General features: G+C 44.4%; 1 protein-coding gene across 1 annotated transcript; it reads right to left on the bottom strand.

Moving 5' to 3' along the window:
• Positions 1-12,823: 12,823 nt before the first annotated feature.
• Positions 12,824-53,810, bottom strand: TTC9 (tetratricopeptide repeat domain 9). Its single transcript, XM_024739647.1, is given in 5 exon segments — positions 12,824-16,810; positions 19,520-19,702; positions 46,841-47,191; positions 47,194-47,337; positions 53,774-53,810. Coding segments are annotated over 5 exon segments (795 nt in total). The 3' UTR covers positions 12,824-16,730.
• Between the last annotated feature and the right edge of the window lie 18,279 nt (positions 53,811-72,089).

The raw sequence follows: 72,089 nt of genomic DNA, 5'->3' as shown, positions 1-72,089 counted from the left end.
GGGGAGATGTTTCAGCAGATGATAAGAAATTGACGGTTTGTCTGGACCCTTGTTCCTTAGCCTGTACCTATGATCCCAGTGCATCCCCAGGTCCCCACTCCTCACACTTCTATCTTCCATTCTAGTCTAGTCTAATACACTTCTATTCATTGGTACACAGGCATCAACCAATGGTAGAGCCCTCCTGCTGCCTGAGATTTACCCTAAAGCTGCTTTCGCTGCTGTCTTCTTGCCTGCTGCTCTCTTAGAGGAGTGGTCACAGGTCCTCATAACAGACAAGCCAAGGGGTTGGAGAGCGAGGGCCAGAAAAACGGAAGAATGGGTGGAGCTGCCAGATCATGCACTGGGTTGATAGGTAGCCTCCCTGGCAAAGTTCTAGGTTCTGGTTCCTATTCCTGACAAGGCTCCAAAGGTCAGAGGCCAGACTCCTAATGATTACTGTCACTCTTCTAGAAGGAGAAACTGTCGACGCCCGAATAACCAAAGGAGCTAGTGGGAAGGTAAAGGAGGCAATTCCAACCTGTTCCATCATAACAAGTACCTTTGGTTGAATGTCAGAGATTTCCTCTTGTTTAAGTGGTACCTGGTGGAATTATTATTTTTACTTTTAGAATACTAAATTAAAGGAAAAATCAACGTATGCGGCCAAGAGAAGGGGGAAAACCCTATCTATTAAGCATATTCTGTCCAACTCTCTCAGAGTTGGATAAAGGCTCAGGAGGGGAGGCCAGATTTTTTGCAGGGAGATCCCTCTCTGGTCCCGGTGGACCTAAACGTATCCATTTCCTCTTCAGTGTTTTGTCAACAAACATTTATTGAGTAACTACGATATGCAAGCATAGGTCCTCCTGCCTGTAATGCCCTTTCTTCACCCACTTCCCTTTCCAGCCTGGGCCTAATCAACAGCCATGTATCCTTCTGACCTAAGCGCCCCAGAACTTTTCTCCCTTAAGTGATAAGGCTTAAAATGCAAACTGCCTCATAAAACTCATGCATGTGAAGACACTGAGAAATCTTTTCAGATCTTTCTCTGAAAGCCACCTTTGATGTAGAAGGAAAGGAGAGTAGAGAACAAAGGAAAGCAGAGGCTCCTGAAGTGAGAGGGATGAGCGGACTGAAAGGTGGTCCCATGGGGGCCAGCAGGGAGGGTCAGGAAGAGGAGGCTGGGGGTCTCAGACATCAATCTGGCCAACTTCTCTAGTGTTGAAGAGGCTCAAAGGTTAACCCAGACTTTGATCCCGGACATTCAGGACCTAATGTAATTTTGTTCCAGGCTAACGAGAGATGAAAGCAGCCAGAGTGGGTTAGGACCAGATACAATCTGGCTGAGAAGAGGCAGCATGAGTCTTTGACATCCCAGGGAGAATGGATTGCTTAGCTCCCAGGACAACTCCCCACATTACAGTGGCCAAGAATGTGGGCTTTGGAGTCAGATGGTCTGGGATCACATCTCGGTATTTCCACTTATTAACTTCACGACCTTGGGCAGTTTATTTAACCCTTCTGGTTCTCAAGTTTCTTGTCAGTAAAATGGTTGTTCTGATAATAACTGTCTCATAAAATGATGTTTACAAACCTGATAGGACCGTAAAACACAATTCTGGCACATAGAAGTCAACTGACGTTTCCTATTATAGAAGCAAATTATTTCAGAGGGAGGAAAAAAGGGAAATAAAGTAAATTGGGGAGTATGGATTATAGGGTATGGATTAGGGTGACTGCGCAAAGAAGAACTTAGAGGTTAGCAAAAGGGGTTGGAAGTAGAGGTGGCTTGTGGGGTTCAGATCCTGATTCCCAAGATGTTTGCAGTGCCGGAATACCCAAAAGTCTCAGTGAGACTTAAGCATACAGTAGTTTATTTATAAACAACATGTAGCTAGATAAAGATATGGTCAGAGGAGTACCTGGATGCAGCGTTAGGAATAGCTGACTCTGCAGGCTGGCTGTCTCTGCTCAGGAGTCAGGCTACTACTCTCTTCTCTCTCTACTCAGAGCATGGCTCATACACCAGCTGCGGAGCATCTCCCGGGTCTTGTTAGAAAGGCACAATCTTGGGCCTCCCTCCAGACCTACTGAATCGTAATCTGCATTTTTTTTTATTGAGGTATAGCTGACTTTTACCATTTTACATTAATTTCAGCTGTACCACATAGTGATTCAATATTTTTATAGATAATACTTCATTTAAAGTTATTACAAAATAATGGCTATATTTCCCTGTCCTGTACAGTGTATCCTTGGTGCTTATTTATTTTATACACAGCAGTTTGTGTCTCTTAATCCCATACCCCTCTCTTGCCCCTCCCCTGACCTTTTCCCCACTGGTAATCATTATTTTGTCTTTTTATATCTGTGAGTCTGTTTCTGTTTTGTTATATACATTCGTTTTATATTTTAGATTCCACATATAAGTGATAATGTAGAGTATTTGTCTGAATTATTTCACTAAGCATAATACTCTTTAGGCCCATCCATGTCATTGCAAATGGCAGAATTTCATTCTTTTTGTGGCTGAGTAATATTCCGTTGTGTATATATACCACACCTTCTTTATCCATTCATCTGTCAGTGGACACTTAGGTTGCCTCTATATCTTGGTTATTGTAAATAATGCTGCTATGAACATATGCATGTATCTTTTCCAATTAGTGTTTTCGATTTCTTCGGATGTATACCCAGGAGTAGGATTGCTGGATCATACGGTACTTCTATTTTTAATTTTTTGAGGAACCTCCATACTGTTTTCCACAGCAGCTGCACCAATTTACAGTCCCACCAACAGTGTACTAGAGTTCTCTTTTCTCTACATCCTCACCAACATTTGTTATTTGTAGACTTCTTGATAATAGCCATTTTGACAGGTGTGAGTTGACATCTCATTGTGGTTTTGCTTTGCATTTCTCTGATGATTAGCGATGCTGAGCATCTTTTCATATGCCTGTTGGCTACCTGGATGTCTTCTTTGGAAAAATGTCTATTCAGGTCTTCTGCCCATTTTAAAAATTGTGTTCTTTGTTGTTTTCTTTTTCCAATATTGAGTTGTATGAGCGGTTTATAAATTTTGGATATTAACCCCTTATCAGTCATATCATTTGCAGATATTTTCTCCCATTCAGTAGTTTATCTGCATTTTAACTAGATCTCCAAGGTGATTCTTGGGCACATCAAAGTTTGAGAAGCACTGCTATTCACCCATCTAGGTCCCAGGTTCTCCATAGGGGATGTGTGAACTGCTACGATTTTTAAACTCTAAGCCAGGATATAATGCCATCAGGTACGCTAAGAACTGGATTACATTCTATATTGAAATTAACTTTATACTTTAGTGAGCTCATCTTTGAATAAAGTCTTTGCATGTAGACCAGTAGCAAGAGGGATCCACGTCACCAATACGCCTTTGCCATATCAAACATTCTCGGCCTTGGCATATATTCAGAGTTTAACATCAGCAATATTCAGTATGAGTTTTTTTTTTTTAAGTCACGAGACATAATTCTTCTATTAGTGGATTCACTAGACATTCCCTAATGCATACCTTCTATTAATAGTCTTATCCAAAATTCCCCTGTTGCCACCTGCCAGGGGATGTAGGAAATCAATTTAAGCAACCTCCAGCAGTCCTAAAGAGAGACTTTGAGATCTCTGTGCAGTGAATCCCAGAAAGACTGAAGACCAGGCTAGCAATGCTCTTGCTGTGCATGAGTGCTCTGTGCCTCAGTTTCTCAACTGCAAAGTGGGCAACATGATTGACAAAGAGAGTTTTAGCTTCTCTCAGCTTCCTTTCCTCTTCTGTTTTCCCGTTCCTTTTTCTGGATCTCAGAACACGCTTCAGCCAAGACCTTGGGTTCTTTTAACTAGAAACTGGTGCAAACCTGGGCAGGCGTAAGATTAGACCCAGGCTAGGAAAGTGGGACTTAGTGGCTTAAAAGGTAGCTGTGGTTACAAGGAGCAGAAGGAGAATGGAGGAAGTGAAAGAATTTAATTCCTCTACAAGTTCAATGACGGCTCTGATGGTTCCTAAGAGGCCTAAGTAACCTCATGCTCAAAGGTTTCACAGTTCAGTCCACTGGGGATGAGGTGTCAGTACCTTGCTTATGCTGAATTATGTTCCCCCGACCAGACTGCGCCTGGCCCACAGCAGTGAAAGCCTGGAATCCTAACCTCTAGGCCAGTAGGGAACTCCCCTGGCATACCTTTTTAATCTCCTCATTTCCTCATCATAGAAGTTTCCATCAAATGTCAGTCTACCATGAACTTATAACCACACCTGATGGTCAGACACTCCATCCCTGCTGTCTTTATGTCTATCTCTCTATCTTCTCTAAATCTCTCTCTCAGAAAAAAAAAGCGTTTTCTCAACTTTGACCAATATGTATATTGATGCGTGCAAATAAACGAAATAAATACATGGACCAGAAAGGACCAGTTCTGTTTGGTGTCAGCTAGGATCTCCTACCACATATTTATAGACTATTAGAACTGCCAGAGACCTCAATAGTTCAGCGATTCCCAAATATGACTCTGTGAACCAGTATCAGAATTTTAGCTTCTAAAAAAATGCAGTTTCCAGGACCCCACATCTGTATTTTCTAAATGCTGGCTGGGTGCTCCTGATACCCAGACAGGATTCTGACTCACCTTCACCCATTTATAGTTGAGGATAAGGTAAATGAGGCCTGCCACACGTTCAAGGTACCAAAGCCAATGATGGCAGATGGAGGTTCAGGTTTCCTTTGTTATAGGTCATGCACTTATCTACATTTCTGAGTTCACATGTGTGTCAAAGAAACAGAAGCCCCTATGATGCTGAATCAAAAGTAATCAAAAAGTAAAAGTTTAAAGAACATCTTGATAAGGTGGGCTTTACTTTACCAGAATTATTCCCTGACTGAAAGATGAAAAGAGCCAACAAATCCCAAACATCCTTTCCCGCAGCACCACCTTCCAGCCTGCACTCAGCAGGTACCCAAAGCCTCACTGATTTGAAGTTGGGGAGAGACTAAGAGCGCTCCATGGTTTTAACAATTTCAGTAGATTCTAAATCCAGGAAAATAATTTTTCTTATAAGCTGCCAGACTCCATTTGGGACTTATCAATACAAATAAAACCAAACGTAAAACCAGACCAAACAATAATCTTAGCTCAGGACTTCCGAGATGATCTTGGAAACTTTCGTGGCCCTCTAACTATGGGTGAGTGATGGGTCCTCGGTTCTCCATACCCCCCGCCCCAAGCTGTTTTCCTCCCTCCAGTTCAGCACTCATTTCTCTGCATGTGAGTCTCAGCCCTTCCTCTGCAGCCCTGCGCTCTCCCCAGCAGGGTGCCATGTCACCACTGCCCTCTTTCCATGAATCCAGGCAGAACTCAGTCTTCTCCATCAACATGGAGCCTCTCCCCATGCCCCCTTTTTGGCGGCACTTCCACAATGCTTCTCATCTCCTAAGTTTTCAAATTAGTGGAGATTTCTAGTCGTGTACTGCTGGATTCCATCTTTGTTCTTTTTCCCTGTTGGGTTAAGGACAAGAAAGAATTATTATCAAATCTGTAGATGGCACCAAGTGGGAGAAATTAGCAGATATGGGTGATGGGAACAAGATGAAAATGCTCACAACAAGCTGTAAGGGAAGACTGAAATCAGTATGATTAAATGTAATAGGGGTAAAATTGTGCATTGAGATGAAAATACAATGTGACGATACTATATTATTCCATTTACATGAATTTTAAAAACAATTTTTATTTCTGCAAGACCAATCTATGGGGCTAGAAATTGGAATAGTGGTTACTTCTAGGGTTTCCGGGAGGAGATTAACTGGAAAGGGGCATGAGAGAACTTTCTAGGGTGACAGCAATGTTCTATATCATGATTGTTGTGTTGGTTGCAGGGGAGTATTCATTATTAGGACTTATCAGTTTGCATACTTGGTAAGACGTGAAATCTGTGCATTTTATAAGTTCCAGTCCAATATAAGATGGTGGATTTCAACAAGTAGAAGTACCTAAAAATGGAATGGGCTCTATTTGATATGAAACTCCCTGGAAGCATTCACGCAGAGACTAGAGGACCAACTGTTGGGGATGTCATAAGCTTCCAGGGTGGAGAGCTATGGTTTCCTGAGTATCTATTATATGCCAGGCACTCTGCTAAAACCTGCTAGAGACATTAGGAATGATAATATCACTCTGGTCGTTCATTGCAGCATTATTTACAATAGCCAAGATATGCAAAGAACCTAAGTGTCCATCAACGGATGAACGGATGACAAAGATGTGGATAAGGATGAATGGATAAGGAACATACTACATTATATTATATATTTATATATAATATGCATATATAATGTATATAATTATATATTCTGTTAAAAAATATTCCTCTGCTCCTTCTTCTTCCTCCTTCTCATCTTATTACTATTATTATTCTCATTAAATAATTAGCTAATGCTAAAGAATGCTTACTTTGTACCAGACGCCATCCAAAGCAGTTTACCCCCATTATTGCATTTAATCTTCACAGTAAATCTTTGAGAATGGTACTGTTATTATCCTTAGTTTCAGAAAGGAGACACACAACAATAAGTGTTAAAGTCTGAAGTTGAACTCTGATTGGCTCACATTACAAAAGGTGTGTGAGCCAGAGTGGGGTCAGGAGTAGAGGCCCAGGGAGCAGAAGACTGAGCTCTCTTCTCCCCTGCTGCCCTCTCTCCTACAATGTTGCAATCCTTGCCCCTCTGCCTTGGTTCAGTGGCAGCAGCTACGGAAGGGTCTAGAGTTGGGGGACATGGAAACTCCATGAAAGAGCAAGATTAAAATAACCAGGAAGGCCCCTGATGACTGTTTAGGACTCATAGGACCGTCCTTGAAGCTCTAGAACTTTGCTGTCCAATACAGTAACCACTAGCCACGCAGGACTATTGAGCAATTAACATGTGACTAGTTCAAATGGAGAAGTGCTGTCAGTGTAAATTACACACTGGATTATAAACAAAGAATGTAAATACACCATTAATCATTTCTATATTGATTATATGCTGTAATGGTAATATTTTAGATATCTTAGGCTAAATAAAAGACATTACTTAAACAGTTTTATTGGGATAAATTTCACGCATTTAAAATGTACTTGAGGGAATTCCCTGGGGGTCCAGTGGTTCAGACTTGGCGCTTTCACTGCTGAGGGTCCGGGTTGATTCCCAGGTGGGGGAACGGGCAATGCAGCAAAAAACAAAAATGTACTTGACAATGGCTTTCAGTATATTTACAGAGCTGTGCATCCATCACCATGATCAATCTTAGAGCATTTTCATCACATTTCAGCAAGAAACCCTGCACCACGGAGGCATCACCCCCCAATCCTCCCACCACCACGCCCAAACCTCCAGCTCTGGGCAGCCACTAATCTCCTCTCTGCCTCTAGTATTTGCCTATTCTGGAAATTTCATAAAAATTGAATCATACGCATGTGGTATTTAGTGACTAGCTGCTTTCACTTAATGTTTTCAAGGTTCACCCACGTTGTACAATGTATCACTACTTACTTTCATTCCATTGTACAGATATGTCACATATTATTTATCCATTCATCAGTTGATGAACATCTGGATTTTCCCCACTTTTTAGCTTTTATGAATAATACTGCTACGAATATTAGTGTGTAAGTTTTTGTGTGGACATACGTATTCAGTTCTCTTAGGTATATACCTAGGAGCGGAATTGCTGGGTTATACAGTAACTTTATGTTTAACCATTTGAGGAACTGCCAAAATGTTTTCCACGGCAGCTGTACCACATTATATTACTACAAGCAGTGTATAAGGATTCCAATTCCCTGCATCGGGACACTTGTTATCTGTCTTTTGATGATAGTCATCCTAGTGGGTAGGAAGGGGTGTCTCACTATACTTTTGATTTGCATTTCTCTAGTAGCTAATGATGTGTTGAGCATTTGTTAACGTGTTTAGTGGCCATTTGTATACCTTCTTTGGAGAAATGTCTATTCAGATGCTTTCGCCCATTGTCTTTTTATTATAGGGTTTAATAGTTCTTTATATATTCTAGATACAATTATCTTTTCAGATAGATGATTGCAAAAATTTCTCCCATTCTATGGATTGTCATTTTGCTTTCCTGATGGTGTCCTCTGAAGCACAGAAGTTTTTCATTTTAATAGATAAAAAGTCCAGTTCATCTATTTTTACTTTTGTTGCTGGTGCTTTTGGTGTCATACCCAGGAAATCATCACCTAATCCAAGATCATAAAGATTTTTGCCGAAGTTCTTTTCTTAAGAGTTCTATAGTTTTAGCTCTTAGATTTAGATTTTCAATCCATTTTGAGGAAATATTTTGTATATGATGTGAAGTAGCAGTCCAACTTCATTCTTTGGCATGTGGTTATCCAGGTGTCCCAGCACTGTTTGTTGAAAAGACTCTTCTTCCCCCATTGAATTGTCTTAGCACCCTTGTCGAACATGAATTTACCACAAGCGAGAGGGTTTATTTCTGGACTATTATTTCTATTCCATTGATCTATATGCCAGTATCACACTGTCTTAATTACTGTAGCTTTGTAGTAAATTTTGAAATCAAGAAGTGTGGGTCATCCAACTTTGCTCTTCCTTTTAAAGATTATTTTGGATATTCTGGGTCTCTTGAATTTCCATATGAAGTCTAGGATCAGTTTGTCAATTTCTGCAAAGAAATCAGTTGGGATATTAATAGAGATTGTGTTGAATCCATAGATCAACTTGGAAAGTATTACTACCTTTCTGGGTTTTTTCTGTTTTTCTTTTTGGCCACGCCACGAGGCATGCATGATCTTCCCCAACCAGTGTTTGAACCCCTGCCCCCTGCAGTAGAAGTGTGGAGTCTTAACCACTGGACCATCAGGTAAGTCCCGGAAAATATTACTGTCTTAACAACCTTAAGACTTTCAATTCATGAATATGGAAAGTCTTTCCATTTATTCAGGTCTTCTTTAATTTTATTCAACAATGTTTTGTAGTCTTCAGAGTATAAGTTTTGCGCTTTTGCTACATTTATTCCTGATGATTTAATTTTTTGATTGTTTTCTTAATTTTATTTTTGTTTAGAAAATATTACTAAAAGTAATTTTCTCTGTTTATTTTTACTTTTTTAAGGTTGGCTACTAGAAAATTTTAAATTATACAGGTGGCTCACATTATATTTCTTATGGACAGTGCTGTTCTAGAGTAAAGAGGCTGAGATTAGAGGAAAAGAGGAACATAAAACAGTGGAATATATCAAAAGTATGCATGCCGTGATGGCTCTGGAGCTACATTTGTGAAACCTAGTGTAGGATTTTCACCTATTATGGAAATCACAAGTGTTGAAGAGCTTCTGATCGCACTCAGAGATAACAGGTGTACTTGTCCCTACTCTGCACAGAGGGGATTTAATCAGATAGAGTCTGCAGAGTTTTCTGTGACTTCTCAGCCCTTGGGCCTATAAGGGTAGTAAAGTGACATTGCCATTGCCTGAGCCCAGGCATGAGGAAACAGGGAAAGGGTAAGAAAAGACAAGCTCATGCTGACGGCCTCAAATCCTTTCATATGGTATCCAGGAAAGGGAGTAACAGAGCTTTGCCATTGACCCTGGTCTGAAGCTGACCCCTCTCTCACCACTTCTGCTCCTCTCATTGGCACTCCCTCAGGAAAATCTTCCTTGATCCTTCAGGATTGCTATAGATGCCCCTTCTTGGTGTGCCCTTGGTGTTTTCTGTAATATTTATTACACAGATTTGAAGTTGCCTGTTTACTTTTCCTTCTTCCCTGTAGACTGTGAGTTTCTCAAGCAGAGACAATACCTCGTTAACCACCTAGAGTGAAGGGATAGGAATGATAAACATTGAGTGAGGGAATGATTGCATGAGTATTATGTTCCTTCTTTCTTTGGAAGAGAGTAATGTCACAGCATTACATTAAAAAAAGAAAGATGCTTTGTAAGTGTATTTTGGTTCACTGGGTAGAATTTAATTTTGTTGTTAGAAAACTGATGTGAAAACTAATGTGAGTTCTAGTTCTGGCTTTGTTACTTACTAGCTGTGTGACCTTGAAGAAGTCACTTATCTTCTCTGGACTTGATCCCTCATCTGTAAGTTGAGAGGTTGAACTATCGAGCTTTAAGATCCTTTCCAGCCCTAATATTCTGTGAGATGCTGAAGACAGGGCAAATCTGGCTTTCAATTGTTGGCTTACTTCCAGACAAGCAATTCAACAGAACAGCTGAGATTCCCAACATTTTGCAGGGGCCTCTGCCTTCTCCCCCTTCTCCATGTCTTAGCAAATATGAATAGCCAAGGGCCTTACTGAGTGTGGTTTTTTTTACAGAATCCAATTTCAGTCCATTTAGAGGGGGACTTTTCATGCTGACTTGGTAATTTGAACTCTGTCATGCCTGATGGACTGAATGCATTTTCCCTGCCTGTGTTACCCGCTCTGGGCTGGTGGGAAGAGAAAGTGCAGGCATTGGGAGTGGGAAGCAGGGGCACCTTAATCTAAGCAGCTGCAGATCAGCTGTTTTGGCCTTGCAGCCAGTTTTGTCTTTCCTGCTCTGAGGCACAGGATGTGGATATCATGGCATTGGAAGGAGAGTGGGCGATGGCTATCCTCTTCCCTGACAATTGCCTACTCCTTGCAGCGCAGAAGCCGCTAGCCTGTGGGAGCAACTGCAGCAAGAAAACTGTGTTGATCTTTGGGTGTGACTAGGAAACACCTGGTTCTGCAAACCATCAGAATTATTCCAACCGATTGCTGTGGAGTCTGATATATGCTTGCAGAAGGCATGCGATGGAGTATGGGGCTTCCTCTGCTCCCCTAACCCCCAAGTATCTATACTTGTTCTATTTGATCAGAGAGTAACCCAGGGGCCTGCTGGAAATTCACTTTCTTCTAGAGTGCAGTGTAGGGAAATACAGAAGATAAACATACAGGTATTAGTAGCCACACTATAAATGAGGAAACTGAGGCTGAGCAGGGTGGGAGGAAGAAATGAATGTTTATTCCATGCTTACCCTGTGCCAAGTACTGAGCTAGGAGACAGGTACTTCTTAATCCTCCCAACAGCCTTTTAAGAAATATGACATTATGCCATGTATAGGTGAGGAAAATGAGGATCAGAAAAGTCAAGCAACTGCCCCAAGGTCACACAGCTAGTAGACATCAAAGCTGGTATTCAAACAAAGCTCCATCTATCCACACCGAAAGATCACAGGATTTGAAATAGTGGAGCTGGGTGTTCTGATTGTCTGCTGGTCTACCTCAGCAGTGGCTCCTTAACCTGGCTAGTCAGCGGAAACTTTTCAGGACGTTAAAAAACTATAGTAGCTTGAGCATCATCCCCATGATTCAGTGGATCTAAGGCACAGCCTGAGGTTATGTATTTTTTAAAAGCTGCTTCAAGTGATTCTGATGTTTTGGAAAAAGCACAGCACTGGAGCACATAGCTTCTCTTCTTTTGTTTTTTTAGGTGGTTTTTTTTTAGAACGTGGTCACTGATTCTTTGACACACCTCTAACTGAGAGATGGGGTCTATATCCCCTCTCTTTGAATCTGGTTGGGCTTGTGACTATATGACAGAAGTGATTTTTTTTTTTAGACGTTGGGGGTAGGAGTTTAGTAATTTATTTATTTATTTTTGCTGTGTTGTGTCTTCGTTTCTGTGCGAGGGCTTTCTCTAGTTGTGGCAAGCGGGGGCCACTCTTCATCGCGGTGCGCGGGCCTCTCACTATCGCGGCCTCTCTTGTTGCGGAGCACAGGCTCCAGACGCGCAGTCTCAGTAGTCGTGGCTCACGGGCCCAGTTGCTCCGCGGCATGTGGGATCTTCCCAGACCAGGACTCGAACCCGCGTCCCCTGCATTAGCAGGCAGACTCTCAACCGCTGCGCCACCAGGGAAGCCCCATAGCTTCTCTTCTAACCCAAGTCTCCTAGGATTTCTTCAGTCCTTAGAAGCCAAGATCCAGTGAGCCCTGCACTTACTTCAAGTAACATTTGCCACTGGATCCATCACTGATTCCAGGTTCAATGCTCAACGTTTATTGGCCGCTTAGTATGTGCCAGGCGTTGTACTAGGCATTCTAGCTGCAAAGATGAATAACCCACAGTGTCTGCCCTGAGGAACATCCGGATAGTGGACCAGACGAATAGAAATAGGAAGTTCTGATTCCTATTTGTAGCAGATGCTAGGCAGAGGTAGACTCATGTTGTTTGGAATGCAGACTAAGGGATCAAGGAAGGCTTTCAAGCAGTGATGACTTGAACAAGTCCTATAGGAGTCAGCATGGCAAAGAGTGGATTGGAGGGGTGAGGCATAGCCAAATGGGCAGAGGGAACAGCATGGAAAGGCCCAGAGACCCCAGAACAATGGGTTTGGGGAATCACAAGAAGCTAGGCAGCAGTAGAATGTAGGGAACCTTGGGAAGAGGACCAGGAGGTGTCAGTGGGAGAAATCACATGAAAGACCTTGTGTGTTATGCTGAGTTTGGCCTTTATTCTAAAAGTGATGAGCAGCCACTAAAGATTTCTAAGCTGTGGAGTGACATAATCAGATTGTGTTTTAGAAGGGCCACTCTGCTAGAAATGAAAAGGTGAACCGTAGGCAGAAGAAGCTGGCAACAGAGGAACAAATTAATTGCAGAATTAAGAATTTATGTATGTCAAAAAGCACCATAAACAAAATTTGAAAACAAAGCACTTGGAAAGCATACTTGGCAGTGTTTCTTGCCCAAAATAATACTCTTAATAAAATTACATATTGATAATAAACATACCAATATCAAATAAATAGAAAAATCACAAAGAAGGAGGTACAAATGGTCAATAAGCATATGAAGATGCTCTTCACTAATAAAGAATTGTGAGTTCATATAACATTGATATACTATTATTTTCCTCTCAAATTGGTAAAGATTTGGTAAGTGATAATACCCACCTGTAGTGAGGGTGCAGGGAACAGGGCACTCTCAAGCCTGCAAATAGAAGAGTGCTTTGGTACAAACTCTCTGGAGGGCAGTTGGTAAAATATATCAAAATTCTTAAAGATAGCCAAACGACATCCTTCTCAGATTTTATCCTCAGGAAATAGTCCTAGATATGTGCGAAATTTAGCTACAAGAATGTCTGTTGCAATATTATTTACAATAAAGACTGGGAACGCATGAGATAATCACTATTGGAAGATTGGTTACCAAATGAGGGTCCACCCACATAATGAGGATGCTGTCGAAACAGTTTGGGAGACCAGCAAAAAATGTTACGTTCGTGTTATAGTGGGTGAAGTAGCAGAAGGTGCAAAAAGCGTGTCCCATGTGCTACCATTTGTGACAAAATAGATACATACATTTGAAAATGCGTAACTGTCTCTGAAAGGGTATACAAGTAGCTGGAGAGAAACTAGAGGCTGGCAGACAGGGCAGGAAAGAGAGTTACTTCTGACTCCAAATCTTTTTGTAATTCTTGAATTTTGTACCTGTGTATGCATTACGTATTCTACAATATAAATACACATTTTGAAAAGTGAGTTATTAAAGAGTATGTACAGTATGATCCAATCTTTGTTTAAAAAAATGCATGTGCATGTGTACATTTATACCAAAAACAACCAAAAGATACATCCATAAGGATAACAATATCTGTCTCCGGTAGTAGGATTATGGGGCGGAATTTATCTTTTTTTCCCCCTAATATTTCTACAATACACATGTGAGGCTTTCATAATAATTACAATAAAAGTATAATATTTTTTCCCCAAAGAGTCTATCACAAAAGTCCAAGCGGGAGATGGCAAAGCAGGTCAGATCCAGGATGAGCGCTCCAAGTATAGCTCAGCAGTGATATCTGCAAACAAAACGTATAATTAAATAACAGTCCCTGTTTGGGGGAGGGACGAGGAGAAGGAAGCTGATGGTTTGTTAAGGGGAACAGAGCTGATGTTGCCTACCAGCTCTCTGAAGTCTCTGGACAAACGCACAGGAAGTTCAGTCCCACCATCTCAAACAAGTCCCAGGCAGCTTTTCTCTTTGGGATCATTTAACTTTGGGTCACAGTGAATGGAGTTCCCAGCACGCGTACCTACGTTACCAGACAAGCAGAAGACCTGGTCGCTTGTTCTATGAGGTCCCATGAGGTTGTCCTCACCTAGTTCTGGTTTTCAACCGTTTTCTTTGGAAGGATGGCAGCAATCTTATCATCCCCATCTGTTCAGCTCTGCCCCAACTCACTCGGTGAGGCAAGACCCCTCTCCTGTTCCACGTTGCGAATAGTTACTCTGAGTCCTTCTTCATGGCACGAAGACCAAAGGAAGACCCTTCCGGATTGAACTGGTTCTGCACACCACCTCTGACCTCATCTTCATCCTTCAGATCCTAACAAGCAGTCTGCCAACTCACAAACTTTCTGGGCTGGAGCCTAAGGAAGAGGGGAGTTTTGCACGTTTGCCTGTACTATGTGTGCTGCGGGGTGGATTTGAGTTGGGGTCATGTGAAATCATTTTGGGGGAAGAGGGCAGAGAGGAGGACATGGTAGGGGTGGGGGAGGATGTGGCAGCAGTATCAGCGTTTTTCCCTTTTTCCCTTCTCCAGAGGGTGAGCTATAGGCAACCAACTGGGTGCCCCTGGATATTTCTAGCACCTTCTTGCAGCCCCCGTTGGAAGCCTTTGAGGAGCTATGTGAATATAAACTGTGCTGCCGCCTTCTGGGCCCCTCAGAAGTGATTGGATCCTGCAGTGTTGGAGCCTCTGATTAAACAAATAAGCCAGAATTAACTGTGTGTTTCCTTTCAGTCTCTACCTGTAACTGTGACTCTTCCCCAAAGCTGGGGATGGGGTGAGGAATGCTAGGTGGATTGTTTGGATACATGCTGGCCCGTCAGCAAGGAGAATAAACAATACACAGAAATAACTGCTGGGTCTCAGCTGCCTTTTCCGCCACTAGGGAGTCAAGTGTTAGGGACAATTTTTCACCTTGGGCTAAATATGAAAGGCAGCCCACGTACCATCATTGACGTAGTCAAGGTTTGTCACACATACTGTCCTGCTTTTGAATGGTTGTAACTACCCAATATTATACGTTTTAGGGCAGCAACTAACTACGGAGTAGTTAGCAGCTGAAGCTCTGGAGTCAGACAGACTCGGTTCAAATCCTAGCTATGCCACTTAAGGCCATGCAACATTGGGCTAGTTTTCTCTTTTTCAGTTTTCTTATCCATCAGATGGGAATAGTAGGGTAATTGCATGAAAGAAATGAGATTATACATGTAAAGATCTGAGGACAGTGCATTTAATAAATGCTCACTATTAATATTATTGCATCTGTATATATTTTAATTTGTACAATATTGTCTCACGGATCACACAAAAAATACATGAAAGTGCTTTGAAAATTTTAAAGCATCATATAAATTAAAGGTATCATTGGTAATAATCTCCTATGACTATTTCTCAACTCTTCCAACTCCTTGAAGACTGGGACTACATCCTATGTCCCAGGGCAAACTGCACAACGACAGGCAAACAAGAAGCCCTCAGTAAGCGTCTCTTATTTGACTGAAGCAACCTGGCATCGCAAAAAGGGCATAGGTATCAGGAGACTAGGCTGGGATAAAATTAGTTTAAGGCAGGAGAGCCAGTCTGCAGTCATCATTTAGTCATTCAACAAATACTTGTTGAACACATTCTATGTGCTAGATATTGAGTCCAGGTAATTTCATCTGAAAGCACAAAGGCGCAGCCAGCATTGTACACCACTGTGCAAATGGCCCATTGCTTTGGGGGAAGCCCCATCCTACCTGGCTGCAAGCAGCTCTGATTGAGGGTTGCGGGAGGGAGTACAAGTGAGGGAGTGGGCCGCTTTCAACAGAAATGACAGGAACTGCTGCCCGTTAACTTATTTTTATTTACACTTAATTCCTCCGCTGCTCAGTCTCCCAGTCTATACCATGCTCTTTCCCCTAGATATCATCTCTCCCTCTCCCCGTCCCTATGTGGTCAGCCCCTGGCCCACTCTACCCTGCCCTTCTGCTGTCACGGCTGCCTGCTGGCGGGGAGTCTGGGAGAATGGTATGTGTGGTCACCAGAGGGCACTGAGAGTGGGCTTCGATGGCATGTGAATCCTGGCAGAGTCTCAGATCCCCAAGTGGGAGAGGAGAAAGCACAAACCAGGACAACGAGTGAGGGAGGGAGGCAGGGCCTGAGGTTTTGGGGGTGGGGAGCGGGTTTGTGTGCAGAAATCCAGTGCACAGACTCTCAGACTCTGTTGGCTTAACCAACGCTTCTGGTGTCTGTCTCATCCCTGGATTTGTCACAGTTGCCTTGAGATGCTGCAGTCTGTCAGGCAGCTGTGGAGGGGTCCAGCCCGTGGGCTCCGTGCCTGACGCCTTTGGGATGGTGCATCTGCCAGGCTCTGCCTCTGCCGGAAGCACTGGCCCAAGTCAAAGCTGCAATGGCATTCCCAACCTGTGACAGTCCTCTCCAGCAGTTCCCGCTGAAGTTAGGTCCCTCTCAGCGGCTGCCCTACTGGAAAGAGGATGTCCCTTGTCAGGGCAACCCACCAGATTCCAAATCTGCCCGTCTCCTTCTTTTCACACTGGGAGTAGACAAAGAGTTGAGGGGCAATAGGAGGAGGAAGTGGGGAGAAAGGAACAGAACCCTGGGAAGGGCTCTCCACCAGTGGGTGCCTGGATGTCCCAGGTTAGGCTCGGCTCTAGAAAGGTGTTCTAGTTACATGGCTTCCTTCTCTCTCTGGGAGCATCTGCTGAGCTTCATCTCCGTCAGCTGGATATATCGAATCACGTTGGTGTCTGTGAGGAGAGAAACACACCTTAGGGAACAGCTGGTGAGGGGAACTCTTGGGTCTGTGGAGAATCAGACCAAAGCTGTATCTGCAGACCATGGACAAGCCAGACGCACTCAGCCAAGGTCCAGCGTGGCTGAGAGGGCAACCAGGATGTGCTTCCTCTCTTTCACTGCTCCGCGTCTCCACGTGGACAGGTCCCTGTGACCCAGAGCACAGATGGCAAGGAGAGGAGAGGCAGGGGAGTTTCTCCCCTTATTTCTGTGGAGCAGCAAACCCCAGTGGTCCTGAGTCAGCACAGTTAGTTGGAGTTTAACCTCAGGCAATTAGAAGTTTCTCTGAGCCTCCTGTCTCGTCTGCAAGAAACAACCTCCGTTTTTGAGTGCCTACTTTATGCCATGATTTTAACCTTCATCGTCTCACTGAACCCTCATTATAATCCTGTAAGGTATGTTTCATCATCCTCACTGTGACCAAAGTTAAAACTGGGCCCCGGAGAGATTAAGTCAGATGCCCAAGGAGACACACATAGTTGCCGCATCTGAATCCAAAGGCTGCCTCTCCCGGGGATCATATCTTCCTTATAAAATTGCTGTGAGGACCAAAGTAGATATGTCTAAAAGGGCTTAATCCAAATGATCGATAAATATTAGTTGATTGTAATGTTTTTTTTTTAAATAATTTTATTTATTTTTGGCTGTGTTGGGTCTTTGTTGCTACACGCAGGCTTTCTTTAATTGTGGCGAGCGGGGGCTACTCTTCGTTGCGGTGCGCGGGCTTCTCATTGCGGTGGCTCCTCTTGTTGGGAGCGTGGGCTGTAGGCGCGCGAGCTTCAGTAGTTGTGGCACGTGGGCTCAGTAGTTGTGGCTCGCGGGCTCTAGAGCGCAGGCTCAGTAGTTGTGGCGCACGGGCTTAGTTGCTCCACGGCATGTGGGATCTTCCTGGACCAGGGCTTGAACCCGTGTCCCCTGCATTGGCAGGCGGATTCTTAACCACTGTGCCACCAGGGAAGCCCCTGTAATGTTTTTCAGTTGGAGAGTTTAGAAGAAATTTGCTTCATTGTCTTATCTCGTTCTTACCAGAAAGGTTAGGCAACCACCTCACCACAAACTGGGGAATTTCCCCCCAGTTCCAGCCCTTAAATTAGTGAGTGCGGAAGGACCTAGAACAACTGTTTAGCCCTGCACACACCGAAATATGAATTAGGCTGCCTGAGATGTTTACTTCCACAAGTACAAATGAATGCTGTATAATATTCCAGAATGCCTGGCAGGGCACCCAGAACAGTGCTGGCAGATAGCAGGTGCTCAAGAGAATTCTGTTGAATGAGTCCCATTCTTGGTCCTCAAGTGGCTTATAGTAGAGCTGGGGGAACACGATTTATATACAGAAAACAAATCAACAACACATAAAAATAAAGATATTAGTGTTCTTTAAAAAAATAAAGAAAAAAGCATGTTGGGTATTTGCAAATTCATCCTAACAAGACTCCTTGGAAGGAGAATTGCGTTAAAAGATAAAATCAGCCATATGAACAACCATGGCAACAGCAAGTCAAAGTCATGGTTTAAATGATACCTTCTCAAGTATTCCCTGGTGGCGCAGTGGTTGAGAGTCCGCCTGCCGATGAAGGGGACACGGGTTTGATCCCTGGTCCAGGAAGATCCCACGTGCCGTGGAGCAACTAAGCCCGTGCGCCACAATTACAGAGCCTGCGAGCGGCAACTACTGAAGCCCAAGCGCCTAGAGCCCGTGCTCCACAGCAAGAGAAGCCACCGCAATGAGAAGCCCGCGCACCGCAACGAAGAGTAGCGCCCGCTCACCGCAACTAGAGAAAGCCCCTGCGCAGCAACAAAGACCCAACTCAGCCAAAAATAAATAAATAAATTTATTAAAAAAAAATAAATAAATGATAGCTCCTCAGAGAGGGTGTTCCTGACCACCTGGTCTGAAATAGCACCCCCTTTAATCTTGATCCTCTGACTCTGCTTTATTTCCTTCATAGCACTTACTACTGCTAAATATTACGTTATCAATTTGTCTGTTTGTTTATTGTCCATCTCCTTCCATTATAACATAAAGTCCTTGAAGGTAGCAACTTTTTTTTGTTCCCTGCTATTTACCCAGCACCTAGAAGAGTTCCTGGCCCATTGTACCTGCTCAATATATATCTGTGGCATGAATGAATGGCGGGGCTAGTGGATGTGATTTAAGCAAATGGTACAGATAACACCTGCTCTAAGGACTGGGTTCTGACCGAAGGAGCTGAAGCATGCTTCCTGGAGGATGTTGGGCTTAGCTCCCAGATTATCCATTTGTATTCTGTCTCATCAACCAGAATGTGAGCTCCTCACAAGTGGGGACCACGTCTTCTCATCTCCATCCTCGGCACCCAGCACAAATCTTGGCACATAGTAAGAATACAATATGTACTCATTGAATAAGTAAAGAGGGCTGGATTCTCGGTTGGAAAAATGAAGAATTCCATATTCCACTTGAAAAGAAGAGATGCCCAGGCTCCCTGGAACCCAGACCCCAGGCAAAGGCATGGACTATGTGTTCTCCTTGTTCCAGGACCTAGCACACACCTGACCCTTCATTTGCCATTTCCCTCCCTGCCTGGCCCTGCCAGCCAGGAACTCTGACCACGGCAATGAGACGGCCTGGGAGCTGCCCCAGGGGGCTGGTGGTAAGGAAAGAGCAATTGCTTCCTTACCTGTTGGCTGTCGGGTCCTTGCTTCTTTCAGGTAGTAGAGTGCTTTGTCATAGTCTCCAAGGTGGTAGAAGGCCACACCGGACCGGTAAAGGGCCTTGAAATTCTCCCCTTCTTTCTTCAGGACTTTGAGGCAGTACTCTTTGACTCGTTCATAGTTCACCAGCTCAGCCTGGAGCAGGCAGGCTACAGAGGAAGGGAGAAAGAAGGGAAAGTGCCATCAACACAACAGCAGCAGGCTCTGAATGTCTCCCTTTGGTTTTTCCTCTCTGACCAGAGAAGGTTTACGAGTGCTGGGGCTTTACGGTGGGGTTTACGCCATGGAGTTTCTCATCAAATAATCCTGGGTTCTAGGATCCAGTTTCATCTTCAACAAGCTGTGTGACCTTGAGCAAGTTACCTGACCTTGTAATATGGATTGAATTGTGCCCCCCGCCCCCCTCACTGAGTCCTAACCCCCAGTGCTTTAGAATGTGACCTTCTTTGGAAATAGGGTCTTTACAAAGGTAATCAAGTTAAAAAGAGGTCATTAGAGTGGGTTCTAATCCAATCTTACCAGTGTCCTTATAAAAAGGGTACAATAGACTGAATGTTTGTGTCCCCCCGAACATTCACATGTTGAAAACTAATTCCCAGAGTGACGGTATTTGGAGGTGAGGTCTTTGGGAGGTGACTAGGTATTGAGGGTGGGGCCCTTATGACTGGGATTAGTGCTCTTTTAAAAGAGACCCCAGAGAGCTCCCTCACCCCTTCTGCTATGTGAGGACACAGAGAGACAGCAGCCATCTATGAACCAGGAAGTGGGCCCTCACCAGACACTGAATCTGCGGTGTCTTGATCTTGGACTTCCCAGCCCCTAGAACTATGAGAAATAAATGGCTGTTGTTTGAGCCACCCACTGTGCAATACTTTTGTTACAGCAGCCCAAAGAGACTAGGACAAATGAGACGTTTGGACACCAAGACAGACACACAGGAAAGACGACGTGAAGAGACACAGGGAAAAGATGGCCACCTACAAGCCAAGGAATGCCTGGGGCTACCTGAAGCTAGGAGAGAAGCACAGCTCTCGGAAGGAACCAACCCTACCAACACCTTGATCTTGGACTCCTAGCCTCCAGAACCATAAGACAGAACATATCTATTGTTTAAGCCATCAGTCTGTGACACTTTTGTTGTGGCTACTGTAGGGACAAGCCACAAGAGGCAATGACAATACTAACCTTGGCCAATATTTGTCAAATGCTTCCCTTGTGCCGGATGCTTGCTTCGTTGCTTTACTTGTCTCACCTGATAGAATCTTTGGGATACCATAACGAAGGTCCAAGTATTGTTCCCATTTTACAGATGAGGAAGCTGAGGCCCAGAGAGGTTTAAGTAACTTCCCAAGGACACACAACATGAAAGAGGCAAGGCTGAGATTTAAATCAAAACTGTCCAGCTCCAGAGCCCAAGTTCCTCACTGAGCTGTTGAAGGGATTATATAAAATGATGGCACAGTATTTGACACAGGGCTTGGCACATAGTAAACACCCACACTGTTACTTCATGTAATTATAATTCTTTGCAGCCCCTGCAATCCTGTGGTGACAACTGCCTCTGAATTTCCTCAAGTTCTCTTCCACACGTTTGTCTCTGCAGTCCCTGGGAGCAGGGGCCTCTGATGGGCTAGTGACCAGCTATGGGGCTCCTTCCTATTCCAGAGTCAGTTATCTCTGAGTAAACCGTCTCCCCCTTGAAGCTTTCTCTCACCAGCGATCAGTCACAGGGCCAGGGCTAGGGCGAGTGTGAGGAATCTTGTACCCTTGAGTGAGCACCTCCTTACATACTGTGCCCTAGGGGCCTCACTCGCCTCACCTTAATCCCAGCCCTGCTGAGCTACCTCGGCCTCCATTCCATCCCTCAAGCATTCAGTAGGCGTTGACTAAAGGCAAAGAGGGGTGTCAAACACACTGGAGGAGTTTTTTAAAAGGGGGTGGGGTGAGGTGGCGGAAGGGCACCTGTCTGCTTCTTCAAAGTGAATGAAAACAGACTTAGCGGGTCAAACTGTTGCTTCCTGCCAAGACCTGGTTGGTGGGACGTGGGACGTGGGAGGAGGCTGATGCGCTGCTCCTTTGCACTCAGGTTTCTCCCACATTGGAAGAGTCATCCTCGGGATAGAGTCAAGTCACTGATTTTAATCTTCAGGGGTCTACCTTCTGCTGTTTTGATTCCTTAAATAACTTCCCAGGGATGTGAACTGCTGATTAAGAGACCAGATCTTTCATCGGGCATTTTAGACCAAAAAAACCCCAAAAAAACCCCAAACAAAAAACATCCTTTTGCAGGCTGAGTTGGCGCTAGGACAACCAGGAAGTGGCAGGGAATCAGCCCAGATCTGGAAATTGACCCATCACGTTCCACTCGCTACAGGGCAGGAAGCCAAACAAGCCGACAGAAGCAGCGGACTGCTAACCCCGTGGGCATGGGCGCGGGTGGCTGTGGTCTCAGAGACACGCAGACCTGCTGGCACATTAGGGGTGCACCCTGCCAAGCTGATGCCACCAGCTCCCTGCCCTCTCTTCCCTCAGCTGTGGGGTGGAGACCCCCCTGCCCCCTTGCCCTACCCCATTGCTGCTGGAGTTTGCCTCGGTGCTTTCACAGCTCTGCGGACAGGGAGGGCTTCTGTCATGAGGTTCCCGCCTGGGAACCTCACTGGCTGCTACCTGTGTGAGACTTGGCTCCAACAGCTGCCCCCAGAACTGAAGGGTTTCCTGTCCAAGCTTCCACAGGCCATCTCGTGTCCTCTGTTCTCAGCTGAGAGCCCTCTTCCTGTCCAGCCCTCCATCCTCAGACACTTCTGTTTGCTGACCTGAGCAGTCTAGGAAATGGATCTTTGTTTGTTTTAAAAAACAGTTTTTGAATGTCTAAAACTGGGGTGGGGGGGAAGCAAAAAGGCCTGGAAACGGGAAAGTCCTCCTGCTAACACACCATCCCCCCACCTTGGGCAAAAGAAGGATAGCAGTCGATTTCCAGGACTCATTCAGTGAAAATGTCTGGAATTCCCCTGCAGATCTGGTGTGAACTGTGAGACCTGGTTGTGGACCCGGGTTCAGACCGCAGGGGAGGTGGGGCCCGGCAGGTTACAGGGTGTGGAGGCCCTATTGGCACCAGAGGCAGAGCCCAGGGAGATGGAGAAAACTGGAGTTAGCTCGGGTCCAGATGGGCTGCCTTCCCAAAAGTCTGCACCGAGAGGGGGAATCCAGATAAGAAACAAGGGGTGGCAGGCCAGAGCTCTTAAGAAGGCCCAGGGTGGAGGAGGCAAGAGACAGTCTGGGCTGCACTCAGCCCTACCTGCAGGTGATTTTTAGGTACCTCTCTTGTTTGGGTGGGGAGTTATCTGGGGTACATATAACAAGCCCATGGGATAAGTAAAATGGGATGTCTGTAGGCACATTTTAGAGTTGAAGAAGTCAAGAAGGAGAGGTTGACCAGCAGTCTCTTGATGTCTCTTCCACGTTTCTCTGCCTGCTACCCAGGGCCTGGGGGCTGCAGGAGACCCTGAGACTAGGTCATTTTGTCCCATTGCCCTTTCTTCCTCTCTGTCGTTAATCCCTTACCTTGTGTCAGAGGATACCTTACCTTACCTCAGTACCTTACATATACTATGTCTTTTCATCTTCACAGTAAATCTATGAAACAGGTTCTCCGTTATGCTTCTTTTACTGACGATGAAACCCAGTTCCGGAGAAAGTAAGTAACCTGCTGGAGGTCACTCAACTAGGAGGTGGCAGAATTACGATATCCTCCCACTTCTGCCTGGCTCCCAAGACTGTGCTCTTGCCCGTGGGTACCTGTGGGTCTACATGTGAAGGCTTTAGAAACCACGTCACCCCTCGTAAAAGACAGGGCACCTGTGTAAACAGCCTTCCTTTGTGTCCCAGGGTCAACAAAACAAAAACTAACTGCACAGAGCACTGTACAGGGCACTGGGATGAGGTGGTGAACCAAACACCCTGCCCCGTCCTGGAGCTGACGGACTGCTGGGGAGGGCAGATGGTGCATTATCTCAAATACCCCCGTGTGCCAAGAGCTGTGAAGGAGAAGTGATGAGTGGGAGCCTGCTGAGGGGGGGAGGGCCCTAAACCAAGATCAAGTATCATGGGAGGCTTCTTGGAAGAAGCGGTGTTTAAGCTGGGTTCCAGAGGATGTGTGTTTCTCAACCTCAGCACCATAAATATTTCAAGCTGGGTAATTGTTTGCTGGGGGGGACGTCCTGTGCATCGTAGGATGTTTAGCAACATCCTTGTGTTCTACGCACTAGACGCCAATTGTGACAAGCAAAACAGTGTCTCCAGATATCGCCAAATGTCCCCTGGTGGGGGGCGGGGTGGGGAGGGAGGGAAGGATGGAGGAAGGAAGGAAGAAGGAAAGAAAGAAAGAAAGAGAAAGGAGGAAGGAAGGAAGGAAGGAAAGAGAGAAAAGAAAGAAAGAAAGGAAGAGAAGGAAGGAAGGAAGGAAGGAAGGAAGGAAGGAAGGAAGGAAGGAAGGAAGGAAGATAGAAAGAAAGAGAGATTATGGCTTATTTGAGGAGGTTTGAGTAGCCAAGCCCAGCTGGAGCAGAGACTGAAGGGAAGGGTAAAAGGGAATAAAGCTAGAGAAGCAAGATGAAACCAGGACACACAGACCCTTCTGGTTCATGTTGAGGATCTGGGACTTTATTCTTAGGGCAAGAGTGGATTTGGATGATAAAATAATGGTGACTCGGTTGACTCAAGCTGAGGCAGAAAGGCAGGAGAAAGGGATTCATTCAAGCGGCACCCAGGAGTCAGAACTGACTAGCATTAGGGAACCCCTGAAGTATGTCCCCTCTGCTGTTACACTCACGTGCTTAGATCCCGTCATCCCAGGAGATCCGAGATTGCCATTTTGGATCCACTGATGATCCATGAGTTTTCTTCCACATTGTAGCAACCTGGTCTCCGTTTGAAATAAGGTTTAAAATACGAGTCTCTGTGCTCTACTATACGGCACAGATCACTATTCTAAAGAGTACTGGGCTGGGAATCAGCCACTAGCCAACATTAGGAAAATCACTTTCCCTTTCGGGGCCTCAGTAAAAACGAGGGGCCCACACTTCATTGAGTAATCTCTACCATACCTAACAGCCTGTGAATATAAATGTTTGCCACTTAATAGAAGGATGAAATTGTTTCACTGGTTCCTCTTCAATAGGACTTCTGTTCTCTTACTTTTGGTAAAAGGCATCTTCTACTGCAGACGACAATCAGAAATGGGGGGCGGCAGCGATTGAAGGGCTTGTCTAAGACAGTCCTGCCATGTGGAGATTTGTTCTGGCACAGAGACTGGGTTATGTTCGGATGTGGTCTTCCCAAGCCAAGGCCCTGGGGCAGGATCTTCCCTGCAGGGCGTAAGCACCGCCGCTGTTGGCCAGTCCCAGCTTAGGAGACAGTGGACTTGGGAAGGCAGGCCTCAGGCTAGATGGAAAGGGAGCTTGTTCTTGTCCATGGCCTTGGCTCTGAGTATATATTTGGCTTCCAAGATGCAGTTATTAAGCAGCAGATGCCCGGTGGGGAGACATGTCCAAAGTAGACATGTGGAGATGGGCCCGGGCTCCCAGACCACCATATCTAGAAGCTCTTTTCAGAGAAATATTATGAACTTTCTGGTCTCTGGGTCTTCTGACAAGTTTGAATAAATGCTGCATCCTGGAATCAACCAAGCTGTGGAGAATTAGGACAAGCTTCCATTCATACTTGGAAAGGAGCGCTAGAAGGGAAACTGCCTTCCCTGAGCCTACCGTGGTGGCAGCAGTAGTGGCCAGTGCAACTTACAAGAGAAAGGTAAATTTGGAGGACAAAATTGGGGCGGTAAGTCCTCAATCGCTCCTCCCACGTGGAGATTCCTCTTCCATTGCCAACCTTGGGTGGTTAGGGTGTGATTTTATGGAAAGAGCTTGGCAGGCTTTCTTAGCTCCGCAGAGGACTCTTCAGTAGGAGAAAGAGAATCAGAAACTTAAACAGCCCCAAGCACTCACACACAGAGACAGAGGAAATCATAAGTTTGATGTTCCCCAAGGCAACCACACTGAGACCTCAGGCTAAAACACGTCAGGCTCTCCTGGCTCTGCCACCTGTTTTGTTCCTGTTTTTCCTGGTGCATGCAGGGCACGGTGACAGCCCGGGCAAAACGCCACTTGTTGGCATGAGATGAAAGGAAACTGGATGGGGGGAGGAAGGCCAAGTTCACGTAGCCATTGGTTTTCTTCTGACAGCCGATTCACTACCATTTGCCCTTACCTGCTGGACGGGAGGGAAGCATGGGCTGGATGGGAGGGAAGGAGAGACCCATCTGGGGTCAGGGGTGAGGAGGGGGAACCTGCTTCATGAGGCTGCTCCCTGTTTGGAGGTGAATCGTGTCCTCCCAAAAAGGTATGTTGGAGTCCTAATCTTCAACAGAATGTGATCCCATATGGACAGAGGGTCTTCATAGGGGTGATCAAGTCAAAATGAGGTCAGTAGGGTGGACCCTAATTCAGTACGACTGGTGTCCGTATAAAAAGGAGAAATTTGGACACAGAGTCAGACACACACAGAAAAGACGATGTGAAGAGACACAGGGAGAAGATGGCCACCTACAAGCCAAGGAATGACAGAGGCTACCAGAAGCTAGGAGAGAGGCCTGGAACAGATTCTCCCTCACAGCTCTCGGAAGGAACCAACCCTACCAACACCTTCATCTTGGGCTCCTAACCTCCAGAACTGTGAGACAGTGTTTCTCTGTTATTTTAAGCCATGCAGTTTGTGGTGCTTTATGATGGTGGCCTTAGGAAACGAATACACCTTGCTGGTCATTTCTTTGGGAAGTGGGCCCAGGAATTGGCTATTACATTCCTGGGGGAAATTTTCCCAAACCAAATTTTTTGACCCATTTTCAAATTGATTTCAAGGGGCATTGGCATAGGAGTCAAGTGGAAAGAGCTTGGATCAGGATAGAGGTGACATTCAGGCTATTTAACAACTGGTATAGGTCCTAACCACACTGAATAGGCACATGGGATTGTGCTAGTTCTGGGGTGTTCTGGCTGCATCAGTGCTGGATCTGGAGATACGGTCCCAGGCTGGAATCCAAGCTCTGCCATGCACTAGCCCGGGCCCTTGGGCAGGTTACTTCATCTCCCTCGGTCTCCTTCTTCTCATGTGTTAAATGAAGATAATAATACCTATGTTGTAGAGACTCTTGTGATGATAAAATGAAGTAATTACTGTATGTTATATGCCCCACACAGCGCTGGGCACAAAAACTGATTCTCATAAATGCTAGTTCTTTAGGAAATCACTGGTCGAATGTGGTTTCCCCAGCAACGTGTTATGTTAACCAGAGGAAATTTCCATTTTGAATCCTACACACAGTGCAGGAAACTACAGCTTAATTTAAAGCCAATTTTCAAGAATAGGTCAGATATATTTTGGAGGGTAATTTAGAAGTTCTTTCTTTTTTTAGCATCTTGATTCTTTTTTTAAAAATTGAGGTAGGGACTTCCCTAGCGGTCCAGTGGTTAAGAATCTGCACTTCCACTGCAGGGGGCGCAGGTTCAATCCCTGGTCGGGGAACTAAGATCCTGCATGCTGTGTGGTGTGGCCAAAGAAAAGAAAAAAAGAAAAAAGAAATTGAAAAAAGATTTTTAAAAATTGAGGTAAAGTTGACATAACATGATGTTCGTTTCGGGTGTACAACATGGTGATTTGATGTTTGTATATATTGCAAAATGACAGAGGGTCTTTCTGTGGCAGAGCAATGGGAATGTAGTGTGTGCAGTGAAATGGTGGGTATTTTTACTAATTAGGCTTCATATCCAGGACTGCTATGACCCACCCAATTTTACCTTTCCATAAAAGTACTGATTTTCCTCTCTTTGCACACAAATGCTTACACTCAGAGTTCTGAAAACAACTTTCTTTTCTTGATTTCTCTCTTTTTGTTTCTTTCTGGACATTTATGTTGCCTCTACATTTTAGATACTGAAGTAACTTTATAATAAATATACTCATGGAGGTTTTGTTTATGTTAAATATAACCTATAATCCCAGGGTTACAATTACTAGGTCAGGGTGTGTGACTGTCTGAGTGGCCTTTGCCACATAACACACAGATCTTTCCCCTTGACAGTGGCTGTTTACTTAGAGCCTTGGGCCCTCCCAAACGCCTAGGAATCTTCATTTCAGAAATAATCTATGTTTGGCTTGCTTTTATTTCACTGGGTTGTGGGGAGGGCAAAGAAGACAGCTGGAAGGAGATGGGCAAACCCCAGTTTGCACAAAGAGATGTCTACTTTCTAAGGGAGATGAAGAACTTAGGGGTAAGGCAGACCTGGGTTCTAATCCTGACTGCCCCTGGCCAGTTATGCGGCCTTAGAAAGTGACTGGCCCTCTCTAAGACTCGTTTCCTCGTCTCTGAAATAAAGACAGCAACTCTATCGAACTCACCGGTCTGTTCTGAGGATGAAGTGAGAAAGTGCACCACAATGCTGGATGCAGTGCTGGGCCCACAGCAAATGCTCCGTGGACATGAGCTGATTCAGAGATCAGCAAAAATGCTCCGCCCCCAAACCTGTGCAGCGAGGGCAGAGCCCATCCCCGATTTCTCATTTTTCCTTTCATGGTCTCGGATGTACATAAACTCACACTTGCCACAAATGTTTCCCACACTTAGGTTTGATGCTTGGTTTTACTTACCAGTTTTCCTTTCAAAAGTGTGCTCAAAGGTGTGTTTTCCTGTCGGGGGTGGGTGGGTATATGCAGAGAACATGATAAAAGCAGCTTTGCAGCCAGAAAAGGGGGCTTAGGGAAAGAATGGGGTAGGGTTCTGGGACTATTTTCTTTTCACTTATAGATTAGACAGCCTCTGAGTCAACAGTTGGTTGTATCCTCCTCCCACCCGTCTACATCCCTAAACTGCAGACATGAATGCTGCCTCCTGCCTGCTCTCAGCCCTTCGCTCATCACGAGTGGATGATTGGGTACCACCGCCGATATTTCACCGACAGCTTTCTGGATGGGGTGGCAGACAGACCCAAAGTTGCTGGGCTCCTCTGGAGTCCTAATAATCTGGGAAAGCTAGGAGCTCTAAAAGCCAGCTGTGGCAGGAAAATGAATAGGCCTTGTTCCTGACTCTATAGGGTGTGAAAGAGCCTTCGAGAGAAGGCGGAAATATTTTTATGGAGAAGTCGCTGGCCAGTTTCAGTGCCTCTGAGTTAGTTGATACAAGACAATGTCCCCAGCACTAGCATTCACCTGGCATCCTTGGGTTAAGACAGCTCGCCTCTCAGAGTTTCAGTTTTGAAGTGGGTAAAAATGAAGGTAATTATGGCTGCTCCCTACCTTGAAGGCTTGTGAGCGGGCTGAGAAAAGTCAGGGTTTCACTGACATCTGATGAGAACCCCACAGTGTTTCTCATTAAATCATCCATGCTAACTGATCATCATTAGTTAACATGGAGATTCTGGAACTCTGTAATCCACATTTTTTTTCTTAAGTCTGTTTTTTTTTTTTGGCTGAGCTGCACAGCATGTGGGATCTTAGTTCCCCGACCAGGGATCGAACCTGCGCTCCCTGCATTGGAAGCGTGGAGTCTCATCCACCGGACCGCCAGGGAAGTCCCTGTAATCCACATTTTTAAAAAGTCCCCAGTGAGCACCTGCAGGTGGGCCGTCTCACCTGAGCTAGTACTTTACATTCTACCATTTTCGATGTATGTTTCTTCAGGAACATCTATTGGTTAAACCATGAGAGCCCAGGATAACCATGGGAGGCCCCAGGATTACCCACAAGGGCAAACAGGTCCCAGAAAGCCATGCCCTAGAGCCAGGAGATCTGCACACGTAGGCAAACAGCTGTTCTCCGACAGTCAACATGTGACATTTTGGGTTCTTTCCTTCTTGGTGATTAGAGACTTCTGACTGGTGAATAGGAGCCCAGGCCAAGGAAATGAAGAAACAGGGTAGAACGCTGAGATGCTTCATGATGAGCTCAGGAGAATCTAGCCATGCACCACAGGCAGTATTCATCTATCCTCCCGGAACGGTAGTAAGAGTAAGAGCAGGTAACCTTGATCAAGCATGAATTGGCCAGGGAGTGTTCTAAGCATTAACCCATTTAATCTGGACAACAGCCTATGAGGTAGGTTCTAGTGTTTTGCCCATTTTCTAGATGGGGAAACTAAGGCCCAAGGAAGTTCAGTCACTTGCCAAAGGTCACAAAGCTAATATGCATCAGGGCCGGGATTTGATTCTAAGCCATCTGTCACCTGAGACCGTGATCTTAAGCATTACCCACAGTGCTGTCTTAGAACGTTCAACTGCCTATAATGAATTTTAATTCAGTTCCTTCATTAGACAGCTTTGAGGCTTGAGTTCTGCTTCTTGCCAGGTGCAACTGTGGGACTCTGTTGGTACCAAACTGTGCTCATTTTATTTGTATACTTTATCTGTATACATCTCATTTGGAAGCTTCCTATACAACTCTCCGGGACCCTCTACCCCTCTTATGTCTCTGCATTCAAAGACAAAAACAAACAAACAAAACCAAGTGCAAAGTTTCCACCAAGGCTTCTCTTTTTTAAGTCCTAAAACCACCTGCATCTCCAATTCCATTGAGAGTCGGCTGTGATCCTAATAGGGCTGACATGACACATCTCTGGTTTCTTCCTGAAACAACATCCATCTTAGCTGCTGCTGGCCAGACTAACACCAACAGTATTATTTTTTAATTGAAATTTTTATTGAGATAATATTAGATTCACATACAGTTGTAAAAAATAATACAGAGATCCCTTGCACCCTTTATCCAGTTCCCCCAATGATAACATCTTATAAAATTATAGTATAATATATTGACTACCATATTGACACTGATACAATCTGCAGATCTTATTCAGGTTTTCCAGCTTCACTTGTACTCATTTGTGTGTGTGTGTGTGTGTTAATTCTATACCATTTATCACGTACGTGGTTTCCTGTGTCTACCCCCAAAGTTAAGTTACAGAACAGTTCCATCACAGGAGGGATCCTGTTGCCCTTTCATAACTACATCCATGTCTCTCCTGTATCCCCACCTCCTTTTTCACCCCTGACAACCACTAATCTGTTCTCCATTACTAAAATTTTGTCATTTCAAAGTGTTACATAAATGGAATCATATAGTATTAAGTGTTTCACTTAGCATAATCTTGAGATAATCCCCTTGAGATGCATCCAAGCTGTTACGAGTATCAATAGTTCATTCCTTTTCATTGCTGAGTAGTATTCTATGGTATGGGCATACCAGAGTTTGTTCGACCCTTCATCTGTTGAAGGACATCTGGGCCATTTCCAGTGTTTGGTTATTATGAATGATGCTGCTATGAAGGGTTGTGGACAGCATTCCGTCTCTCACCATTTAGTACGATGTTACCTTTAGATTTTTTGGTAGCTGCTCAAGATGAGGTAATTTCCCTCTATTTCTAACTTGCTGAGAAGTTACCATCTTTCTAATACCTGTGAATTATAGTACAACCCTCCCTAATGGTAACACTTTCACGGAACATGTAGGGTGGTCTTTTTCTAATGAGGCCAGGTCTACAGGTACAGTCATCAGGTGGGCCCTTTTGTTTCCCAATGAATAAAATCATTTTTCACAGCCATAGACTCAGCTCTTGCCCATCATGGAGGCTATCTATGACACATACCTTCTTTGCTTTCCAGACAAGCATCTGTAGGGCATCTGTAAACCCTCACACAGCAAAACTACATCATACTGGTTTACACATATTGTATGCTCAGTAAGTAGCAATACCAAACATTTATATAGCGTTTCATGACTCACTTGACCTTGACAGGTGCTCTGGGAAAATAGGTCTTATTAGTCCTGCTTCCAAGATCTGAGGCTTAAAGAAGTTAAGTGATTTGCTAAGGCCATTTGAGTTTTAGGGAAAGAGCCAGGACTGTCTAAGCCCAAGCCCACACTGGTTCCCCTCCAGCAGAGCTGGTGGGTAAAGAGACCTGGACTCACTGATCCCTGAAGGTCTTTTCCAAGTCTAAGGCACTGGGAAGCTATGACAACTTCCTGCTGACTCAGGAAGCCAGCACCCTTCAAGTGGCAGTATCTTCATTCACATCATTCTTGCCCTGCCTGGCGCCTAGATAGAGTTCCCCCATCACTGCTGATGCTGTTCCCATGGCCAGGGATCATCTGCCTTTATCTCATGGGCTAAATCTCCTCTGATTCCATTCACATTAATTTCTGACCTTCTGTTTTTCCAATCTAGCACATGCTTACACTGGATTCAAATAAACATTGCGAAGTGTTTCTTTTGTTTTGTTTTAGCAACATTATTCTTGGAGGTCCCTTTACACAATTCCCAAGCTGCCCTTTGTTTCCCGCCCTTCGAATTCTTCACATGGATGTCCCCAGCATTCAAGGGCTCCTGCATCCCTCTCACCACCACCACACAATCCTGGGTACAGGCTCTTTGTAAACTTATTCGATGAGGATTCATTCATCACGGCCTGTGCCGGGGCTTTGTAAGGAAATGGAGAGCATTCAAAAGATATTGATATCTTCAAGGAGTTTATATTCTTCTTATTCACCCTCTGTTGGCCACTACTTGGCTGTGAAAGTGGCATTTGAAAGAGCTCAAGTGAAAAACCAGTCTAAAACTCTTATAAGCTAAAAGCTTATGTTGACAGTCCTTTAAGGGATATCGAAATCTGCTCAAGAGAGTGGTAATGCCAAAGCCTGAGGTCAGCTCAGCCTTTTGGTGCCTGTCACATGCTCCTGTTCATGAGGGAAGGAGCAGACTTGGGTGCTACAGCGGCATACTTACAAGTTATCCCATCCACGGGGCCCAACTCTTATCGACTTCATTGCGGTATATACAGAGAGAGAAGTGGAGTAGTAGGAAGAAGGTAGGACAGGATTACTGTTTGTCTTCATTAACACCCTTTCTTGGGTTAGAAGTGGGACTTTGGAAGGGCCAGTTGGGCCATCTGGAATATGACAATGAGTATATACCCAGAAACATTCAGAAGAAACCCATTGCCTGATAGTATCTTTACCTTGTTAGCTCTGGCCAAGGACACATGTCATGCCCATTGGCAGGAATTCTGAGCCAGGATGGGGGAAAAATCTCAGAAGCCAAAATGCCATCTTGTTCTCTTTTTAGACTTTAAAAAATACCTCTCCTGTTCTGATCACCTCTCCCTCCATCCTTCTGTGACCCCAGCAACAACTCTCCTGTTCCTATTGCCTCTCCTGCCATCTTTCCGTGCCAACAGGGCAAATACCACGTAACCAGATATGTTTGGGGATAAGTTAGTTAACAGGCACACGTGTAGCAGAAAGAGCACCTTTGTGGCCTCTCTATAGCAGCACTGTGTGTATCAGCAAAGTATTGGAGATAAAGGTCTATCAGTAGGAGACTGGTTAAATAAATAACAGGGCATTGGTATAATGGAACACGACACGGACATTAAATCACACTGTAGAAAAATAATGACACTGAAAAATGTTTTTAGTGTAAAATATTGGTGGAAAAAGTTGTGAATGTTTGTGCAGTACAACCTGAATCTTGTGAAAAATAAATGTGTGTGTGTGTGTGTGTGTGTGTGTGTGTATCAGGGTGAAGAATGTGTAATAACAGGCATCAGAGTTCCTCTTAGGGAAGAAATTATCTTTTTTTAGAATACCCTCATCAACTGTGATTTTATTTAAAAAAAAAAGATCACCTCTGCCCATTATGTCTTCAAAGAGAGCAGTGGGGGAACCTGGGAGGAGAGATGCAGGAAAGGCTTCGGAAGGGTTTACTGAGCAGAAAGCACTGGCTGTTCATGGAGCACCAATTTGGAGAGAGGGTCATGGGAGGACTCCAGGCATTATGGCAGAGGCATGCCCGTAAGGCGGGATTAAAAGGAGGCTCCAGGGGACATGGCTGCTAGTGCTTTTATTCCCAGGACACCTGATCAAGCCAGGGGCTTTCTTCATCCGACATGAGGAAGGCAGCTCAGGAAACTGGCACCAGCATAAGACACAAGAGGACAGGCAGAGCAGGCGTGAGGCTGCCAGCTTAGCAGCTTCTCCCTCTTGCAGGGGCCTTGCCTTCCTCCACAGCCTCCTTTCCCCAGAGCACCAGTCAACTTTCTTGCTTGTGAAGCTCCCCGGGGAACCCAGCTGATCACAGCATTTATCTTCTCTTCCTGGAACATCCTTGCTCTCTGCTCTCAGACTCTGAACTGGTCTAACTTGTGAGAGAATCCGAAGTTCTTTCCCTACTAGTTCAGTTCAAAGAACGGGTCAGAGAATCCTGGGGCAGAGGATGGAAAGTAGCAGAGAACAGACACCGTCTAACTGAGGCTTATTTGCTTGCACAACCTCAGGCCAGAGACATGTCTGCCTAGAACCCAGCAGTTTCTCATTTATTTATTTACTTATTTATTGTTCGCTGTGTTGGGTCTTCGTTGCTGCACACGGGCTTTCTCTACTTGCGGCAAGCGGAGGCTACACTTCATTGCAGTGCGCGGGCTTCTCATGGTGGTAGCTTCTCTTGTTGCAGAGCTCAGGCTCTAGGCATGTGGGCTTCAGTAGTTGTGGCACGCGGGCTCAGTAGTTGCGGCGCACGGGCTCAGTTGCTCCGTGGCATGTGGGATCTTCCTGGACCAGGGCTCGAACCCATGTCCCCTACATTGGCAGGTGGTTTCTTAACCACTGCACCACCAGGGAAGTCCCAACTCAGCAGTTTCTAAGTGTTTTCTGGACCGCCTTACATCCTGAGAAGCTGGAAGCAGGCATAGACCTCAGGACCCAAAGGTCCTTGGTTCTGCTGGAGCTCAGCTGCCCTTCAGAGGAAGCCTGATGGGTTACTTGTTCATCCAGCCCTGTGGGCCCAGGTAGGAAACATCCATACCAAAGACTGTTGGTTCACACCTTGCTTGCCTCCCCTGCACTTAAGAGCTGAAACTTGCTCTTAAGTGGCTACAGTGCAGGGGAGGCGAGCAAGGTGTGACCCCTCTATTGCTCCCTTGCTTCCCATATTCCCCCACAGCCTCCTTTGCTGAGTCCTTTCTCCTCCCCTCTTGCACACATTCCCGCCATAGTTCCTACCGGAGTAGGAGTTAGATTTACACATAGCCATCATCTATTTTTTTTTAATATTTTATTTATTTATTTATTTTTGAAATTTATTTATTTTTGGCTGCGTTGGGTCTTCGCTGCTGCACACAGGCTTTCTCTAGTTGCGCCGAGCAGGGGCTACTCTTCATTGCAGTGCGCAGGCTTCTCATTGTGGTGGCCTCTCTTGTTGCAGAGCATGGGCTCTAGGTGCACGGGCTTCAGTAGTTGTGGCATGTAGGCTCAGTAGCTGTGGCCCACGAGCTTAGTTGCTCCGGCATGTGGGATCTTCCCGGACCAGGGATCGAACCCGTGTCCCCTGCATTGGCAGGCGGATTCCCAACCAGTGCGCCACCAGGGAAGTCCCCGTAGCCGTCATCTATTAAGCATCTGTTACGTGCCAGGCACTGTGCTAGGCATGCGTGCATGCATCCTTCAGTTTCAGTCACCATCACAATCCTGTCTGGTACATACTACTACTCCCATGCTATAATGGAAACAGAAGCTCGTCAAGATTAGGACCAGCCCAAGGTTAACGGAGGAGTCAATGGGAAGTCAGGAGTCAAACCCAGATCCTCTTACACTAAGTAAAGATCTTTTCCATCAGGCCACCTTGCCCTACAGGTTTTCTGTACTCCCTTTCTTCCCTCCCATCTTCACTGGCACACACAGGAACACAGCCCTTCTCTCTCTCTCTAGGTATCAGGGAGAATTCCACACAAGTTCCAATGACCCAGTGGCACCTACAGCCTGAGGTTCAGGTCCGTTCAAGAAAGGAGCTCAGTTCTGACTCAGCATGAGCCGTTGGCCTAGAATCACATCCCCCAAATCCTCAGATCTGGCCCAGACTCCTCAGGGCTCTCCAGTCTTGAGTCAATGGTGGCAACTCTCTGAGATGCTATAGCTTAGCCAGCAACTGTTCCCTGAAACTCTTGGCCCTGCCACTGCCACTTCATTTCTTAAAAGCTTTTTTTTTTTTTTCCTCCATCAGAACTTCCTGGCCTAATACAGCTACTCTTACCAGATTTTTATGGTGAACGACTGCCTGCTTAGAATCAAAGTCTGAATTTTGGAATAATCTGAGAAGGTCTAGCAGCAGTAGGTAATCTCTGGTGCCATCAATTTAGATTCCAGGGCCCAGGCAATATTTTATAGAGGCTTCCAACCCCTACTCTGGTTTCTCTCTGAGACCCTCTGTCTGACTCTACCGTCCGGGGAGACTGCCATTTACTTTGGTTTACCCTCAGATTTGCAAGGTTACCTTGGAAATCTTAGTTGAGAGCTTTATGCTTATTTGTCAGCACATATCAGTAAATGGGAACAAAAGAGAGCTTGTTTCCTGTTTCCTTCCTAAATCTGGTTGCTTCCAGAGAGAGAGGCTAGAAGGTGGGGGAGAGGGGAGCTAGAGGGTCTTCAAACTCCTACACAGTTCAACACTTCTGAAAGGGGACTTGTAGGGCATCTGACCCAACACCGATTGTTTACATATGAGGAAACCGAGGCTCAGAGTGATGTGACTTTTCCAAAGTCACGGAGCAAGTTGACAGCAGACTCTAGATTAGAACCCCGTTCCCACAACCGCATGCCATGTTTTGAGGAGAACACAGTGCATTTGAGATTTGGGCTGTGAAGAGCCATGGCAAGTATCCAATACAGATCTGATGATTGAGTGAGCTTCCTTCTGGGTGCTGTGTCTGAGCTATCGATGGGCAGGACTTCCTAGACTCAGGGGCCAACAAGCATCTTGGACATGGACCACCCATACGGTCCCTTCCTCCACACCAGCGGCACATCACTAATGCTCAGGACCAGTTTGTATCACAAGCTCTGACCCAAATTTCTTCCCTGCCTCACCAGCAGATTCAAACCGTCACTCACGTGCTACTGAGTCCAAAGGGGCGTCCCCCTACTGTGGGGTACCATGCTGCCAGGATCCATCCCTATGTGTGCATTGGGGTGGTGGGCACTGCAGAAAGGATAAGTCATATTATGGGAAACTAAGAGAAAGTCTGAGGCTTGGGATAAGTTTGCTTGACATCTTTGGTGTTACAGTCTGACAGGATTAGACAAGGCACAGATAATGTCCAGAACGGCATTAAAAATTATGTGTATGAGGTAGGTTTTCTTCGGGAATATAAAAGAAGAAAGCAAAACTACCCATAATCTTTCTACACAGATAATCCTGTCATCGTTTTCCGTAAAAAATAAAAGTAATAATGCATATACTTAGAAAAGTCATGCACTATAGAAAGATTTAGAATAAAAAGTTAAAAAAGGACATGGAGGAACCTTAAATGCATATGACTAAGTGAAAGAAGCCAGTCTGAAAAGGCTACACACTGTATAATTCCAACTATAGGACATTCTGGAAAAGGCAAACTATGGAGACAGTAAAAAGATCAGTGGTTGCCAAGGGTGGGGCGTAAGAGATAAAAGAGGCAGAGCACAGAGGATTTTTAGGGCAGTGAAAGCACTCGGTATGGTACTACAGTGATAGGTGCATGTCATTATACATTTGTCTAAACCCATAGAATGTACAACACAAGAGTGAACCCCGAAGTAAACTGTGGACTTTTGGTGATCATGACGTGTCAGTATAGATTCACCTACTGTAACAAATGTACCACTCTGGTGGGGAGTGCTGATAACGGGGGAGGCTAGGCATGTATGCGTGCAGGGAGCATATGAGAAATCTCTGTCCCTTCCCCTCAATTTTGCTGTAAACCTTAAACTGCTCTAAAAACAATCAAGTCTTAATCTTTTAAAAAAAAAAAAAAAAGAAGTGAAAGTCTCTCCCCAATTTCTCTGGCCAGTCCCTATTCAAGTGACGTGAACAACTTCACTTGCATAATTTCAGATAATCTTCTTGAAAGCAAGTATTGTACTAGAGTGTATGTTGATGCTAGTTTGTATCTTTTTTCTTTCTTCAAACACAAAGCAAATAAACACTGTTTTGCATTCTGCCTTTTCACGTAATAACAGATTTTGGAGACCGGTCTCTATCAGTCCACACGGAACTCTCCCATTCTGGGTAATGGCCACCCAGTTCAGAAAGAATGGAGAATTATTCTTTCCAGAGCTGGAAAGGACCTTTGAGATCCTGGACTCCAACCCTCGGTTTTTAGACATCAGAAAACTACGGCCCAAGAGGTAAAATTCCTTGACCCAAGGCGGCTGGTGAGTTAGAGACAGAACTTACTGTCCACGTCACTCTTTACCAAGTCACGCTTCCACTGTGTCTTTGATGGGGGATGTCTGAAGACTTTCAAAGAACGTCCCTCGCATTCTGCTCATCAGAAACGCTTTTGTTTTACTGTATTAGCAAGTGCTTTTTTTGGTGGAGTACGTGCATTTGGGGAGCAGTTTTTTTGTGTGCGTTTGAAACAAAAAGGGAGAGTCAGCATCAATAGATATTTAATGCAGAAACCACGCATCAAGAGAGTTTTCCTAGTAGGTACTACTCAAGTATCTTTTGTCTTAAAACTGTTAGAATTAAAGGTGGAAATTTCCTTCATTGGGCAGTTCCCACTTTTTTTTTTTTTAATGTATTTATTTTTGGCTGCATTGGGTCTTCATTGCTGTGTGCGGGCTTTCTCTAGTTGTGGCGAGGGGGGGCTACTCTTCGTTGCGGTGCGCGGGCTTCTCATTGCGGTGGCTTCTCTTATTGCAGAGCATGGACTCTAGGCACACAGGTTTCAGTAGTTGTGGCGCACGGGCTTAGCTGCTCTGCGGCATGTGGGATCTTCCCGGACCAGGGCTCGAACCCGTGTCCCCTGCACTGGCAGGCGGATTCTTAACCACTGCGCCACCAGGGAAGCCCCAGTTCCCGCTTCTTATTTCTATTCTTTTTTTTTGTTCTCCTAAATATCCCTGCCCACTTAAAAGGATAATTTACACTTCTAATACTTTGTAGGTTATAAAGTACATTCATACGTTATCTTCTTGCTTTTCACCCTTATCTTGCGAGTCAGGCTGGCATGATTATACCCATTTAATATGTGAGGAAACTCAAGACCAGATTAAGCTCACATATGTAGCGAATGTGCCACCAGCTGTCACACGAGTCTCCCTTAGTTCCCGTCCCACTAGACACAGGGCCAACTGGTCTATTTACTGCTGGGTTTGGGGGAGGGGTTGTTTTTGTTTCTTGGGAGATGAGGTGTCAGCTCACAAAGTTAGAACTTATCAGCCAGTCATAAAAACAGAAACTAAAAAATAAATACTACTTTACAGGATGTTAGGAGAGAAAATGTTCCATGCCACACAGAATAATACTGTGTCCAATCTCGTTTAGCACTTAAACCAGAACATATTTTTAAATGTTGGTATCATCGCTCTCATGACATTAAAACTGACCAGGTCTGGAGTAATGCGTCTGCACAAGTCCAGATGTTATTCTTCTAATGGGTCATTTCCCGTCATTGTATCCACAAACTGGTTACTGAAAAGTAATGGCTGAAATGAATTCCTACTCTTACCACATCCACTTAAATTTCTCAAGACCTCTTAACTGGAATTCACACACTCTGGAGCAAAGGGGATAAAAACTAGGGGAGGTATGGGTGGGGCTTCTGTAAGCCTCCAGGCTCATTAGAAATTATGACTCATCAGATTCTCATTCCTCTCAGGTCACCTTCCTAGTGACAGAGAACCTGGTTACAGAGAGCAGGACAGTTTCCCCGTAACCACCCAGGATGGTCCTGGAATGGGAATCCTGATCACACAAGGCACAATCACGGTAAAAGGAATAACTTACAGAAGACAAGACTGGAGGACGGGCAAGCGAGTTGCCCTAAAAATGTCAAGGCTTTTCCTTGTTACAGTGATGAGATGTATTTTTTGTTGCTTCAAAAGATAGATAGAATATGGATGGATTGATAGAAATTTCAAGGAGGCAAATTTTAGTACCTAAGGATTCCACATACTACTGTGTGACCACGGGCAAGGGACTTAACTGCTGCAGCTTGAGTTTTCTTTCTCACAAAGGTATATAGGTATATATGTAAGTTCATGAAAGGCAGTGACCTTGTTCTTCATGTTTACTCCTGTGTTCCCAGCCCTCAAGGCCCAGCGTCTAGCACCTATTAGTTGCCCAATGAATATTAATGAAATGAATTAGTTGCTCAATGAATATTAATGAAATGATTGAATTTCTTGGATCCTTAATATGAGACAAATGCTGGGATAAGCATTTTCACTCCTTTCAAACACATTTATGGAACATCTACTGGGTGCCAGAAGCTGGGCTCATCACGGTAGTCTTTACTACCATTATTGTTACTGCTATTATTATAGTTGTTGTTTTGTGGTGGTGGTTATTAAATAAGTCACTATAGGTAGTGGTGAGTATCCCTGTTTTTGGAAATGCCTAAGCTCACGCTGATAACAAGGTGGTAATGTTGACAAGGAAATTCACACACCTCTGTAAGGTATGGAGTCATAACCAAATCTGAAATCGTAATTCTGGTTTTCCATAACTCTCGAGCTAGCTAGTTAGCACTTCCTAAGCACTTTTGTTCTTTTCCCACAGACACACTGTGGCAGGGAAACTTTGCTCCACAAGCTTCCTCTCTGTAAATGCTGTCTGTAATTTCAGTGCTGTTTTAAACTCCTTTTGGCTGAAAGAGAAGAGAAGGTCCACTTGGATATATTTCAACCCAGGATTCTTTTAGTTCAAGTCAGCTCTCCTTGGCACTACACATTCCCCTTCCTTTTTTTTTCTTTTTCTTTAATTGAAGTATAGTTGATTTACAAATGTTGTGTCAGTTTCAGGTGTACAACAAAGTGATTCAATTTTATATATTATATATATATATATATATATATATAATATATAATCTCATACTTTTTCAGATTCTTTGCCCTTATAGGTTATTACAAAATATTGAGTATAGCTCCTACATCCTGCTTCTTTTTAAAAAATCTTTGGGAACTGTTGGTTTTGAGTCCTACCAGACATGGCATCATTTCCTTGCTGATATGAAAATGTGTATGTATGTTTAAAAGGAAGATAATGAGCTTTACACTGCTTATGATCATTTCAAGGCCATATGAACGCCATGAGGAAGACTAAACTCTTTTAATCTTCTGTCGTATTATCTTTGGCTTTTTTTTTTAAGTTTGTTTTTGCTGCACCACGTGGCTTGCAGAATCTTAGTCCCCTGACCAGGGATCGAACCCAGGGCCCCGGCAGTGACAGCACCGAGCCCAGTCCTGGACTGCCAGGGAATTCCCCTATCTTTGGCTTTTTTTTTTTTTTTTTTTTTGCGGTACGCGGGCCTCTCACTGTTGCGGCCTCTCCCGTTGCGGAGCACAGGCTCCGGACGCGCAGGCTCGGGGGCCATGGCTCACGGGCCCAGCCGCTCTGCGGCATGTGGGATCCTCCCAGACCGGGGCACGAACCCGTGTCCCCTGCATCGGCAGGCGGACGCCCAACCACTGCGCCACCAGGGAAGCCCCTATCTTTGGCTTTTTAAATGTCTGGTACCACTATCCGTGCTAGAGCTGTGCTTGCTGCTATGTAATTAGGAATGGACCACACTAATCACGTTGGTGATAATGGCAAACTCTGGTCCCAGCATGGACATCTGATTTCCCAAAGCCAAATATCTGGGAATTGGGAAATTGCTGGTTGGCTGCTTGGTTGAAACATTTGGCTTTCATCCTAGCTCTCTGGAGGAGGCACAACCTGGTGAAGAAAGAGAAGAGCTGGCAGGAGAGGATGTCCCATCTGAAGGTCACTCCCAACCTGTGAAGCTCTGTGAAGCTTTGGGCTGCTCCACACCTTGGCCCTCCTGTCCATCCTGCAGCCAAGTCCCCTTGCCTTGGATGGGGCACTCCCATGCCTTTTGGCTGTAGGGACTCTTACTTCAATATATCTTAGACAGTTTCTGGCTACGAGCCACCCAACTCATTACTTTTGCAGGTAAACTAAGGAACTTCAGAATCCACTTTAGAAACTCAGCCCAAAGTCTACATTCAGAATTTTCTCTCCTTGAAAGCATTCTACAAGTTTCAATTCTCACATCCTTTCTTGGAAGATGATCTTTGAAGCCACATTTACAGGCTTAAGATTTATTGGCCAAGGGGCTGCCTGAGGAACAGCCTCAGGTTAACAATGGCTTGGCCAGTCAAACTCTCCCATCCAGATGGCAGTATCTTGGCTGAGCATCTTAGCATGAAGCCCCTCTTCTTTCCCCTCCTTTGCCAGCTCTTATCCCAACAATTCATCTTCTGGCTACCAGGTTACTGCTTGTCTCTAGCTCTTGACCTCTTTTTTTTTTTCTCACTGAGTTCTTGCATTTGTAATTTATCCATCTTCCTGCTTGGTTCTCTGGTTCCCACACCAATTTCTGTGGGGTACCTTTTGTCTTAGAATCTGCCTCAGGGTCTATATCTAATTCTGTCCACCTTAGATGTATACGCTCAGTCATCTTCTGGTGTCCCATTGCAGGGGCGGCTTTAAGGGTGCCGTCACATAAGACCCATGCTCAGAAGGGCCTTGTATTTGGTTTAATGCTCTGCTGTTGACTTCTTGAAATTCTACTTATTTTATCTTTGAAACTGTGTTTTGTAAGTGAAGCCTGATTGGATAATGGAGCATGAAGTTGAGCAGAAGACAGAGGTACGACTATTCTTTGCAGGCCCATGTAGTATATAGCATTCACGATGCCCCATGAGCACAGAATTCCAGTGGATCCACAATGCAGGGGAGTTCAACAACAAACAAGAGGGTTAGGTCAATAACTAAGTAAGCACACACGTTGACAGCCCGAAGAGGCCAGGCTTTCCATTCAACCCAGAAATTGCTTCAAATGCAGAAAGAGAGCAATGGTGTTCTAAGAAACAAAAATAACCTAAAACCCCATCACATCCTTTCTTGCTTAAGTGCCCTGTACTAGCCAACCACTTATGCTGAAAATGATGACAGAGGAGGAAAGACTAGGGTAGGAGTATGGAATAGCTCCTTTTCCTTTCCTTATTCATCAGAAAGCCAAGACTGGTAGAAAGGGCACCTATAAAGTATGCATATAAAAAGTGAAATAAAAGCAGTTGAGTTCATTTTGTCAGCATTTCCATGGTTCCAGTAAGAATAAACTACAGGGCTTCCCTGGTGGCGCAGTGGCTGAGAGTCCGCCTGCCGATGCAGGGGACGCGGGTTCGTGCCCCGGTCCGCGAAGATCCCACATGCCGCGGAGCAGCTGGGCCTATGGGCCATGGCCGCTGAGCCTGCGCGTCCAGAGCCTGTGCTCCGCAACGGGAGAGGCCACAACAGTGAGAGGCCCGCGTACCACAAAAAAAAAAAAAAAAAAGAATAAACTACATATGCATGTACAAGCTACGAAACGTGAATTGTGTAACTTACATGATTTCATATACCAGTTAAGTGTTTTTATATTTCCACTTAAAACTGGCATTGCACACTATAAAGATGAATAGTAAATTCATGCCAGTAATTTAAAATTGTAATTTTCTTGAAATGACATTAAATAGCAGATAAAAACACCAATCCAGTTGAGAGAGAAACCATGAAAGAAAGGGGAAAAACTTTATCTTTTAAAACTTTTAATGACACCTTTTTCCTGCTTTTTTGAACAAGGAGCCCCACATTTTCATTTTGCACTGGGCCTCACAAATTATGTAGCTGGCCCGGTCCCATGGCTTCAAGACACGTCCACAAGCACTGATAAAGCTGGCTCCCATCCAGGCCTTTTTCTTGCGTGACTTCTTTAGGCCTTGTCACTCCCCTGTCCTGGGACTTTCAGTTGGCATCAATGGATATTATCTGCCCCTTTGGTAAAAAAACAAAACAAAAAAACCCCCCGCCCAAACATAGCTCTAAATGGATGAGAAAATGGAGGTAAAATGATGTGGTAGGGACTTATACAAAGTCACGAGGTATGCCAGGAATAGGGACATAAGCTGACTCTCGTCTAGCCTTCAGATCCAATGCCATGGCCTGTCAGCACCCATCTCCACTGTGGGCATTTGAGTCCTGAACATCATCTGAAAATACCAACAGAGCCATGCATTGCAACATTTTGATCAAACCCAGCTGGGGCCACTACAGCCCCACAGGAACAGCTGTAAAGCAAAAGGTTCTGTCCTTCAAGAGGTTTTGCACAGAACATTCCAAGGCCCCAGGGGAGTCCTGTGTCTTATTCAAGGTCAGTGGGAGTTGATCGACAAGCCAGTACATGCTTCTTTTGCAGCCTTGCTAAGAATCACATGTCTACATCTTCCCAGGCAGAATATCTTTTCTAATCATTGTATCAAAGTCATTAGAAATTCTGAAGGAAGAAGATGCTTCTCATTTCCTTCCTTGAATTTCTTAGAGAATAAGACATGCAAAATCAAATCTGGGGGTCTTGCACCCCTGGCCAGATCCCTACTAATCAGAAAGAACTCCGAGGCAGAACAGACCACAGCCACAGGCACTTTGCACGTTGCCTACACACCCTTCAAGTGGTCACCTCAAGTCATCCAAATGGATTTTTAGGTTAACATCTCTTAACAGGTTCTAACTGCCCCCTTGCTGTTCTCTTGGAGTCTTCCATTAAGAGTGCAAGGGTCCACTGAACCTAGGTTTCCTCCCGAAGCCTCATAATAGTCTTTCGTTTGTTGCGGAGATGCCCTTAGCAACACAGCCTAATCCTCCAGGTGTTTCTGGGCTAGTTCAGGTTGCTTCTAAACCCCAAACCTCTCCCTCTATGCACAGCTGTGTGGAAGGTCAGGTCCTTGAGAGAACCAGCATCTTCAGACTGCTCTCTCCTGAGGCCCACCGGGTTGCTCAGCCACCACTGCGGCCCCAGTGGAAGGGCCAGTTGCCTTTTTGCTGGAACAAACTCGCAGGTGCTGTCTCCTCCCTTTAATCAGGCACGGGGGTGGGGTGGGGGGGTTAGGTTGTCTTATGGGCCACTCTGCACTGTTCTGGTTCTAACAGCAAGAACAGTGATCATCTTTCTTTCTCTTTCCATCAAATGCTCATTGTAAACACCCATTTACAAATTTTAGGTTGCCATTTAAAATAATCTTCACAAAAATATTTTAGTGAAATGTAAAAATGCACTGACACAATGATGGCAAGTGGGAATAAAAACAGGATACGGGAGGTCCTTAGCTTTGTAAATAGTTTACGTTTAGGTATAGAAAAAAATACAGGAAGGAAATATATCACAACGGATTTCTTTAGGTTGGTGGGATTAAAGGTAATTTTGTATTTTCTAAACGAAAATACATTTTATAGGTAAGCATTACTTTTGTAATCCACAAGTTATTAATATTAATAAGTGGTGAGCACCGGAGAAGGCAGCAGAGGGGGAAATCTGCCATTGCTACTTTCCATTCTCTCGCCACTAAAGTTTTCCAAAGTGTGTGTGGGGGGGGGTGGGTATGGAAGTGGAGGAACCGTCCAGATCTTAGCCCTGCCCTGAGTGGGCTGGCCTGACCAAGGACACAGCTTAGGTTTCACCTTGGAAATGTAACCACTTCTGGGGTAGAAAGTAGGCAGTGCTAGCCATCGGCCGGCAGCCAAAGCATGGGGTGAGGGGCAACCCTAGAATGCCCATGGAAAACGCTAAATGTAAGACTCTATTACCACTCTGAAATCACTGCGTTAGTGATCCAGAGTGCCCCCTCCTTCCCCCGTGGCCACTCTGCCCTTTATATTCATCAGGCAGTAATGAATATGCCAGAGACTTACGGGAAATAAAGGGAGTCATGGTGTACCTCGCGATGGATTGAAATAGTCCATCTATGCTGTATTCCTACTACTTTATCTGCTGCCGTTATTACTAGTACTGCTATCAGCACCACCATTTCCACAATTGCTGCTACTACTATTATCATTAATCCTTTAAGTTTGTAAACTACTTAACAATCTACAAAGTGCCTGGGCTTTGCCTGACTAGAGATGACACTGGACATGGCGTTATGGGAAGGCAGAGGTAGGCTGGCACCAGAGATCTCAAAGGGAACAGAGCTGACTGGCACTTAGGAACAGAGCAGAATTGTCCATACATTTGTTTTCATCCCCAACTGTCTGGGCCCCAGACAAATCCACCGTCCCCAACCACACCCATTCTCCCAAGTTGACTCTGATACAACTGTCCAGAGCTAGTTTAGGCAACTTCAAGGATTAAGGATTAGGAGTGATGGCCTTTATCTGGCCAGAGGAGCTAGATCATGCCCAGATCCCACCAAATGGGGTGGGAGAAGAGGAGAGAGAGTGTTTTTCAAATATAAGGCCATTGCCTCTGCCAACAGCTTCCACTTTCTCACATGAAGGCCCTGGAGTGACCCCGACTCCTCCGGTTTTAGAGACTTTAAATTTTTCTGTGCCAAAGTTAGTTTTTAAAACACCCGACTTTGACCTTAATCCCCAAAGTGTACTCGGGAATGTACACCTCACCTTCTTATCCCAATAAAAGGGCTCCGTTTTCCTCAAGCCTAGCAGCTAGCTGGTGTGAGAACCAGTGCTACACGGAGTGAGGCAGGGAGAAGAGCTAGAATGCAGCACAGCTCAAGCCCAGCCTTGGACTAGCTTTCCGTTGAGATCGCTCTCTTCACCTGGCAACCCGGGCCCCAGCAGAGCTCAGAGAGAAGAAAGTGCATTTTGGAATCCATTTTGCTTGAGATGCTGAAGGCATCGTAGCAAACTGCCCTTTGCTACTGGGGCCAAAGGAACTTGGGGAAGGACTTGACTCAGAGGGATGCGGTCAGCTGCGGGGAAGGTGAGGGCGAGCTTTGGTGCTAACGATCCCTGAGGCAAGCAGCCACTGGGCATGCCGTGGGTGCGGGTGGCCCACCCTGGGTGCTGCTGCCCGCATTTGGACCCAGGGCCACTGATGAGCCGTAGTGGCGGTAGCAGTCGCCGCCAGGCCGGCTGGGTCCCCATCTCTCTGTCCGGTTATTTATAGGCGAGATTTACGAGGATGCGGGGGAGGAATGCGAGATGACAACGAGTTTTGGCAGGTATAATCCTAAAAGTCACACTTTTCCCAAAGCGCCCCCCTCTCAGGTTCTCCTTCCCAGAGCGGCACGGTCCCAGCGGGGGCGTGTGCGTCGCGGCGCGCCGCGGCGGTCGGCTGTGACCCGGAGGCCCGGGGCTGGGGAATGGGGACCGGCGCCTGGCGGGAGATCGGGAGGGCAGGGAGAGGAGGGGTCAGGGGCGCGGCGCGGCTCACCTGCCAGGCTGTTGTAGCAGTCGATCTCGATGGCTTCCACCGTCTTGCTCTGCTCCTCCGAGAGGCTCCCGGGGTTGGGGGCCCCGGCCGGGGAGGCCGCGCGCGAGTCCCGCTCCCGTTCCCCGGAGGCCGGCAGCAGCCCCTTCAGCTCCAGCAACGCCCTGTGGTATTTGCCGATGGCTTCGCGGAATTTCTTATCCTTGTAGCACTGCGCCCCTTGGCTCTTGAACTCGTGCGCTCGCCGGATGAACTCGGCTGGCTCCGCAGCCGCGCCACCCTGGCCCCGCGCCGGGGTCCCTCCGCCGCCACCCGGGACGCACAGTGGCGGCTGCTCCATTCGGCCGCCACCCGGCGCCCAGCGCGCGCCGCGATCCGCCCGCCGCCGCGCCCTCCCGGGTTTAAAAGCGCCGGGCGCCTGCCCCACGCCTGGCAAGCTTGGCCGCGGCCGTGACACCCCGCGGCGGTCTGTTGTCCCGCACTCCCATTCTCCTCGCCAGCTGCGGGAGGCTGCTCTCTCCTCCTCCTCGGATTGCCTTCCCCTCCTTCCCTCCTCCCTCTCTCCCTCCCTCCCCTCCTCCCGCGCCGCCCGCCCTCCTCCTCGCCCTCCTCCCCTCCCTCAACCTGCGGGCGGTGGCGACCTGGCCCTCGCGCGCTCCGGAGCTAGCGGTGAGGGGGACCGAGGGCCTGCTGGGGTTGGCGGTGATTGTCGCTGACCCGGAAGAAGCTTGGCTCTCCTGAAGGAGGGGAGGATTAATGACAAAGACTGGCCCTTTCTTTCCCATTCAATCCAGCCCTCGGAGACGCGCCTAGTCTGAAAGAGACACACGGGGGAGGGGGTCTGTGTGTGTGTGCGCGCGCGCGCGTGTGTTCCTTGCAGTGAGGCGTTAATATTTTTAAGGTGGCAGGGCCTCTTTTTTTGTGGATGCAGGTTGTCGCTGAGGTGTGTCTCCGTGTGTGGCTGCCCAGGCGCCCAGAACACAGTGGGCACTTCAGCGTGTAGGGCGCTGGATTCCAGGAGCCGCCGTGTGCCGAAGCCTGGGTGTGCAGGCAGTTGTGCAGAGTGAATCAGACATCAGAGATGGAAAACACCTGTTACTGTTGGTCATCAAGGCTGGGCGTGCATTCGAATTTCCATTTACAGGACAGTTCTGCCCTGCTTCGGGAGGTTCCATCCCTTCGTTCATTCATTCTTTCAGTCTGCCCTGAGCGGCGGCTGTCTACTGCGGATTTGCTGAGGTCAGGGGGCAGACAAAGATAGTCAAGGAAGGGATGCCCTGCTCACCATTAACTAACTCCCAGTCTACTGGGGGAGATACACCACCCACCGGCAGAGTCACTCTGCCAGGCAGAGATTGGCAAGTGTCATCAGGGAGGAACAGAAAGTCCCGTGGAGCCCCAAGGAAGGGAAGCTTTGTACCGGAAATGGCCTTCGAAGGCCTTGACAGATGGGTAAGATCTGGGCATGAGGAGATAGAAGGAAATGACATCTCAACCAGAGTGAGGAAACAGCAGAGGGCATGATGTTCGGAATCTTGGGTGTGTTTAGGGCATTAGTGGTGTGATTTTTATGGCTTAAACAAAAGTAACTGGAAATGATTGGGTTAGATTATGGAGGCATTTGGATGAAGGGTTTGCATTTGATTTTGTAAACAGTGGAGAAGGCTGGCCTCTTTTTTAGTGCTCCCCCCTCCTTTATGATGCTGAGAAAAAAGTGTATGTATATATATTCTACAGCAGTGGTTTTTGAAGCACGGTTTCCAGACCTGCAGCATCAGGATCACCTGCACAACAGAAATGCAGTTTCTAGGGTCCCACTCCAGACCTACGAAAATCAGAAAGTCTAGGCGTGGGATCCACCCACCCCCACTTGGTTCAGATGCACACTCACGTTTGAGGACCCCTGCTCCAAAACCTTGCTACTCAAAGTGGACACCTTGGGCCTGTAGCACCAGCATCACCCGGGAACCTGTTAAAGGTGGAGAATCTGCAAAACCCCAGACCTACTGACCCAGAATCTGCATTTTAACAAGATTACCAGGTGATTCGTATGCCTGTGAAGAGTGTGAAAAACACTGCTCTGGAGGATTTGCAAAGTACAGAAACGTATAAAGAAACCCCCAACCCTACACCGTCACCCAGATATCTTCTTTGTTAATATTTTGATGTAATTCCTACTGGTTGTTTTCTATACATCTGTATCTGTACAAAGTGCTCTTTCAATGAACATGAGTGGTATGCGACGATATATACAGTTTCCTGCTCTTTTCACTTTACATTAAATGTGATTAAATAGTCTTTTAAAGCCTTATTTTTAATGACTTCATAATATTCCCTTTGTGTCTACAGGATAGTGTACTTAATCATTTTTCTGTGGTCAGATAGATTGATTCCAATTGTTTGGTGTTATAAAAAACACTGAGATAATACAAATAATAGATACCACTTATATCATAACAATCCAGTGAAATAGGTGCTATTATTATCCCTATTTTGGACACCAGGTCACAGAGACTTGCCCAAGGTCACACTGCTAATAAGAAGTAGAGCTGGGATTTAAATCCAGGCAATCTGGTCTCAGTATCTATGCTCTTAACTAACTATATTTATACTTAAATTTTTGTCCTAATTTGTTTTTCCTTGCAAGAAATTATGCTAATGTCTAAAAATGTCTTGGAACATACCTTCAATCTGCTTTTTAGAAAGTTGTATTAGCTTGACCTCCCACCAGCAACGTACTAGTTTCCCAACATCCTTGCCACCACGGAGGATTAAATTTTTAAAAATATTTTCTAATTTGATAAATAAGAACTGTGTATCGAACAAACTGGGATATCTCTAATTTCAAGGGTGAACACTTTTCACACGTGTACTTACCATTTGTGTGGTACTGAGGGTTTTTGTTTGGACACAGCCTTGATGTACTAAATTATACCTTATATGTTACAGCACCTTACTTTTCTAAGTGCTTGAACATCTTTATTCTCATCTAATCCTCCTCATAGCCCCAGAGAAGGAAAATGTTTTTTTTTTAATGTCTTTATTGGAGTATAATTGCTTTACAATGGTGTGTTAGTTTCTGCTGTATAACATGGTGAATCAGCTATACATATACATATATCCCCATATCTCCTCCCTCTTGCGTCTCCCTCCCACCCTCCCTATCCCACCCCTCTAGGTGGTCACAAAGCACCGAGCTGATCTCCCTGTGCTATGCGGCTGCTCCCCACTAGTTATCTATTTTATACTTGGTAGTGTATATATGCCCATGCCACTCTCTCACTTCATCCCAGTTTACCCTGCCCCCTCCCCATGTCCTCAAGTCCATTCTCTATGTCTGCATCTTTATTCCTGTCCTGCCCCTAGGTTCTTCAGAACCGGAAAATGATTTTCTACTCACGCAGTGAGTTTATAGTAGTTTCTGATCAGTGAGAGATCATACTAGTTCAGTGGTTAAGAGGCTTTGGACTTAGACAGGTGTGGGTTGGAATTCTAACTTTGCTGCTTCCTGAGCAAGTTATTCAACTTCTGACACCTTCAGATTTCCTCACTCATTAAACGGGGTTACTACTTGCTTCATAGAGCTGTTGTGAAGTACATTGTAAGCGCTCAACACATTATGACTTTAATTATGACTCATTAAATCTTATCGTTATTGGATTACATAGCAATGTTACGGCAGACTCAGTCCATATTTGCCAACCCCTGGCCCTTTTCACTTTAAGGTATTGTGTCAGGTAGAGCAAAGAGAAGAAACTGGGAGTTGGGTGCTCTGAATTTTTATTGTTACCTTCCTACTTAGGTAGGAAGAGCCACTGAAAGCAAATATTAGATGAACATCCAGGCCTGGGATTTGGCTACGGTCAGAAATAAGATGTGAATTGGGTCGCGCTGGTCACAGTATTTAAATGTGAGGAGTACTGATGTACCCAACTGCTTTTTGTTTTCCTTCTGTGTCCTGGCTTAATGGTGCAGAGTGTCTCACTCTTCAATGTTGGGTTTGAGGACAGAGCTGCAAAAGACATGTAACACACGTGGTACTATCCTGTGTGGGAAACAGAGCTCAACATAAGAGCTTCAGACTAGCTTGGATGAAGGAGAGCATGAGTGAGGAAGGGAGGGAATATTATGGGCGGGGGGGATGGTGTGAGAGGAAACTGACTATGCCCATCTGTCCCACACTGCAGAGCCGTGTGTGTATGTCTAGAACAGTTTTGTTTGCTTGTTTCTAGTATGCTTCTGTCTCTGTCTAAGCCACTCATTGGTAAGTGTGTGCTGGTTTCTCAGAAATGGCCTCCTCCCTTCAAATGGAATTAAATAGGTGCCAAAGAGAATTTCTCAAACATCTTCTCATTAACTATTGACTATATGTAGAGCACTATTTTAGCAAGTGAGTGAAGATCCAAACGACAGACAATTTGGGCATGGATTTAGGATTCACAAACTCAGTGCTCCTCAAACTTTAACATGCATGTGACTCCACAGGAGATCTTATTAAAAAGCAATTCCCTGGGCTTCCCTGGTGGCGCAGTGGTTGAGAGTCCGCCTGCCGATGCAGGGGACGCGGGTTCGTGCCCCGGTCCGGGAAGATCCCACATGCCGCGGAGCGGCTGGGCCCGTGAGCCATGGCCGCTGAGCCTGCGCGTCCGGAGCCTGTGCTCTGCAACGGGAGAGGCCACAGCAGTGAGAGGCCCGCGTACCGCAAAAAAAAAAAGCAATTCCCTGATTCTACTAATTTAGGGTGGGGCCCAAGAATGTGCATTTTTAACAAACTACCAGTAGATGATGATACTGCTGGTCCATGGCCCACATTTTGGGGAGAAAATATTTAAAGGAAAGGGACATTCCATCTCTCCCCTTCTCTCCTGATCTTTGCTTTCTCCCAGAGAAGACTTGTTCATTAGATTGGGCAGATTCCAGGAAATTAATTGGTCCACATTTCACAAGGGCAGGGTTCTGAACCTCCATGCAGTTTTCTCTTCTATTTCGTGCAGCAGGAATAGGTAAGCTGAGCTAGAGCCTCCTCTTGGGATCTCGCCGTCTTGTTTTCTCTTCCTCAAATGCATAGCCAACCATACTTTTTATTGCTTCTCTTTCTGGCCCAGTATGGCAGGACAGAGGGTGAGATTTTGGTGTGTAATGGGGAGGGAAGCATTCATGTAGGCCTTTACTATTGGCCTTTACTTTTTCTCCAATCTTGTTTTTACAGGAGAACTCCGCACTAAGAAATTGGGCACCTGTTCAGGTGGAAATAAAGTAATATTTTGACTTCTCATCTATAGATGGTTCTTGAATGTATCGCTTGCTCATGAACCTCACAGGGGAGAACAATGGTTGAGCCATAGTAGGTTTCTGCTACACGGTTGGTTTCATTGATTCTTTGGCCCGATGTCATCAAAACCTCTTCCTTCATTCCTAACAGGCAGGCACTGGGCATAGGCCAATGAGTCCTATGGATGATCATACCACTAATGGTAATAGCTCATTGCTGCTGAGACATGTTGCAGGATTTCTTAGAGATGTATGTGGATTATTTTGGTGGGAAGAATTTGGTGTGGTACACAGCAGAAGGCACAGTGCTCCTGCTGGCTTTATGGGCCTCAGGCTCTGTATGTGCCCTTGGTCCTGACCTTGTTTCTGTTTCTTTGCGTCTCTGCCTTTCTCACTGCCTACAGGTCTTAGAAGACTGAAGCCTCCCTTTCTTTCCAAACTCTCTCTGGAGCTTTCTTACCTCCTAAACAGATGGCATGTGCTGCTTTTTTCTCTTCCTTCAGCTCAGTTTCTTAAGCATATGTGAAAGACATATATTTGAATCTCTTTTATACTAATCTAAGCTGTTCAGGGTTTGGTCACATGCCAACAAAACCAATGCTATTTTTGGGATGTTTTTCTAATGGCACTCAATTTCACAATTTACCTGAGAAAATTACAACATTTCCATCACCAGTTTTTAATCCATATTCAACCTTCAAAAATCCCTCTATGGACAAGCGGGAGATTTTTAACTATCTCATCCCCAGATGTAACATTAACCACATGAGGCTAATGTGAGTTTCATATTTTCATCCCCCCACCCCCACCCCAACAAGAAATTTCTCTATCATTCCAGAGCTTGGTTCAGTCTGGTCTTATTTAGAAAAATAAGCCCTCTCTCTCTATCCTTACACTCTCCTGCTACTCAGTCCATTCTGCACCCCCCAGTCTTCCCATCTCCAGTATCAATTGTAGCCCTCCATGGGGGCTATGATGTCAGTTATTTGGATCTGCTACCCTGTCTTCCTTAAGGGATTCTTCCTTCCCCTATTCCATGTGGTCCTGGTAGAGCTGTCAATCATGGTGTCTATATTATGATTCATTTTTTATTGTTTTATTTTTTATTATTTTTGGCTGCGTTGGGTCTTCGTTGATGTGCACGGGCTTTCTCTAGGTGCGGTGAGCAGGGGCTACTTTTCATTGTGGTGTGCAGGCTTCTCATTGCAGTGGCTTCTCTTGTTGCAGAGCACGGGCTCTAGGTGTGTGGGCTTCAGTAGTTGCAGCACACAGGCTCAGTAGTTGTGGCACACGGGTCCTAGAGTGTGCGAGCTTCAGTAGTTGCGGTGTGTGGGCTCAGTAGTTGCAGCACACGGGCTCTAGGGTGTGGGCTTCAGTAGTGTGGCACACAGGCTCAGTAGTTGTGGCGCATGGGCTTAGTTGCTCCACGGCATGTGGGATCTTCCCGGACCAGAGATCGAACCTATGTTGCCTGCATTGGCAAGTGGATTCTCAACCGCTGCACCACCAGGGAAGTCTAGATATTATGATTTATAATAAGAAATATATAATTGATCTTCATCTCTGTTTCTGGCACAGAGCTCCTAAAACCCTTGGAATTTCCTGAATAATGAGAGCAACGAAGGGGTCTTTTCTTTATGCTGTTGAGATGATTTTGGAACTCACCTAAGGCTGGAGGCTGGTTGCTAGTGGAGTCAACCATGTGATTAGAGGACTGGAATTTTCAGCCCTTGGACATCCAACTTCTGGGGAAGGGGGGAGGAGTTGCAGCTGGAGTCCAATCACCAATGATCGATTATTTAATCAATCATGCCTATGTAATGAGGCCTCCATAAGAAAACCAAAAGGACACAATTCAGAGAGCTTTCAGGTTGCTGAACACACGGAGATTTGGGGAGAACGGGATGCCTGGAGAGAGCATGGAAGCTCCGTGCCACTTCCCACATATCCTGCCCTATGCATCTCTACTATTTGGATGTTCCTGAGTTGTATCCTTTTATACTAAATCGGTAATCTAGTGAGTAAATGGATTTCCTGAGTTCTGTGAGCCTCTCTAGCAAATTTATCAAACATGAGGGGCGGGGTGGGGGGGAATCATGGAAACCTCTGATTTACAGCTTGTTGGTCAGAAGTACAGGTGACAACCTGGACTTGCGACTGGCATCCGAAGTAGGAGCTGGGGTGGCAGTCTTGTAGGACCTGTGGAGTCTGATGCTATCTTTGGGTAGACAGTGTCAGAATTGAGGTTAATTGTAGGACACGCAGCTGGTGTCTGAAGTATTGCTTGTTGGTGTCAGGTGGAACTCCCCCTCCCCTACACTGGAATTGGGTGCTCAGAACACCAGAAAGAGTGTCTGAGCCTCCATCTTCTTCTGCTAGTGCCTATTCTAGGCTTGGCCAATCATATCATACCATCTCTCTACCCTGTAGTGTTTGGTCAGGGAGGAGCACATGACCCAAGTAGAGAATCAGAATTTTCCCTGAGAGATATATACGGACACTGGGGGAGAGTGGTTTTTTAAGTTGGGAAGATTTGAGGTGGGGGTTATCGATGGCCATCTTGCTTACCACCTAGGGGAGGCCTATCTGAAAACCGAAGTTGAACAGAGATAAAAAGGATATGAGGGAGAGACAGTGGTATCCATTAAGTTCTTAGATCCTGCAGTTTTTAATGCCCAGTTTTTAATGCAAGTCCACATGCTTGGACTTCCTAGCATGTGAACCAATCGTGATTCCCCTTTACACTTGAGCTTGTTTGAGTTGTCATTTACAACTGAAAAACTATGGGCTTATATGTTCCTTCTCTGGTATTTACCCTTTTCACCTACTACCTACTGCCACCCTAGTTTGGCTGCTGTTACTTGTGGCTGGTAACCACAGCCATGTCCCCCTGCCTAGAAAACATTTTTTAAAGTTCTTTTACACTCTTCAAAAGTGGTTTACTTATTCATTTATTCTTTTTTTTTATACAAAGGTTTATTCTTTTAAAACTTTATTTATTTATTTTAGCCACAACCTGCGGCACGCGGGATCTTTGAGGGCTCTTAATTCCCCGACCAGGGATTGAACCCGTTCCTCCTCCAGTGGGAGAGCGGAGTCTTTACCACTGGAGCACCAGGGAAGCCCCTTATTCATTTATTCTTTTTTTTTTTTTGCGGTACGCGGGCCTCTCACTGTCGTGGTCTCTCTCTTTGCGGAGCACAGGCTCTGGACGTGCAGGCTCAGCAGCCATGGCTCACGGGCCCAACCACTCCGCGGCATGTGGGATCCTTCCAGACCGGGGCGTGAACCCATGTCCCCTGCATCGGCAGGCAGACTCTCAACCACTGCGCCACCAGGGAAGCCCCCATTTATTCTTAACTTTGTGTTATGGAAAAAAATTGAACATACATAGAAGAAATGGCAATGTAACAAATCTTCAAGAACCCGTCATCCCACCATCATAAACAATTAACAGCAACCCATACTTGTTGCCATATGTTCAGTTTTTCATACATGTCATTCTCTCATATCTTTATACCTTTGGACTTCCAGTTCCCTGTGTGTTTCATCTTTCTGTATTTCTCATTTACTTGCTCTTAGAGCATTAGGCCTTTCAGGCAAAGTCACTCAGATTTGCTTCAAGACAGCACAAACATCACTTCTACTGTGAAGCCTTACTGACCTCCGTGTACATATTTTGTGTTCCTTCTGCTGTGTTCTGATAGCTCCTTTTTCATACTTTTATATTACATAGCATTTATTCATTCAACATTAGTTCAACAAACACCCATTGAAAAAATTTACCATTTCCGGCAATGGAGATCTATCAATGAACAAAACAGGCAAAACTTTTCACATTCATAGAATGGAGGGAGACTGACAATAAATATCATAAATAAATAAATTATATAAGATGTTAGAATGTGATGAGTACAATGAAAAAAAGGGAGTTTAAGGGGCAATTGTTGTGTGTGTGTGTGCGTGTGTGTGTGTGTCTTCAAGTTTTAAATAAGGAAAATCAGATAGGCCACACTTATTATACTGCATAATGGTTATCTGCTTGCTTTTTTGTCAACTAGACTGGAGCTACTTGAAAGTAGGGATAGTGTCTTATTTTTTTTTTTGTAGTTTTGTAATGGTTGTGGGAAAAAATGGAATAAACAGAAGAATATAACTCAAAAGACTTTAGGTATCAAGGTTATATAATAAAAATCAGAATTTCCTTCTACTGCTGGACCCAAGTCTTCCCAAATCCTTCCTAATGGAACCACTGTTCCTTGTTTCTTGTGAATCGCTCCAGGGGTTACCTATCCATCTATCTACCTACCTATCTATCTCCGTATCTATCTTAAATTATAAGTATTATCTTGAAAACCATTGTACTTCAGTATATATAGAACTACCGCATTTTAAAATATACCTATACAGTATTTGTTTATATGGATGTATCAGAATGCTTTTACCAGGCATCAGTTGACGGGCGTTTAAGTAGAAACGAAGATGGTTTGATGAACCACTCAACTAGTTTGGAAGTCAGGTAGCACTGTGAATCTGGTAATCAAATTTTTCATGCTTCACTAGGTCAACAGCTCCCTGTCAGGGAAGAGCCCAGTTTCCTCACCTTTGTGTTTATTATTTAATTTCACCACAACCCAGTGAGGTTGTTATTATGATGCTTGCATTACAAAGAAGAAACCTGAGTTTTCAGAGGTTAGGTAATTTGCCCAAGGTCACACAACTTGGCAGTGGGGAGCAGGCCTGCCTGACTCCAGAGGCCATGCTTTTTGCTACCATTGGAGGTTTTGGTACATCTGCTGGAGGTGAAGTAAAGAGGATTTACACAGACTGCCTGGTGGACTGTCTTAGATGACCTTAGAATTCTTTAAGAATCTAGAAATTCTCTAATACTGTGCCATGCCTCACCATCCATTCTCTGTCCTTTTCTGTCTGGCTTTGCCCTGGGAGACTGACCCCTGCACCAGCTGGGCTCCTTTGCCCTCTTGCTGCTGGTCAGCTTTGCCCAAAGGAAAGCCCCAACATGAGACTGGAGGATGGGGGAAGACAGAGATGAATAAATTTCTTTCCCAATTTCTCTCTCCCTGGGGAACCATGGTGTTGGGGGTGGCCATGTCCTGACATTGTGGTAGTTATGATGGAGTTCCCCCTCCTCCTTGGGTCCACCTGTCAGTGCACTCTGATAACACAATTCCTACCTTTTGCCCAAGTATCTTCCCTCTCCTATGGTCTCGGGATGCTTCAACATTCTTTCTTGGTGCCAGTAACCGTGCCCACACTTTTGTAAGTAATCTCAGTATTAAAAGTCTTTTCAGATGAACCATTATTAGAGTTAGATTTTGTTTTCTCTCATGACCCTATTATAAATATTGTTTTAAGATGTTATGCCTTTCAGGAGACCCTTAAAGACCTGATGCAGTCTTTAAGGGTCTCAGACTTGTAGTCCTGATACTGTAAGACCCAACGAGGGCCTCCCTGGTGGCGCAGCGGTTAAGAATCTGCATGAGGTAATGAAGACCCAACACAGCCAAAATAAATAAATAAATAAAAGAAAGAAAGAAATAGAAAAAAATTTTTTTAAAAAAGACCCAACGAAATTTGTCTTTACTGGTAAAATCTCACATTAATAGGGCAAGCTATTTGGAGCTAATCACAACCTTTTTACTCTCAAATTCTATCTGCTTCGCAGCAGCCTATTCAGCCAAATGCTGAGACCTGCTCTGCTGTTGGTATTTGAGGCTGTGCGTATATGGATTTTTTCTCTTTGTTCTGTGCCTCATAATTTTGTGTGTGCATCGGGAGTCATTTAACATTTTAACAGCCTTTTCTGAAACACACACCCATAACTTTTTTCCCCTACAGAATTGCTGGAGAGATGTATTAGTTATCCAAAGCTGAGTAACAAATTATCTCAAAATTTAGCAGCTTAAAATATAATTTACTGTTCTTAAACAGTCCCACAATTTCTGTGGGAGCATCTTAGTTAGGCGATTCTGGCTCAAGGTCTCTCAGAAAGTTCCAGTCAAGCTGATGGCCAGCACTGAAGTTATCTGAAGGCTCTACTGGAGGAGATTCCAGTCCCGAACTCACTCACATCAATGTTGGGAGGTGCACATCCATTGCTGCCCTTTGGTTGGACATCTTAGTTCTTCTCTAGGCAGGTCTCTTCATAGGCTTTTTGAATGTCCTCATGACGTGCTACCCGGCTTCTGCCTAGGCGAGAGTTGTAAGAAATCCATAGTCTTTTAAAACCTAATCTCAGAAGTGACTTATCATACTTTCTGCCATATTCTATTGGTCACACAGACTAATCTGGGTACAAAGTGGTAGGGGACTACACAGGTTGTAAATACTAGGGGGTAGGGAATATTGGGAGAACATCTTTGGAGGCTGGCTACTTCAAGAGAGAAATAGGTATTTGTTTTTTTATTGTACCTATCTATTTGCTAGAGCTAAAGGAGCATTTGTGTACTATCAAAAGAAAAATAAAATGAGATAAGCTGACCATTGCTCATAATATGTATAAAAGCATGCATTTTTTTCCATGTCAGCACCATTGTGTTTGTTTGTTTATTTATTTATTATACAGCAGGTTCTTATTAGTTATCCATTTTATACATATTACTGTATATATGTCAATCCCAATCTCCCAGTTCATCACACCACCACCGCCCCCTCCCCCACCCCGGCCGCTTTCACCCACTTGGTGTCCATACGTTTGTTCTCTACATCTGTGTCTCAATTTCTGCCTTGCAAACCGGTTCATCTGTACCATATTTCTAGGTTCCACATATATGCATTAATATACGATATTTGTTTTTCTCTTTCTGACTTACTTCACTCTGTATCACAGTCTCTACATTCATCCATGTCTCTACAAATGACCCAATTTCGTTCCTTTCTTATAGCTGAGCAATATTCCATTGTATGTATGTACCACATCTTCTTTATTCATTCATCTGTCAGTGGGCATTTAGGTTGCTTCCATGACCTGGCTATTGTAAATAGTGCTGCAATGAACATTGGGGTGCATGTGTCTTTTTGAATTATGGTTTTCTCTGGGTATATGCCCAGTAGTGGGATTGCTGGGTCATATGGTAATTCTATTTTCAGTTTCTTTAAGGAAGCTCCGTACTGTTCTCCACAGTGGCTGTATCAATTTACATTCCCACCAACAGTGCAAGCGGGTTCCCTTTTCTCCACACCCTCTCCAGCATTTGTTGTTTGTAGATTTTCTGATGATGCCCATTCTAACTGGTGTGAGGTGATACCTCAGTGTAGTTTAGATTTACCGTTCTCTAATAATTAGTGATGTTGAGCAGCTTTCCATGTGCTCCTTGGCCATCTGTATGTCTTCTTGGGAGAAATGTCTATTTAGGTCTTCTGCCCATTTTTGGATTGGGTTGTATTGAGCTGTATAAGCTGTTTTTATATTTTGGAGATTAATCCTTTGTCTGTTGATTGGTTTGCAAATGTTTTCTCCCATTCTGAGGGTTGTCTTTTCATCTTGTTTGTAGTTTCCTTTGCTTTGCAAAAGCTTTTAAGTTACATTAGGTCCCATTTGCTTATTTTTGTTTTTATTTCCATTACTCTAGGAGGTGGATCAAAAAAGATCTTGCTGTGATTTATGTCAAAGAGTGTTCTTCCTATGTTTTCCTCTAAGAGTTTTATAGTGTCCAGTCTTACATTTAGGTCTCGAATCCATTTTGATTTATTTTTGTGTATAGTGTTAGGGAGTGTTCTAAGTTCATTCTTTTACATGTAGGTGTCCAGTTTTCCCAGCACCACTTGTTGAAGAGACTGTCTTTTCTCCATTGTATATCCTTGCCTCCTTTGGCATAGATTAGTTGACCATAGGTGCGTGGGTTTATCTCTGGACTTTCTACCTTGTTCCACTGATCTATATTTCTGTTTTTGTGCCAGTACCATATTGTCTTGATTACTGTAGCTTTGTAGTATAGTCTGAAGTCAGGGAACCTGATTCCTCCAGCTCCATTTTTTTCCCTCAAGACTGCTTTGGCTATTCGGGGTCTTTTGTGTCTCCATACAAATTTTAAGATTATTTGTTCTAGTTCTGTAAAAAATGCCATTGGTAATTTGATAGGGATTGCATTGAACCTGTAGATTGCTTTGGGTAGTATAGTCATTTTCACAATATTGATTCTTCCAATCCAAGAACATGGTATATCTCTCCATCTGTTGGTATCATCTTTAATTTCTTTCATCAGTGTCTTACAATTTTCTGCATACAGGTCTTTTGTCTCCCTAGGTAGGTTTATTCCTAGGTATTTTATTGTTTTTGTTGCAATGGTAAATGGGAGTGTCTCCTTAATTTCTCTTTCAGATTCTTCATCATTAGTGTATAGGAATGCAAGAGATTTCTGTGCATTAATTTTGTATCTTGCAACTTTACCAAATTCATTGATTAGCTCTAGTAGTTTTCTGGTGACTTCTTCAGGATTTTCTATGTATAGTATCATGTCATTTGCACACAGTGACAGTTTTACTTCTTCTTTTCCAGTTTGTATTCCTTTTATTTCTTTTTCTTCTCTGATTGCCATGGCTAGGACTTCCAAAACTATGTTGAATACTAGTGGTGAGAGTGGACATCCTTGTCTTGTTCCTGATTTTAGAGGAAATGCTTTCAGTTTTTCACCACTGAGAATGATGTTTGCTGTGGGTTTGTCGTATATGACCTTTATTATATTGAGGTGGGTTCCTTCTATGCCCACTTTCTGGAGAGCTTTTATCATGAATGGGTGTTGAATTTTGTCAAAAGCTTTTTCTGCATCTATTGAGATGATCATATGGTTTTTATTCTTCAATTTGATAATATGGTGTATCACATTGATTGATTTGCGTATATTGAAGAAACCTTGCATCCTTGGGATAAATCCCACTTGATCATGGTGTACGATTGGATGTGTTGTTGGATTCTGACTGCTAGTAGTTTGTTGAGGATTTTTGCGTCTATATTCATCAGTGATATTGGTCTGTAGTTTTCTTTTTTTGTAGTATCTTTATCTGGTTTTGGTATCAGGGTGATGGTGGCCTCATAGAATGAGTTTGGGAGTGTTCCTTCCTCTGCAATGTTTTGGAAGAGTTTGAGAAGGATGGGTGTTAGCTCTTCTCTAAATGTTTCATAGAATTCACAGTGAAGCCATCTGGTCCTGGACTTCTGTTTGTTGGAAGAATTTTAATCACAGTTAATTTCATTACTTGTGATTGGTCTGTTCATATTTTCTATTTCTTCCTGGTTCAGTCTTGGAAGTTTATACCTTTCTAAGAATTTGTCCATTTCTTCCAGGTTGTCAGTTTTATTGGCATAAAGTTGCTTGTAGTAGTCTCTTAGGATGCTATGTATTTCTACAGTGTCTGTTGTAACTTCTCCTTTTTCATTTCTAATTTTATTGATTTGAGTCCTCTCCCTCTTTTTCTTGATGAGTCTGGCTAATGGCTTATCAATTTTGTTTATCTTCTCAAAGAACCAGCTTTTAGTTTTAGTGATCTTTGCCATTGTTTTCTTTGTTTCTATTTCATTTATTTCTGCTCTGATCTTCACGACTTCTTTCCTTCTGCTAACTTTGGGTTTTGTTTGTTCTTCTTTCTCTAGTTCCTTTAGGTGTAAGATTAGATTGTTTATTTGAGATTTTTCTTGTTTCTTGAGGTAAGCTTGTATAGTTATAAACTTCCCTCTTAGAACTGCTTTTGCTGCATCCATAGGTTTTGGATCATCGTGTTTTATTTGTCATTTGTCTCTAGGTATTTTTTGATTTCCTCTTTAATTTCTTCAGTGATCTCCTGTTTATTTAGTAACATATTTTTTAACCTCCATGTGTTTGTGCTTTTTACGTTTTTTCCCCGTAATTCATTTCTAATCTCACAGTGTTGTGGTCAGAAAAGATGCTTGATAAGATTTCAATTTTCTTAAATTTACTGAGGCTTGGTTTGTGACCCAAGATGTGATCTATCCTGGAGAAAGTTCTGTGCACACTTGAGAAGCAAGTGTAATCTGCTGTTTTTGGATGGAATGTCCTATAAATATCAATTAAATCTCTCTGGTCTATTGTGTCATTGAAAGCTTCTGTTTCCTTATTAATTTTCTGTTTGAATGATCTGTCCATTCGTGTAAGTGATGTGTTAAAATCCCCCACTATTATTGTGTTCCTGTCGATTTCCTCTTTTATAGCTGTTAGCAGTCGCCTTATGTATTGAGGTGCTCGTATGTTGGGTGCATATATATTTATAATTGTTATATCTTCTTCTTGGATCGATCCCTTGATCATTATGTAGTGTCCTTCCTTGTCTCTTGTCACATTCTTTATTTTAAAGTCTATTTTATCTGATATGAGTATTGCTACTCCAGCTTTCTTTTGATTTCCATTTGCATGGAATATCTTTTTCCATCCCCTCACTTTCAGTCTGTATGTGTCCCTAAGGCTGAAGTGGGTCTCTTGTTTACAGCATATAAATGGGTCTTGTTTTTGTATCCATTCAGCTAGCCTGTGTCTTTTGGTTGGAGCATTTAATCCATTCACATTTAAGTTATTATCAATATGTATGTTCCTCTGATCATTTTCTTAATTGTTTTGGGTTTGTTTTGTAGGTCTTTTTCTTCTCTTATGTTTCCCACTTAGAGAAGTTCATTTAGCGTTTGTTGTAGAGCTGAGTTGGTGGTGCTGAATCCTCTTAGCTTTTGCCTGTCTGTAGAGCTTTTGATTTCTCCACCGAATCTGAATGAGATCCTTACTGGTTAGAGTAATCTTGGTTGTAGGTTCTTCCCTTTCACCACTTTAAATATGTCATGCCACTCCCTTCTGATGTGTAGACTTTCTGCTGAGAAAACAGCTGTTAACCTTATGGGAGTTCCCTTGGGTGTTATTTGTCGTTTTTCCCTTGCTGCTTTCAATAATTTTTCTTTGTCTTTATAATTTTTTCCAACTTGATTACTATGTTTCTCGATGTGTTTCTCCTTGGGTTTATCCTTTATGTGACTCTGTGCTTCCTGGACTTGGGTGACTATTTCCGTTTCCATGTTAGGGAAGTTTTCCACTATAATCTCTTCAAATATTTTCTCGGGTCCTTTCTCTCTCTCTTCTCCTTCTAGGACCCCTATAATGCAAATGTTGTTGCGATTAATGTTGTCCCAGAGGTCTCTTATGTTCTCTTCATTTCTTTTCATTCTTTTTTCTTTATTCTGTTCCGCCACAGTGAATTCCACCATTCTTTCTTCCAGGTCACTTATCCGTTCTTCTGCCTCAGTTATTCTGCTATTGATTCCTTCTAGTGTATTTTTTTTTTTTTTTTGCGGTATGAGGGTCTCTCACTGTTGTGGCCTCTCCCGTTGCGGAGCACAGGCTCCGGACGGGCAGGCTCAGCGGCCATGGCTCATGGGCCCAGCCGCTCCGCGGCATGTGGGATCTTCCCGGACCGGGGCTCGAACCTGTGTCCCCTGCATCGGCAGGCGGACTCTCAACCACTGCGCCACCAGGGAAGCCCCCTTTCTAGTGTATTTTTCATTTCAGTTATTGTATTGTTCATCTCTGTTTGTTTGTTCTTTAATTCTTCTAGGTCTTTGTTAAACATTTCTTGCATCTTCTCGATCTTTGCCTTCATTCTTTTTCCGAGGTCCTGGATCATCTTCAATATCATTATTCTGAATTCTTTCTCTGGAAGTTTGCCTACCTCCACTTCATTTAGTTGTTTTTCTGGGGTGTTTTCTTGTTCCTTCAACTGGTACATAGCCCTCTGCCTTTTCATCTTGTCTGTCGTTCTGTGAATGTGGTTTTTGTTCCACAGGCTGCAGGATTGTAGTTCTTCTTGCTTCTGCTGTCTGCCCTCTGGTGGATGAGGCTATCTAAGAGGCTTGTGCAAGTTTCCTGATGGGAGGGACTGGTGGTGGGTAGAGCTGGCTGTTGCTCTGGTGGGCCGAACTCAGTAAAACTTTAATCCGCTTTTCTGCTGATGGGTGGGGCTGGGTTCCCTCCCTGTTGGTTGTTTGGCCTGAGGCGACCCAACACTGAAGACTACCTGGCTCTTTGGTGGGGCTAATGGTAGACTCTGGGAGGGCTCATGCCAAGGAGTACTTCCAAGAACTTCTGCTGCCAGTGTCCTTGTCCTCACGGTGAGACACAGCCACCCCTACCCGCCTCTGCAGGAGACCCTCCAACACTAGCAGGTAGGTCTGGTTCAGTCTCCTATGGGGTCACTGCTCCTTCCCCTGGGTCCCGATGTGCACACTGCTTTGTGTGTGCCCTCCGAGAGTGGAGTCTCTGTTTCCCCCAGTCCTGTCGAAGTCCTGCAATCAAATCCCGCTAGGCTTCAAAGTCTGATTCTCTAGGAATTCCTCCTCCCGTTGCCGGACCCCCAGGTTGGGAAGCCTGACGTGGGGCTCAGAACCTTCACTCCAGCGGATGGACTTCTGTGGTATAAGTGTTCTCCAGTTTGTGAGTCACCCACCCAGCAGTTATGGGATTTGATTTTATTGTGATTGCCCCCCTCCCTCCATCTCATTGTGGCTTCTCCTGTGTCCTTGCATGTGGGGTATCTTTTTTGGTGAGTTCCAGTGTCTTCCTGTCGATGATTGTTCAGCAGTTAGTTGTGATTCCGGTGCTCTTGCAAGAGGGAGTGAGCACATCCTTCTACTCCACCATCTTTATCCAATCTCTAAAAGCATGCATTTTTATTACAAAAGCCACATGAAATTCAGGATGTTGAAAGGAATTTAGAACTCAAAGCTCTTTCGGTTTTTTGTTTTCCTGTAAATTTAACTTCCTAATTTTAAAACTGGAAAGTATTATCAATGCACTTTTCGGATGTTAAAATATCATTGGTTCCTGGAACATCGCTTTGAAGCTACTCTGCTGATAGGAGATTGTTTTCCATAAGATTATTCTGTCATTAGCTACCTTATGGTCCATTGGGTCTTAACTTTCTGCGTGGAGGAGTCATGGATTGCTTTGACAAGTGTTGCCAGTGACAGAATCTGATGATAGTGGTGCAGGCTACAGCATCCAGCACCTGGTTCTGGTAGCATGCTGCACACACTGCAGATTTATTTAGTGGCATGATTTAGAGACACTGTTCTTGCCTACATAGCCCTGAGTCTTGCCCTGGTAATTCTGTGAGCTACCCCATAGCATTTTTTTTTTTTTTGCAGTATTTTGCTTGTTTCTATTGGCAAATTTTGCAGAATATTTATGTAATTGATGTGAAGGTGCTATGCTAGAGAGAATAAAACACAATTTAGAAAGAAGTGAATTCATTGATATGGTCATTTACTGGTTATTTTGGGTTCAGTGCTTTTTAAAAAAAACTGTGCTGGAGTAAAATACATATAACATCATGGCATTAGGTACATGCATATTGTTATGCAACCACCACTGCCATCCAATTCCCAAATTGTTTTCATCTTGCAAAACTGAAACTCTATACCCATTAAACAGGATCTTTCCCTTCACCTTCATAGTCTTTTTTCTCTTGTGGTAAGAAGCATAAAATTTACCATCTTAATCATTCTTTAGGTGTATTGTTCAGATGCGTTAAGTATATTCACATGGTTCTGAAACAGATCTCCAGAACTTGTTCATCTTGTAAATCTGAAATGCTATACTCATCAAACAACTCACCTCCCCTTTCTCCCAGCCCCTGGTAACCACCATTCCATTTTCAGTTTTTTTTTTTTTTTTTTTTTTTTTTTTTGTGGTACACGGGCCTCTCACTGTTGTGGCCTCTCCCGTTGCGGAGCACAGGCTCCGGACGCACAGGCTCAGCAGCCATGGCTCACGGGCCCAGCCGCTCCGCGGCACGTGGGATCTTCCCAGACGGGGGCACGAACCTGTGTCCCCTGCATTGGCAGGCGGACTCTCAACCACTGCGCCACCAGGGAAGCCCCCATTTTCAGTTTTTATGAATTTGACTAGGTACCTCACATAATATTTTCCTGTGGTTACCATTGCAATTAATTAATTAGCATTCTATTTTAAACTGATAATGACAGTTATCAATTTAAATAACTGAAGGACTCTTTAATAATTCTTGTAGAGCAGGTCTAGTGGTTAAACTTCCTCAGCTTTAGTTTATCTGGGAGAGTCTTAATTTCTCCTTAATTTTTGAGGGGCAGTTTTAATGAGCATGATATTCTTGGTTGCCAGATTTTTTTTTTCTTTCAGTACTTTGAGTATATGATGCCACTCTGTTCTGGCCTGCAAAGTGTCCACTGTGAAATCCGCTAGTAATCTTAAGGAAGCGCTCTTGTATGTTATAAATCATCTTCTGTTGCTGCTTTCAAGATTCTCTCTTTATCTTTGACTTCAATTTGCTTGTAATGTATCTCAGTGTGGTTTTTTGGGATTTATCCTAGCTGAATTCTTTCAGCTCCTTGAATCTGTATGTCCATTTATGTCCTCAGATTTGGGAAGTTTTACCGTTATTTATTCAAGTAAGATTTCAGCCCGTTTCTCTCTCTTATTCTGTGAATCCCTAGTATGTATATTAGTCCTCTAGATAGTTTCCAATAAGTACCTTATGTTCTCTTTGCTTTTCTTCATTCCTTTTCTTTTCTTTTTGTGCCTCTGACTCAGTGATTTCAAATGACTTATCTTCAAGCTCCCTGATTCTTTCTTTTTCCTTATCAAGTCTAATGTTGAACTCCTCTGATGAATTTTTCCATATGTTTGTTTTTTTGAGCTCCAGAATTTCTGTTTGGTTCTTTTTTATAGTTTCTATCTCTTTGTTGCTATTCTCACATTGCTTATGCATCATTTTCCTGATTTCATTTAGTTTTCTATTTGTGTTCTCTTTTATCTCATTGAGCATCTTTATGACAGTTAAATTCCTCACCACACAGCTCATAGTTCTGTGTTTCTTTAGAGTCAGTTTCTGGAGTTTTATTTTGGTTCCTTAATTGGCCCATGTTTCCAATGTTCTTTGTGTGCCTTATAATATTTAGCTAGGATTTGGGATTTGAAAAAATAATCACCTCTCCCAGTCTTTGCAGGCTCACCCATCAGCTCAACTGCAAGTTCTAGGACATCTCAAACTTTTTCTGATCTATTGCTCCCCCTGGTGTCTACCTGTGGTCTGCAGCTCTAATATGCTGCTTGCCTCCGTTTTCAGAGTTTCTAAACTCTGGTACAAGTTGGGCAAGATAGAAATCTTTCCCTCAGGCAACCCCCCAGACAAGCTAGAATGCTGGACACATGGTCCACTCTTTTGTTTCCATAATAAGAGGGAGCTCTGGTCTGAGAGATTTCCTCCCAGTTGCTCAACACTCTGCTGCACAGAGGAAGGGCAGGCATGGGTTTGCGAAATGCTGCAAATTTACCTACCCCTGTTGTTGGAAGGTCTTGGTTTTACAATGACCTGGCTGCTGTGGCTTCTTGACTGGTCTCTAAAGTTCTCACGGAGGTAGTCTAGTCCATGTATTGTTAACTAGGTGTCTCCGTGGGGAAGGAGGGCCTGAAGATTCTTAGTCCACCATCATGCTGACATCACTGTCTCCCCCCATAGCCTTTTTTTTTTTTTTGCGGTATGCGAGCATCTCACTGTTGTGGCCTCTCCCGTTGCGGAGCACAGGCTCCGGACGCACAGGCTCAGCGGCCACGGCTCATGGGCCCAGCCGCTCCACGGCATGCGGGATCTTCCCGGACCGGGGCACGAACCCATGTCCCCTGCATCGACAGGCGGACTCTCAACCACTGCACCACCAGGGAAGCCCCCCCCCCCACACCCCCATAGCCTTTTAATCAATATTTTTTCTACTCAGATCACTCAAATTTGAGTACCCGACTGGTACAATATTGTTGCCCTGGTTTTGTGATGTTGGAACTGAGAAACCATCAAGGTCTGATGAATGAATGGAACATTTCAAGCCAAGGAAAAGAGCTTTTCCTGAGCAGGTAACTGTTCTTATGCAACTCAAATCACACTATTTACCATCACAAATGTTTGGATTTTATGGGACTGTGTGTTGCCTTGTGACCACCACCTGTGAAGTGTGGGCTCGTAAGGAGCTGTTGAAGATGACCAAATTTTCTTTCCCTTCTCTTGTACTCAAGATCTCTTCAGATCTGCAGAATTGCATCTAAACTCCTGCAGATTCTGCTGCTGTGGCAACAATCTGTCACCAGCCAAGCTTATCATCCATTATTTATTTCCTTTCCTTACACTGTGCCTCAGCCCTCCCACTCACAGACTGCAAAGGCTTTGTCAGTAAATTCAGAGCTGAGGTGTAGGCCTGGGAGGGAGGTATTTGGTTGTAAAGGTTGGTAGGGCAGAGGAAAAGAATTAGGATGAACATGAAGCTTCATTTATACTTCTGTTTCTTACATGTACCAGGTAATCTTATACTGGGGTTGTAAAATATCTGACCTATTAAGACCAGAAATCCAGGGCTCTCTGAACTTTCTCGATAAATCAAAGTTCAGGCTCACTGGTGGGATTTAAGGAGGCTGCTTATGGCTAATATTAAGAGAGAAACATGTGAAAGAATATATTACACCACATAGAGAAAGTTTATTAACAATTCCCCTTTTTTTCTTTACCTCTTTCCTTTTTCTCTCCTTCCAATTTTTCTTTACTTCTATTTTCCAGCAACCAAGTTGTACTGTAGCTGATAGATTTATTCTATATTCACCAAGTACTCTTTTGTGCTGAAAAGGTAAGGTACTATTGTTTTGAGTTGGCTATGTGGGAGAAGAGGCGAGGTCTAGTGAAGAATTAAGAATCAGAATGGATAGACCCGAATGTGGGGCTGGAAGAGCAGTACAAAGGTATTATGAGGGCTATCATGATATGAGTTGAGGACTATTGGACGGCTAGGGGGCAAGTTCATAATTGCAAGCCAAGGGTTCGTTTCCAAGTCTTGCACATTAGCTTGAAGACTTTGGGTAGCACAATGCTCAGGATTTTTTTGAAAAAAGTCTTTAAAAAAGTATAGCTGCCTATTGTAGCAATCCTCTTTCAGTTAAAAGAAAAAGCCAGAGAAAGATGAAGTGTTGTTTTATCTGGGCTCTGGAGTTCCTCCTGAGCCCTGAGAAGGTAGTCCAGCCAGCCTTGTGTTTCTGGAGCCAAAAGAAGAGCCAAGTAGAATATTTGCTTTGTGAAACAGAGACTCCTGCTGGCAAAGGTGACTTCTGCTGTCTGGGGAGGCACTCGGCTCTCCCAAGCTGTGGAGTGGGAAGCCAAGACTCAGCCCTTTCCCTGTACCTTCAGGACTGAAAATTAAACCTCTTGGCCTCAGCTTGGTCTTGGGCCAACCTGTGACAGGCTCTACCTGCTTATTCTTCCTTAGCTACTTACTAGTGTTTAAGCTAGACAAAAACTTGTTAAACAAGATAAACTCAACACAACCATTCAAAACCCATAATTTTAATGACGTAACTTATGTGAAATAAAATGTGATAAGGCTCCGTGGTACAGGAACAAATCACTGAATCATTGACTAGGTGGCAGCAGGGGTTAGGTAGTGGGAGAGGGACCTCAGAGGCTACCCTGACCAAACTGTAGTGATTACAGTGAGGACTCTTAAGCCAGCTTTTGTGTTCAAATCCTGGCTTTGTCATTTATCACTTGGGTGCATTCAGCAAGTGACAACTTCTCTAGGCTTCAGAGTCCCCATCTTAAGATTGGAGACAATAGTACTTCATAAAACTGCTGAGAGGATTAAATGCCAAAATTCATGTCAAGTGTTTCGTTGAGTTTCTAGGGCATAATAAATGCTTGATACATGTTAGTTATTTTTGTGGTAGTTATTGTCACCATCAAGATTGAGATAATAGATAGAAAATGGGAGCCAGCATAGCTAAAGAATGTGGGCTCCATGACCTTGGGAAAGCTATTTAACCTCTCCAAACCCCAGTATTCTCTCTATGATCATTGTGGGGTTTACATGAAAAAAAAAATGTTGTCTGTAATTAGCTCAATATCTGAGCAACTGAGATATGAACTGAAATATAGAGAAGTTTGGTGCCAAACTAGAAAACCATCTCAGTGCTTTCTAAAAATGGGGGGATGTACAGGAGTTTGGAGTTGAAACAAGCTTACTAAAGTTTGAATTCAAAGGTCTAATATGTTTTTTAAACAATAGAGGCCAACCTAACTTACATTCAGGCAAGGGATATCATCATTCTAGTTTAGGCTGGGCTCTTCCCTAGGAGAACACCTAAGTTTCTGCAATGATGAATTTGGATTAGAAGAGGGAGTTGTGAGACTGACAGCTATAAAGGGTGTTTAGGCATTACCCTGATCCAAACACTTAAAAAATCAATTGTTGTTTGTGTTGTTTCTAGAAAACCATGTAACTTCATTACCACCCTCTTTGAGTCACCTGTCTCAAATGTAGCCCAGGTAACTGCCTGGAATGAAAATGATCTAGAATAGTTTAACAGATAGGATCTGCTTCTTAACAAATACCAGGGTTTTTTTGTTTTTTGTTTTTCATGCTGGATCTTAGTTCCCTGACCAGGGATCAAACCTGCACCCCTTGCAGTGGAAACACAGAGTCTTAACCACTGGACCACCAGGGAAGTCCCAAACACAAGGTTTTGAGAGGTCTTTATTCAACAAGTAAGGGCAGGAAGCCAGGATAGAATATTAAATCAGCTCATGCTCCTGATGGGACAATAAAAGTATCCATCATACCTGTTTCCTTTAATATTTTTGACACAGCCCCAGCATTCCACTATATACTCAATGGCTGCCAGACCTCCTATGTTTACATATGGGATTTATGGATTTTACTTGGCTTTATCTGCCCAGTAGACATAGTCACTTGGATAATTCAGTGGCACGTGAAATACAACTAAAACAAAACCCACCTATTCTACTCCTTTCTCCAAACTGCTTTCCCTCTTTTCCTATTTCAGTAAATCATTCACCCAACTGCCAAGCTAGCTATCTTGAATTTTCCCTCGCCTTAACCTGGGTTCTTCATCAATTCCACCTCTTAAACATCTATCATTTTAGTTCATTTCTTACTGTTACTTCTTTAGTGGAGGTCATCTTCTTTTCAGGCTTAGATTATAGTAAGAAATTTCTAAATTCAAGTCTGACCTTGTCACTCGGTTCCTTAAAACCTTTCTTTAGTATCCTACTGCTCTCAATTCCTCGATGTAGTTTACAATGATCTTGCCCCTGAGTTCTGCTCTAGGTTTGTCTCTCCCAATCTTCATATATTCTATGCTCCAGTCATTCTGAACATTCACTTTCTTGTTCTCTCTTGCCTCTTGGCTTTGCTTCATGCTCTTCCTTCTGCCTTGTAATTTTTCTTTCTTTCTTTTTCTTTTTCTGGCCGCACTGCGTGGCTTGTGGGATCTTAGTTCGCTGACCAGGGATTGATCCCCAGGCCCTCGGCAGTGAAAGCACAGAGTCCTAACCACTGGACTGCCAGGGAATTCCCTGCCTTGCATTTTCTTACCTCTCCTGTTCAGTTGGTAAACTCCTATTCTTCTTTCATGTGTCTGCTTAGACATGCCTTCTTCCAGGAAGTCTTCCCTATCTCCCTCCTGTGTTTTTTTGTTTTGTTTTGTTTGTTTGTTTGTTTGCAGTACACGGGCCTCTCACTGTTGTGGCCTCTCCCGTTGCGGAGCACAGGCTCCGGACGCGCAGGCTCAGCGGCCATGGCTCACGGGCCCAGCCACTCTGCGGCATGTGGGATCCTCCCGGACCAGGGCACGAACCTGCATCCCCTGCATTGGCAGGCGGACTCTCAACCACTGCGCCACCAGGGAAGCCCCCTCCTGTGTTTTGTGTCCTCTTTTTATGCTCTCAGATTGCTCTGCTTCCTCCATCATAGCTCCAATTATAATGTAGTTTAATTCTCAGATTTTTTTTGTCCATATCTCTCACTAGACTGAAATATTGAGACCATGTCTATCTTATTCACTGTTATTTCTCTGTCATCTAGCACAGTGGCTGGCACAGGAATTTACATTCTAACTGTTTTTTGAATGAATTTTGAATAATAACACAAAAATATTCTTTT

Source organism: Neophocaena asiaeorientalis, unplaced genomic scaffold, assembly GCF_003031525.2.
Source record: "Neophocaena asiaeorientalis asiaeorientalis breed wild unplaced genomic scaffold, Neophocaena_asiaeorientalis_V1.1 scaffold348, whole genome shotgun sequence".
NCBI classification, from domain to species: Eukaryota; Metazoa; Chordata; class Mammalia; order Artiodactyla; family Phocoenidae; genus Neophocaena; species Neophocaena asiaeorientalis.
The sequence above is the reverse complement of the archived record's forward strand: the minus strand, read 5'-3'. Positions and strand labels throughout refer to the sequence as shown.